At 37.6% G+C, this 72,089-nt stretch overlaps 3 protein-coding genes and 1 pseudogene across 4 annotated transcripts; 1 reads left to right on the top strand and 3 right to left on the bottom strand.

Annotated features, from left to right (window-relative positions):
- Positions 1-14,105: 14,105 nt before the first annotated feature.
- On the bottom strand, positions 14,106-15,822 carry LOC120265200 (putative disease resistance protein RGA3). Its single transcript, XM_039273087.1, has one exon. It carries the CDS (start codon positions 15,795-15,797, stop codon positions 14,106-14,108), a length of 1,692 nt encoding a protein of 563 aa, XP_039129021.1. The 5' UTR covers positions 15,798-15,822.
- A 24,357-nt stretch (positions 15,823-40,179) lies between these two features.
- On the top strand, positions 40,180-47,064 carry LOC120265199 (annotated as a pseudogene).
- Positions 47,065-55,122: 8,058 nt separating this feature from the next.
- Positions 55,123-59,332, bottom strand: LOC120265413 (putative disease resistance protein RGA4). Of its 2 annotated transcripts, XM_039273313.1 has the most exons (5): positions 59,173-59,332; positions 57,156-59,124; positions 55,985-56,141; positions 55,690-55,854; positions 55,123-55,607 (listed from the first exon to the last, which is right to left on the bottom strand). In XM_039273313.1, the coding sequence occupies exons 1-2, from the start codon at positions 59,311-59,313 to the stop codon at positions 57,175-57,177; spliced, it is 2,091 nt and encodes a 696-aa protein (XP_039129247.1). In that variant the 5' UTR covers positions 59,314-59,332; the 3' UTR covers positions 55,123-55,607; positions 55,690-55,854; positions 55,985-56,141; positions 57,156-57,174. The 2 variants fall into 2 exon arrangements, with proteins under 2 accessions (XP_039129247.1, XP_039129246.1); XM_039273312.1 differs by having other exon boundaries at positions 57,156-59,332.
- Positions 59,308-61,112, bottom strand: LOC120265414 (putative disease resistance protein RGA3). Its single transcript, XM_039273314.1, has one exon. The coding sequence runs from the start codon at positions 60,641-60,643 to the stop codon at positions 59,330-59,332; it is 1,314 nt and encodes a 437-aa protein (XP_039129248.1). The 5' UTR covers positions 60,644-61,112; the 3' UTR covers positions 59,308-59,329.
- Between the last annotated feature and the right edge of the window lie 10,977 nt (positions 61,113-72,089).

Here is a 72,089-nt window from a genome sequence, read left to right as displayed (position 1 = left end):
CCGGCAACCCTAGCCTCCTCCCCCTCGTCCTCCCCTCCTCCGCAGGCCGGTAACCATCCTCCTCCACTCTCCTCCTCCATAGGCCGGTAACCCCCCTCCCCCACCCCAAACTCTAAGCCCTCGATCATCTCCTTTTCCCCGATCATAAACCCTAGCGGACATTTCCTTTCCTTTTCACCTCCCATACTCTAAGCCCCCGATCATCTCCTTTTCCCCGATCATAAACCCTGGCAGACATTTCCTTTCCTTTTGATCTTCCATACTCCAAGCCCCCGATCAAAAACCCTAGCTAAATCCAAACGCTAAGAGTTTCACTCTGTCATCCTTGAGGTCACATGCATCAGCTTCAGAGACCTCTTGCTATTATGCTAGCAACATTCCTGTTGTTCCCATGCACAATTTGCCTATGAAGTCAATAGATCCCAAGCAAATTGAATAACAGAGCTGATTTATATATGTTGTCTTCTATTTATTTGGTTAACCATGTATCATGAAAGTCTAACTTCGGACTATTCATGAGCGTTCTCATGTTTCTTTGTTCAGAAAAAAAAACCAAACATTTCTAATTTTCATGTGGCTTAATTCCATACGTTGGATAAAATTTTAGTGTAAAATAAAAGCCATGGTGAAATATAATTGATGTATGCTATGAGTTTTTTGTGATTGATGTCTAGACTTAAATGTCTTAGCCATAAAGAAGTCCTCTATATATCTTTATTTTCAAGTTAATTACTTATAAATAACAGGCCAAAATGTTGCCAATTAATACAATATGAAGCAATGAAAGGGTCCAACGAGGGCAAACTAAGCATGGAACACCAGATTATATATAACTATCACAAGCCAGGAATTATCCAGTTGAAGTTCAGAAGAAAAAGAAAGATGCTAGTTGTTAGTGAAAGTAATATACAAGCATATGAATGAACTATCTGAGAATCTGCTGAAAAATAACACAATCAAAATTCTGAAAACATCTGAAAATCTATGCAAAAAAACTCTTTCATTCATTCAAGAAACACAATCAAAATCTGTACAAAATTCTCAAAACATCTGTACATCTAAAAATATGTGCAAAAAACACTTTCATTCATTCAAGAAACACAATCAAAATCTCTACAAAATTCTGGAAACATTTGAAAATCTATGCAAAAAACATTGAATCTCTGCAAACATTGAAAATTCTGGAAACTATTTTGCGATGGAATGTCTGGGAATTCCTATGCAGGGGGAACACTTTGCAATACCATCATGAGATGGCTAAGTAAGATGATCGAAAGAATCAGAAAGGTTCATATCCAGATCAGCAGAGCCTTGATCAACCTCCTCTGGGAATGGTACCACTCCTTGTTGTGCGTCATGGTGCAAGATGCCGTCATCGAAGGTACTGTGATAGTGGTGGACAACTAGGGTTTCTGATCGGGGGCTTGGAGTTTGGGAGGTCAAAGGCAAGGGAGATGTCCGCTAGGGTTTCTGATCGGGACTTGGAGTTTGGGATTGTTTGGGGGGTTCTGGCCTATGGAGGAGGAGAGTGGAGGAGGACGGTTGCGGCCTATGGAGGAGGGGAGGAGGCTAGGGTTGCCGGCCTGCAGAGAAGCACAAAGGGAAAAAAGATGCGGGTTGAGAAAAAAGGTTAATCGGATTCGTGTTGAATATTCTGAAGCCCGTTTAGAAGCACCACTCCATTCCACGTCACCATCTTATTTTAATATTTTTAATTCATATTCTAATAAGAAAAACTCCACGTCATGTAATCTAAATGGCTGGCTTAATAGACGTTGGCCTTTGGACTAAGTTGGCCTATTTTGAAGAGTATGGGGACTATTTGGGCGCATTTTTGAGTAGAGGGACCAAAAAGGAAGAAAGAGAAAAGTAGAGAGACTAATTTGGGTATTATATTTTTAATTATATTAGTGAAAAAATTAGCGTAACATTATTCTTATTCTAGTGACAATATTATTTTCAAATTAATAATTTTGTTCGTGACAATATAAACACATAACAATATCTCAAAGTAACATTAGTGACGAAGTATTGGTCACCGATAAAAATATTACTATTGACAAAAATGTTTTGTCACTATTGAATTTTTTCAGAGTCAACAATTTTGTCACAAAAAAATAGATTATTGTGATGGCTTATTCGTCACAATTTAACATTTTTCTTATGTCAACAAAATTGACACAACTGAACAAATTATTGTGAGCACTTTATTCGTCACAATTATAACTGTTTTGTGTCAACAAAATTGACATAAGTTAATAAGGTTATTGTAGCCACATTGTTTTGTCACAAATATTAAATTTTTTAGTGTCATGAAATTGGTCACAAAAATATGGAGTAATTGCTACCATTTCTCTAAAATTGTCACTCTTGTATTAGCATCGGAGGCATTTGTGATGGGAGGTGACGACTTCTAAAATTTGCTACTATTACTAATTGTGACTAAAATTATTGCTTTTAGTGATAACTTTTGTTATCACTAAAAATATAATTTGTTGTTGTGACGGGACAATTAACTAACCATAATACGCATAATGAAGTGAGGTGCCCCATATTTGAACATAAAGACTTGATGCTTGCACAATTGAAAACACACAACTTTTTGAGTGATGTGGGGCACTTGGGAAATTCTATTAGCGCATTCCAATGAGAAACTTGAAGAGTTTCTAAACCTCCAGACATCTCATCTGGCCAGGAACTAGCTCTTCTAAATGAGACATCGTGAGACTTTTGAGAGAGGTAAGGCTCCGTGAAGTTGCTAATAATGAGAACTGACCGTAAGTATCAATTCTTAAACTACAAAGTGATGAGCTGAAGGATCTCGTCTCCTCCTCGTCTTCCAGCAACAAAGCCAACTCCTTACATCTCTTTAGACTCAACCACTCAAGAGAATTCAAATGCTTGAAGAACCTCTTCTCTTTGAACGTGAGATCATTTTGTGCATTCCAGTATCGTTCCATTATCTCCAATTGTCTGAGAATTGGAAATTGCGGTGACATGGTTGTTCAACATTTATGCCATTCAGGTATGGAAACAACGGTGGAGCAGTTTCTCTATCCTCCTCCACACACCACCCCTCTAGGTTAGCCATTTCATTCAACCAAAGCATCCTCAGTGTAGGGAATGATGATAATGCATTACCAATGGGGTTATTAATTATGTATTTGATGCCATCCATTCTACCAATAGTGGGTTCTTCAAGATAAGATAATTGCTCGAGGGGCGGGAGTTGTTCACATCCTTTGCAACCTTCTAGTTCGATCTTAACCAGATTTTGAAGTTGCTTTCCATCTCTAGTCCACTTTGAAAACTGTGTGCCTGGATAAGAATATAGACCAAGCGCTTTTAATGCAGTGTAAGGTTTCAAGGCTTCTAACACTTGTTCTACATTTTCCAATTGATGCTTCCCAAGACAGGAGCAATGACTTAATGTTTTGTCTGCTACTCATATTAGCTTCTTTTGCCTCATCCGCATTCCTCACCTCGTGGAGGTCATACAACCTGAGTTCACCATCAAGATTCCAATGCTTTAACTCTCCTATCTTGTTCCCCTCTCAGAGACAGTGTATTTTGTTAATGTTTTCGTGAGCCCCACCCCTTAATTAAATCCTAGCAATTGATCTTATTATTAATCCTAGCCGTTGCTTTTACTTTGAAACCTAGCTGTTGATTTTGTTTTTAGTTTCGAAACCCTAGCCGTCTCTTCACCTTTTTCGGTTTTAGATCACCTTTTAGGAAAAAAAAAAAAAGAAAGAGAGAGAGATAGAGGCCTTGCCTCATCTCTTTCTCTCCTTTTTGCGGGTGGTGTCAGCGGCGAGGACGGGAGAAGGGTTTTGTTTCACTGTTAGTATTGAGGTAAGGCACTGATTTTTTTTTTTTTATGCTCTTTCTTATGATTGTTGTGCCATGATACTAGTTAGGGTTCGGGTTTGGTGAGGATGTTGATTTGATTTAAATTGAGGATAAGATTTAGAAATTCATGTTAGCATAGCAGAAAATCCTCTTCGATTTTAGAGACCTTAGATGCTGAATTTGGAGAAGAGTAGAATAATAAACTTGTAGAGTTCGACATTGGCTAAGGACCTACAAAATTTCAAAATTTTTGGAGTAGTATTTTGTAAATTATAAATTTTTAGACACAGGTGATGCGGACAGGATTTCTGTTCAGCCCTTAAACAGTTTTGATTAATTTCATAATTGTAAGTTCTAATTTAGATTTAGATTTATATAAATAAATTGTAGATGATGATTTTATCTTTGACTCTGCTAAAGTTTAGAATTTTTAGCCATGTAATTTGTGAGATATGATCAGATTTCTCTAGGTGTGCTCAATGGCATTTCTGCAGAAAGCATGAAGATTGATTTGAGAATTTGAGGATCTTAGAGGTTGAATCAGGACTAATGTTTAATAAGAAAGTTGTTCCACTTTGAGTTAATTATATTTTTTTAAAGTTTGATCTCATTTGAAAGTTATATGCTATGAGATATTTTTATTGGAAGAGGCATGCCTGAAATTGTTGGTTTGCATAATTATGATTTTTAAAAGTGATCGCTAAAATTTTGCAGTTCTCAAATCTTTGTGAGATTTAGATATGTTATAGATGTAAATGTCTAGTTGTCTCAGAAGATAGAAATTTCTGATTTGGATTAGAATTTGCAAAGCTTTGCTGATTTCAATCTTAAGGTCCGTAAGGGAATTGGTTATTAGTCTTGACCTTGGTAGTTTTTGTTAGTGTCTTGATTATGTTTTTTCATTCATGTGAATTTTAGAATTTATTTTACTTGTAATTTTGATGGGTTATTTCCAAATATAGGACATCATGAGAAAACTCGATTAGTGAAAGAATTCAAAATCTGGCCATTAATCAAGTATCCCACATACAAATCCGATTATATGTATATACTTGAAAATTTCTAGTTTTCTGAATTTCTGAAATTTTTGAGAAAAATACTTATTATTTCGTTTTATATTTTAAATTACTTATTTATTTATTATTTGCAATTCGTATGTAAGTATTTAGTTTTGGAAATAAATTGGAATTATTTTTATCTGAAAATGGGATCATCAAATTTTGGTATTCTGTTCTAATAAATTTTTGGGCTTTATGTATTTTGACATAATAACTTGTAGTCCCCAACTAACTTTGCAATAACCCTATCATTGGGGGTTAAACATTGACCGTGTCGACATGTATCTGTGAAATAGAAACTATAGTTTCCAACCATTCCGTCGGTAAAGAATAATGCCTTCTAATAATTCTGGCTTGGGTCACCGAGGGTAAACTTATGACATCTGATGTTCTGGCTCGAGTCACCGAGGGTAAACATATGACCTCTGATATTTTGTTTTGGCAATAGTTATTTGTGGGACATATATGCTTGACTATTTGATCAGTTATGTTTTATTGAAAAACTTAACTTCTGAATTTTATTCTGACAAACTTATATTTTATTATACTTGTTTGAGTTTTGAAAATTTGAAACTTTTATGATCCCAATATTTTTAGTTGGTACTTACTGGGATGTTAAGCTCATAATCTATTATTTAATTTCTTTTTCAGATCAGGAGTTTAATAGCTCACCGCTTTAAGAATTGGGTTTTGAGGCCTTGCACGCCTACTGGGTCTTGGCTTTGTAGGTGTGAGGCCGTTTGTCGGCGCACCTGATCTAGCGAGCCAGATTCGGGACGTGACAGTTTTCCAACATCGCAATTGACTTAAACTAGGTGGCAAGATTTTAGTTTTGAACAATCCCTAAGATGAAGATGTTTAAGACTGTTTATGTATACTATGCTCATGGGAAGTTTAGTAAGTAGACGACAACAACACAGGTTCAATGTTTGCAAATTTATAAGCATACAGATTGATTCTGGTAGTTCTCTTATGTCAGTACCAGAAAGATTTAGATATCTTAGATGGTACAAATATTCAATTGATGTCGACAGCTCGTCAACATTTGCCTCACGATCCAACTATAACACTCTGAGCAACTTGAACTTTGACAATCCAATGAAGCTTGTTCGGACAGGTAATGACGCAATGCGAACCATAGGGGTGTGATCACCCATATCATATCCAACACAAGGATTTAATATGAAATGACGGGTCCTTTTTTAAATTTTCATGAATTTGTTTCTTTCAGGCAATGTGGAGCACTCATCTCCAGTAAAAAATTGTGCAAGGTCATGGATGAGATCATGCATCTTACAAACTCTATAACCTGGCACAAAAAACAATTCATCGTTGATAATAAAACTTTGAGAAAGATAATAATGGGTGGGGCGAGCACCTCCATCAGTAACAAATGGTAGAAGAGATCTCCCTATCAATTCATCCAAAATCTCATGGCCTCCAACTATTATATCTTTTCCAGTTTGAGATGGAATAAATCCATGAGCCATCCAAAATTGAACCAGCATATCTTCTTGAATAAAACTATCCTTTAGGGATATGGCACAAAAGGCAAAGCATTTCTTCACTTGAGATGGCAAATCAACATAACTCAGCCACAATTCAGGTCTGATTTCATTCATAGCATGTTGTATATCCCATATGTTATTGTCTAACACCGCCTTCCATTGACTTTCTTTGCTCTTGGAATGCATGATACTTCCCATTACTTTTATTGCAAGAGGTAACCTTCTACACTTCTCGACAATCTTTATACCAATCTCTACCAATTTTTGGTTGTCTTTATACCTGCCTCCCTTGACCTCTGTGACGTCCCTCGCCGTGAGTCCATGACACTCTTCTCCATCTCGTCATCCATGTTAAACTCCCCACCGCCGTCTCCTCTCTCACCACTATCAGCGTTGATCCGTCCCTCCAGAAATCTACACTCCGACTTTGGCCGCTTCTGAAAACGCCTAAGTGATCTACGCGCCGACTTTCCCCTCTCTTCCTTTGCCGCCTCCCTACACCCGCGCCGCCACCCTAAACTTCATCTCCTTTCTTGCCGGCCAGGGATTACGCCGTCTTCAAGAAGTTCTGGAAGATTGATGACACTTTGGAATTTGATGCCAATAAAGTCAATGTGGACCAGTCTGTATCTCTTATTGCAGTGTTCACAACATGTTTTGGGGCACAGATTATGTGTTTAGATGTATCAATCAGTGCGGAGGTAACCTAGTTACCATGTTGAATATTCCCAAGATCGACCTCATTCCACTTCCCTGGAACAGAATTGCTAGTGCTTTGGCTGGGCATGGCATCAATTCGGCTCAACTCTCTTTGTTTCACTTGGGTATGGAGAGACCATATTGGCTTATGAAGTTGATTAATCAATCGGCTTTACCGACTAATGTCGTATTTTGTTGTCTTGTAGTATATTCGTGTTTCTTAGAGCTTTCTTTAGTTTTTTAATAAAGTGGATAAACCACCAATTTATTAAAAAAGAAGAGAGTAGAGGAGTACAACAGAAAAGGCCGCGAACAAGAAAAGGCTAAAAGTAAATAACATACTAAAATCCTCACCAGAGATGAGGAAAACAGTGAGCAAAAGCAAGACAGGAAGAAAGAGAAAATGAAACAAGCTGGGACGGCGAAGGCAACCGTCTGGAGACACAGGCCTGCCCAGCTACAAGGATAGGAGGACTACTTCTGATCAGCAATGTGCACCGAATCACCGATGAAATCAGTGGGTCTAGTGCCCAGGAAGTTGAGGGAGCGCTTGATCCTTTGAGTGGCCTCAGTGGTATCCTGATGAAGGTTCTCTGAATCTGTTGAAAGCCAAGAGAGCAGCATATTAGCAGACTTGTATAAAATTGAAATAATAGGTAGACAAGTATGGTTAAAAATGCGATTGTTTCGTTCAAGCCAAATATTCCATATTATGGCTCTAGAACAGAGGTCCCCCAGGTTTCGACGAGAGGAAGTTAATGAGGGGATCCAATTGGTCCAAATATTAGATACTGAGGATGGGGAAGACTCAATATCAAGGTTTTGTCTGAAGAAGGACCAAATACACTTCGCGTATTTGCAATCAAGAAAAAGATGTTCCACTGTTTCCGAGTTATTATGACAAAGAATGCATGTGTCAGTGGCATTATGATTGCAGCCTTTTTTTGAATAGATTATCAAGAGTAAGAATTTTGTTTTCTCTGACCAACTAGCAGAATAAAGTGATTTTGCTTGGGGATTTGGATTTCCAGAAATGAGGATAAAGTTGACTTCGAAGCCCTCCGTCAATTAAGAAATTGTAGAATGATTTGACAGAGAAAATACCATTTTTTTCAAGAGGCCATGAATAAGAGTCCTCTAGGTAATTTATGCATGATCGGAAAGGAGTAAGAACGGTGTTAATCCCATCCCAGAAGAAAGATTTATTTCTTGGTGGATGTTGAAATAGGTATCCAGGTGATCCATTAAAAGAGTAATTTGCGTTTAAGATCTTAGACCAACAAGAATTCGATGTAGTAGTGATCTTCCACCACCATTTTCCAAGTAAGGCTTTGTTGAACTCCTGAAGATCAAGAATTCCCCATCCACCCATGACACGGGGGCGGCAAATCCTTTTCCAAGCGACTAATCTGATACCCTTAGATCCAAGATCGGGCCCTTTCCATAAAAAATCTCTTCTAATCTTGTCGATCTCATGAATAACCCAAATTGGTAGTTTGAATACTGACATCCAGTAAACAGGTAGGGTAGAGAGAACGGAGTTAATAAGAGTTAGACGACCCCCCATGGAAAGGTATAAAGCTTTCCAGGGAGTGAGTCTAGATCGGACAGAATCAATAAGTTTTGTCCAATCTTGTCATCTAGGCCGTCTTCCAGAAAGGGGAACTCCCAAGTATGTAATAGGAAGACAATCCCTATTGCAATTTAGAATTCTTGCAGAAGAAGAGTGAGGCTGAAATCCAAAATTTGTGGAAAATAGACAGCTCTTTGAGAAGTTTATTGAAAGTCCAGAACAACCTTCAAAGAGATAAAGAATTAATATGATTATTTGAAGATCATCATGCCCTCCAGTTGAGAAAATTATTAGATCATCCGCGTATTGTAAATGACAGATGCTATTAACATGGTCAATTTGAACTCCGGCCAGAACTTTGGAATTAATAGCGTGATTGAACATAGCGCTGAGAGCGTCAGCCGCTAAAGCAAAAAGAAGAGGTGAGAGGGGATCATCTTGTCTTAAACCTCTTTTACAGCGTACATACCCCTGGGTAGTACCATTGATGAGAATTTGTGTTTTTGCAGTACTGAGAATGGTATGTATCCAATTATTCCAGCGATTGCCAAAGCCTCTAGCCACTAGAATCTCAAGAAGGAAATTCCAGTCTAGTGAATCAAAGGCTTTCGCAAAATCAACTTTAAAAGCAAATCCGAGTCTTTTCTTTTTTTGAAGATTAAAAATCACTTCCTGAGCAGCAATAATGTTGTCTGCGATGCATCTGCCTTTAATAAAGCCAGATTGAGAATTATCGATTAGAAAATTAATCACTTTACTCAACCTAGAGGCGAGAATCTTGGAAATGATTTTGCAAGTAGAATTGATGAGACTAATAGGTCTAAATTCTGAAACCTCAGTAGGAGCTTTTGTTTTGGCAATAAGCGCGATGTGAACCCAATTAAGGCGTTCAAAATTAATAGAACCATTGTAGAAGTCACCACAAAGCTTACTAAGGTCTTCCTGGATGAAATTCCAGTGCTTTTGAAAAAAGAATATCGGGAAACCATCAGGTCCAGGAGCCTTATCCGCATTTAATTCAAACACAGCTTGCTTAATTTCTTCAGTGGTGAAAGGTTGTTCGAGGGAAGAGAGGTCAACTCTATCCTTGTACTCAAATAGATATTGCCAATTGAGTAGGAACCTTTGAGTAATTGGAGTACCGAGCACGCTTGAAAGTGTTCAGTGAAGACTTTACCAATTTCATGATTTCCTTCAATCCAAAGTCCATTACTGCGAATGCGGGGAATGAAGTTTTTGTTCCTTCTGCCATTAGCTAGCAAATGAAAGAATTTAGTGTTTGAATCACCCTCTTTGAGCCAAGTAATCCGAGAACGTTGTTTCCAGTAGATTTCTTCTTGTTTTAGAATAGTATAAAGCTCAGAACGGATAAGAGATAAACGATTAAGTTCTTGCTCAGTGAGGGGTCTACTTTCATGTAAGGAATCAAGAGAATTTAATTCAGAAAGCAGATTTTTTTTTTTATGAATATTGGAAGCTCCAAACGTCTCTTTCAACCAAATGCGTAGTTTTGTTTTCAAGTTTATGAATTTTTTGGAAATGATGAAGGCGCCACAGCCTTCAAAGCTTAGAGCAGACCACCAATCGTGGACTAGGTACTCAAAGTGTTCATTAGTGTACCAAGATTTTTCGAATCTGAAAATACGGGAGCGGGATTGATGGTTTCCAAATTCCAGAAAGATTGGAGAATGATCAGAGCCAATTCTAGGGAGAGCACTTTGATAGGATCTAAGGTATAACAGGGGCCAGTCGTGAGAATAAAGGAATCTATCCAGACGGACCCAGGTAGGATCAGCTTGTCCATTTGTCCATGTAAAGTTCCGCCCATGTAAAGGGGGATCAATCAGGTTGAGATCACCAAGGTGCTTTTGGCAATTAGCAATATCTCTAGAATTTAATTCTCCTTTATTTTTATCTTCCAAAGTAAATAAAGTGTTGAAGTTTCCGCAAATTATCCAGGGTAATGTATGAAGATTTCTGATAGTGTGCAGTTCCTTCCAAAATTCTATACGAAGTGGGCTAGCATTAGGACCATAAACACTAGTGCAAGCCTAGATTGAATTATTAGAATGATTTGTGAATTCAATTGTAATTGAGAAGGTACCCTTGTGAATGAGGGTACCATTAACTTGAGAGTGATCCCAAGCTATAATGATACCACCCGCAGTACCTTGAGCTGGGAGAAAATCAAAGGTGTTCAGACGCGAACCACCAATTGATCTCCAAATTGAGCGATGAATATCTTGAAGTTTCATTTCTTGTAAGCAAATAATGTCAACGCGAGAATTAAAAATGATATCTTTAACAAGGTGGCGTTTAGAGGGTCTGCCAAGACCACGAACATTCCAGCATAAAACGAACATTCCAGCATAAAACTAACATCAGTATTTTTCCTTTTTTTTTCATCTTTCTTTTCAGGTTGTTCTAAGACTCTTTGTTATCTATTTTTATTTTAATAATAATTAGCTACTCTGTAGCTCTTCCCAAAAAAATAAAAATAAAAATAAAAAAATAACCACCAGTTACTCCAAATCCCTCCTAAAAGTGAAATCAGGAAAACCAAGCCAATTGATTGATTTCTCCAAGGGGATTTTATCTTTAACATGTTGAGTCTTATATCCTTTGGTAATTTGCTTAGTCATAGATAGCATCAATTATGCGACAAGCATACTGTAGATTCAAGCTAATGCAAGTCCAAATCTTTGAAGGGAAAAACTCCAAACTCTTTTGCAAAACAATACATTAATCAGCTGGGCATCACCCTCTTGAGAATGAACTGTGGTCCCTGCACAGAACGATTCACCAATATCAAAACATCCTCCACCACCTAAATCTGTAACCAAGTAACATGTACTATTAAGATTAATACATTACCACTTGGTGCAGTATAGTCACTAGTAAAATGATTGGAGACTGGTTTGGACAATGAGATCAATTCAGGGAAGCTACATAAATGAGAACTAGCAAGAGTACACCTTGAGAGTTATGTACATTGAAAGACATGAGATCACTGGGAAAGTTTATCTTTTCCTCTGTTTTCCTGTGCCAAGAAATGATAACAAGAACAAGTGTTTAACAACCATATGAAGCGAAATGAACATGCACAGATGAAACAAAGGCACACATCAAGCTTGAAAGAAGGACAAATAGAACTGGATTTTATTAATTAAGAATACCTAGCAATTTTGATTGTGATCTTGAGGCAATACTAATAAAGAACATATTCACACTTGCTAAACTGAACTAATTAACTTTTTGTAGTGAACCTCTTTTCATTCATTTTGATTCCAGATTTTAGGGGCCTTTTTGGTAGTGTCAAGTGCATGATCTAATAACCATGTGTCTCTTCTCCCATAAAAGTCTTGCTCATTCATCAAAATAAATTGTTAATAAATCATTGAGAATATAAGATATTGGGAAATTATTAAAAAAAAAACTGATGTTCTAATTACAAACACGGAAGGGAAAAGACAGTAGTAATGACATACTGTAAGACATAACATTTATTTTCCTTACACTATTAGTTTCTTTTCTTTTACATGATTCAATTCATCATGATACAAGCATATCTTACAGAATGAAAGCAAAAAAAGAAATCATTCTATTTTCTTATCTAAAGAAAACTATGATGCAGAATAAGTATAAACCTTAAGTCCTAGGTAAAATTGCTTGACAAAAACAATGGCTAGTGAATAAAAGATATGCTCTGTTATTTATTTGAAATTAGAGTGTTTACAATTTTAGATAAATATTCTGTAAAAAAAAAAAAGATAACACATAAAACATTATCTTCTTTGCATTTTAGGGTAAAATGTCATATTCTTTACATTTTAGGTTTTATTGTCTGCATTCGATTAGAGATTCTAATCACAATGTTGTGTCTTAAGTGCTAAATGTGGTCTTAATATTTATGGTTTTAAAGTTAGTTGAGGAAGCAGAAATGGAAATGTGATAATAATTATATTTTCAACAAACAAAAGAGAAATTAAAACATAAAGAGAACAGGAACAAGGTGGAACCTTAAAAATATGCTTGTTGAAATAAGAATTTATGAAGCAAGTAACACCACAGATGAAAATGCCACCAAGAAGAAAGAATTCATCGCAATGGCAATCCATTTGTTCATAACTTGGAATGAGAGTAGTACTACTTTAAGAAGGAACAGGGCTTACTATTTATGCTTTCATGATGTTTGAGACAAGGTGCTAGTAGTGTCCTTCTAGGGCTGCTTTTTATGTATCTTTCTGAGATGCTAGAGACATGGTGGAAATAGTCTCCTCCTGGACTGCATCGCCTCTCTAGCTTAGGGCATCCACTGATTTTAAGCCATTTAAGAGTAGGAAGCCCCTGTTGGAGGCCTTCTGGGAATGACTTCAGCGCTGGACAATCTTCAATGAGTAGATATTGAAGGGAAGTCAGGCCTTGCATCCCTTTTGGCAGAGACTCCAGCTTGGGACATTTAGATAACTCTAATAGAAATAATGAAGTGAGGTGTCCCATATCTGAACATAAAGATTTGATGCTTGGACAATTGAGAACAGAAAAAGCTTTTGAGTGATGTGGGGCACTTGGGCAATTCTATCAGCGCATCACAACCAGAAACATGAAGATCCTCTAGAAACGGTAGACCACAATCTCCTTGTGATGATGCAGCACCTATCAAATTCTTGCACGAATTTAAACACAGACATCTGAGGGACTCTAGACCTCTCAACATCTCATCCGGCCAGGACACCAGCTCTTCAAAATGATGCATCCGGAGTCTTTCGAGAGAGGTGAGGTTCTGCAAAGCCGCTGATAATGAGAACTTACTGCAATCAATGATACCTAAATAACGAAGTGATGAGCTTAAGGGTCTTGTCTCCTCCTTGTCTTCCAGCAGCAAAGCCAACTCCTCACATCTCTTTAGCGACAATCTCTCAAGAGATTTCAAATGCTTGAAGAACCCCTTCTCCTTGGACATGAGCTCGATTTGTGTCCCGCGGTATAAATCTTCTATGTCTAAGTATATGAGAGTAGGGATTTGTGGTGGCATGGTTGTCAATTTCGGGCATTGAGAAATAATCAAATTCTTAAGGCATGGAAACATGGGTGGATCCGTTTCTCTATCCTCCTCCACACACCACCCCTCCAGGTTAGCCATTGTATATAAAGAAAGATACTCCAGTGCAGGGAATAATGATAATGCATCGCCTATGGTGTTATTAATTATGTATTTGATGCCATTCATTCTACTAATAGTGAGATATTCAAGATAAGGTAATTGCTCCAGGGGCGGGAGTTGTTCACATCTTTGGCAACCTTTTAGTTCCATCCTAATCAGATTTTGAAGAAGTTGTCCGTATCTAATCCACATTGAAAACTGTGGGCCCGGATAATCATGCAAACTGAGCACTTTTACTGCGGCGTGAGGTTTCAGGGCTTCCAACACTTGTTCTGCATTTTCCACTGATGTTCCCCAAGACAGGACAATGAGTTAATGCTTTGTCTGCTACTCATTTTAGCTTCTTTTGCCTCATCCGCATTCTTCACCTTGTGGAGGTCATACAACCCAAGTTCACCGTCAAGATTCCAATGCTTTAACTCTCCTAAGTTGTTCCCCGCTTTATCAGAGACAATGTATTTTGTCAATGTTTTCAAGCAACGCAATCGACTTAAACCAAACGGCATGATTTTTAGTTCTGGACACCTACTAAGATGAAGATGTCTAAGACTGTTCATGTACACTATGCTCATGGGAAGCTTAGTAAGTAGATCACAACCATTCAAATTCAATGTTTGCAAATTAACAAGCATACAGATTGATTCTGGTAGTTCCCTTATATTAGTATCAGAAAGATCAAGATATCTTAGATGCAGCAAATATTGTATTGATGTAGACAGCTCGTCAACATTTGATTCAGAACACATGTCTAACACTCTGAGCAACTTCAACTTTGACAATCCATTGAAGTTTGTTCCAACAGATAATGCAGTGCGAACACTAAGGGCGCGATCACCCATATCATATCCTACACCAGGACTTAATATGAAATGACGGGTCCTTTTTGAAATTTTCTTGAATTCGTTACTTCCAGGCAATGTGGAGCACTCATCTCCAGTAACAAATTGTGCAAGGTCATGTATGAGATCATGCATCTTACAAAATCTAGGAACTTTCCAACCACCACCTTTAGAGCTATAATAATGGGTGCCACCAACATAATTATTAGTAGTAACATTTTGCAGAAGAGATCTCCATATCAATTCACTGAAAATATCACGGCCTTCAACTTCTGTCTCTTTTCTAGTTTGGAATGGAATAAACCCTTGAGCCATCCAAAATTGAACCAGCATATCTACTTCAATCACACTATCTTTTGGGAATATGGCACAGAAGGCAAAACATTTCTTCAATTGAGAGGGCAAATCAACATAGCTTAGCCATAATGCAGGTCCGAAGTCATCCTTAGCTCGTAGTATATCCCATATTTCATTATCTAACACAGCTTGCCATTGACTTTCATCTCTCTTGGAACACATAACACTGCCCATTACTTTTATAGCAAGAGGTAACCCTTTGCACTTGTTAACAATCTTTTTACCAATCTCTGGGAAGTCTGGTTGTCTTGATACACTTGTGGTGAATGTGCCTTCGAACAAAGCCCAGGACCTTTCTTCTGATAAACCCTGTAGAAGATAAGATTTTTTTGCACCCATTATGGTTGAGCAGTTCTCATTGCGTGTGGTTACTAAAATTCTGCTTCCTTCTTCACCATCAAGAAGCAGACGTCTAAGTGCATCCCACTTCAGGTGATCTTCATTCCAAACATCATCCAAGACAAGGAGATACCTCTTCTGCCCCAGGAGTTGCCGTAGATCCCGCTGTAGCACCTCCATGGGTTCATTATCATTGTAAGATTTCCCAGAGGCGGTGAGCATGATGTTTCTAGCAAGCTTTGCCACATTAAAATCATCAGAGACACATACCCATATGCGTAGTTGGAAGTGACTCTCCACATTTTTATCTCCGTAGACCAACTGAGCAAGTGTTGTCTTGCCTAAACCGCCCATACCGACTATGGAAACCACTGTCACTTTCTCTTCAAAATGATCACGTATCAGCATCTGCACAATTTGCTATTTATCTTCATCTCTGCCAATCACTTCTGATTCAGGTACATATGAATATGTTTGTGGCGTAGTCCTCCAAGGCCTGTCGTTCTTATTGTTGTTGTCTGCAACCTTGAAATTGAACTCACGCATCTCCACTATGATGCCATGTATCCTTTGATTGATGCTTCTAGGTTTGTGCCCCAACTGAAGTTGAAACAGGAGTGGGTTATGATCAAGAGAGAACAAGTCACGCACCTTGCTTTTCAGTGGACCGTAAAACTGGGCCTTGCGCTGGATGAGTAGGACATGTGTGTTGGCCTGGTCGAGGATGTCATCAGCATCGTAGGCAACATCTCTGAGCAGCATCAGCCAGGACTTGATAGCTTGATCCATGAGCTGCCTCTCCTCTGCATCTTCAACCAGAGGTTGGATTTGGAGTAAATACCTGCGGAGTTTCTCCAGCTCCCCATCAACTCCTCCCCAAATTGAGCTCAGATATTGGAGGACAGGAGGTGCTGTCAACTCGATGATCAGTCCCAAGGCTTTCACGAGAATAGCTTCCACCGCCATCGTTTCCGACCAGAGTTTCAGAGAGTCAAATCGATTTGTAACGAAGAGTAAACTCAGATTTCCCTCTTTTTCATTTTTGTCCTTTGATTTATTTCTTCAAACACATATGAGTGACATTTGTGTTATCATTCATTATGATGTTGATTGCCTATCATAAACATTATTTTATATTGTTTATAACAATTTGATACTAATTATTTTAAGGTTAGGCCAACTTTTTCTTTTCTATTGCTTTGTTTTGTTAGCCAAAACAGTGCTTTGATGACAAAGCAAATCATAAAAAAACACCAACTTGCATGCAACAACCAAGGAGCATGCCAAGAACTTATTTTTGTTTTTGTTTTTTTTGAAAAAGTGGCTAATTTTCTTTTCATTTATTATAATGTAAATTATTTACCATAAATATTATTTTCATATTTTTTTAACAACTTGATGCCCATCATTTCAAGGTGCACAATTTGTTGTTATTGCTTCTATTTTGTGAACAGAGCAGTGCATAAATGAGAAAGCAAATCATATAAAACAACAACTTGTACAGTAACAACCAAGGACCACACTATTCACAGGTAGGACAGCCAGCATCAAGCTTGCTACTTGAAAATAAAAAAAATGCTCTTCCTTTATCATTTGGATTCCAGACATATATTCAGGTCCTTTGTTTTTTTTCTAATGTAAGGTGGATACTGACACAATTTGATGAGCATGCTTTTCTCCCACCAAAATCTTGCTCAAGCTTCAATCAAACCAATTGAAAAGAAAATTAATTAAATAAATAAATATAAGATATTGGAAAGAAACAATAATGTTAGTGGAGAACTTACAATAACCTCAACAAAATCCAAGACATTCTGAAATTATTGAAACCAACAAAGCCAGTGGTCTTGTTTCTAGGATCGAGAGGGAGAGGAAATGTATATTTTTGTTCTCACAAGACACTCTGTTTTACTTGTAATGTTGAACTCTTAATGCTAGAACTGAATGAGAGGAAGAGTTGTTTTGAAGAAAAATAGATAATCAAGATGCTCTGAATTCCTCTCTAATGATTTCATTAATTCATTCAAGCATTTAAACAAACAACTGATATGCATGCCAGTGAAGCAGCATAGTTCATACAACCACAACAATTGAAACATAAGAATACAAACATACAGTGAAAGTAAATACAACAATAAGATAAGTTTGGGTTGATGTGATTCCCAATTCAGTGCTGAGATGAAATCTCTTCGGCTGTGGTGGAGAGTGAGCTGGAGGCTGGGAGTGAGTGCAGGAAACCTGGGGAGCAAGCTTCAGTGGCTTCAGTGAAGTGTCTGATCAAACATCCTCAACAGTTTCTAGTGCATTAAGGAAAAGGCAGCAACAATGACTTGCTTCAGGACGTCCCATTCATGTTTCTTGCTCTATTAGAACACAGAAAAAGAGTATTTGACAATAATAAAAAGGCAGTCTACCTTCAAGTTTGTCTATATTATTCAGATTATTAAAACAAATTTACGCATTCATCAGGATAATAAAAGCATCGATAACAGATTGAAATTAAGAAATGAATCCGCTAGTCATTTTATCTAAAGTACATAATAATGATGCAGGAAAAATATAAACTTAATTAGGTCCAAGGTTAAACTGTTTCACAAAGGCAGTGGCCATGTGCTAGAAGACCTCTCATGGATTATACTTTCACAAACAAAAGAAACAAAAGATAGCTACAGCAAAAAAGATTATAACTTCACAAAAAAGGGAGAAAGCAGCACCTCATAAGTCATAATCATGGGTTTGTTAAGAAAAAAATGTGTGAAGCAAGCAGCACAGCATATGAAAAATGGCAACAAAAAGAAAAAATACATGGCAATGCGTTTGTTCATAACTTGGTACGAGAGTAGCAGTACTTTTATCAGCAACAGTGCTTCATATGTACGTTATTGAGATTTTAAAAACAACGCACCAATAGTCTCCTCTTAGGATTGTTTCCTATGGATCTTTCTGTGATGTTATGGACAAGGTGCCCATGGTCAGATAGTCTCCTCCTTGTTTGCATCGCCTCTCTAGCTTAGGCCCTTCTTTGATTTCCAGCTTTCAAAGAGTAGGAAGCCATTGTTGGATGCCTTCTAGGAATGACTTCAGCTCAGGACAATCATCAATAGATTGATACTGAAGGGAAGTGACGTCATGCATCCCTTCTGGTAGAGTTGCCAGTTTGGGACATTAATGTAACCCTAAAAGAATTAGTGAAGCTGTCCCATCTCTGGTCACAAAGATTTGATGCTTGGACAATTGTTAACAACCAAGATTTGGAGTAATTTGGGGCGCTGGAAATTCTTTCAAAAGATCACAATCAGAAACCACAAGATGCTCTAGAAACGGTGAGCCACAGTCTCCTTGCGATGACAGACAAATTAAACTCTTACAAGAAAATTATCCAGAAGTTTAAGGGACTTAAGATCTTGCAACGTCTCATCTGGCCAGGGCACAAGCTTTTCTAAATTATAAATCTTGATATCTTTGAGAGTTGTAAGGTTCTGCAAAGCTGCTTCTAATGAGAACTGCTTGCAATCATCAAATAAGTGAAGTGATGGGATCGTAAGTCTCGTCTCCTTGTCTTCCAGCAACAAAGTCAATTCCTCACATCTGCCTTGATGCAATTTCAGAGGAGATTTGAACCAGATTTTCAAGTTGTTGGTCTCTCATCCACATTGGAAACTGTGTGCACAGATAATCACGCAGACTGACCAGTTTTAATGCAGTGTGAGATTTCAAGGCTTCCAACATTTGCTGTGCATTTTCCGCCTCATGATGCTTTGATGCTCCTCAAAACAAGAACAATGAGTTAATATTTTGTTTGCAGCTCATATCAGTTTCTTTCCCCTCATCAGCATTCTTCACATTGCGGAGTTCATACAACACAAGTTTGCCACCAATGTTCAAATGCTTTGGCTCTCCTACCTTGTTCACTGCTTTCTCACAGGGACTTGGAGAGACAAACAAAATAATCATAAAATAAACTTTCCAAAAAATTAATAAATCTGGAAACAAAAGGTACAAATATGATAACCACTATTATGATAGCCAATATCAAAAAACACAAAATGCATTGGCAATGTGGCAAGATATTTTCTTAGAAATGCAAAGAAATAAATGCATACACAAACAACTTAATATCAGGGCATCAAAACTATGGAATAACAAAATTGAATACGGTTAACTACTATGGCCATCAGAAACACTTCCCAGCTCATTTATATTATGCCAAACTTGCATATTTTATAATAACATATCCAATCAATTTGGTTCAGCATAATACTAGCCAAAATGAATTGACACATACAGCAAATGCACTTCCATTCAATTATTGATTTCTGACTCTGCACTACCCATTCTCTTCATGTCTCTTGCAACTTGTGTAGTAAATTGATTTATCTAGCCCTTCAAAGACACCTGCTCATAATTTAAACAAAACAAATTTATATTAATTATCACAAAATCCAAAATGATAGTTACCAACGCTATCAACCTTTACTTGTAAACTCAAGCTTCAAAAAATTTTTGAATTGAACATTTTATAAACATTGAAAGACAAATGAAGGGAAAGAGAATGACTTCCCTTTTCTAATCAAACGGATTACTTGAAGAAGAAGAATCTTCCTAGAGTAATGATCTCTACATAGAATGAACTTGATTGCAAAAAATACTTCCCAATTGGTAATAACTTTTGAAATTATATTAATTGAAAACATAATCTGAATGTTGTGCTGTTTATGCATGTGTTTCAAATAAAATAAACAAATCATGAAAGAGAAAATTTTAATAATAAGTTGTCTTGCAATCACTTATATTTAAAGCATTTGCTTCATAAAAAGATTTTGATTAGTGTCTACAATATGAAATTTAAACACATCTTTTGTTATTCATCTTTGTTCCTTCCAAATTTGCACCAACTCTTGTTGGATATATAACATAATCATCCTATTTTCATACATGGCAGGAGCTTCCTTCCAATATGCTGACGACCTTCTTATTTTCTCCACTGGAGGACAAGAAGATCTTCATATCATCAAACTAATCCTGTATCTTTATGAGGGGTCCTCTGGCTTAACCATTAATTATTCGAAAAGCTGCCTGTACTCCTCTAACTACGGCTTCCAACCTCATCACTCCTCAGCTAGAATCCTAAGTTGCTCCCGAAGTTGTCTCCCAATTACCTACTTAGGAGTTCCTCTTTCTGGTCGTAGACCCAAACGAAATGACTGGGCAAAACTCATTGACATGGTTCGCTCTAGACTTACTTCTTGGAAAGCAAATTACTTATCACTTGGTGGACGCTTAACGCTCATTAACTCTGTCCTATCCACTGTTCCTGTTTATTGGATGTCAGTCCTCAGGCTCCCCGCTTGGGTTATTAAAGAAATTGATAAAATTCGGAGAGATTTTCTTTGGAACGGCCCCGATCTGGGACCCAAAGGAGTCAGATTCATAGCCTGGAACAGAATCACCAGACCGCGGGAAATGGGAGGTTGGGGAATCCTTAACCTTCATACCTTCAACAACGCTTTACTAGGAAAGTGGTGGTGGAAATTATCCTACAACCCAAACAGCTATTGGGCCAAAATTGTCCATGCTAATTATTCTATAAATGACACTAATGGAATTCTTTCCCACATTTCTCCCAGAAATAAATCCTTTTTTTGGGCAGGAGTGACCTCCACTTTACTCCCATTCCGGTCATGTATCATGAAAACTATCAGAAGTGGTTCTAACACTTCACTTTGGTCTGATCGTTGGCACGCTGGAATCCTACTTAAAGATTGTTGGCCCGATCTCTTCCATGATTGTACTGTCCCTTGGATTACCATCAGGCAATTCTCCCAGTTTCTAAACAATCCTGAGCTTCTATTCTCCACTTCCACCCCCGATATGTTAACTGCTCTTCTTGAAATCATCCCTGACTGTTCTCATATTCATGATGATATCCACACTTGGACCCTTGAAAAAAGTGGCAAGTTCACAGTCAAATCCTTTTATAATTTTCTCATTGATGGTTGAATACGCAGCTCACTTTACCCCCTTTTTTGGAAAAATCGTTGCCCTAGCAAAATCACTCTTTTCTGCTGGCTTGCTGGGGAGGACAAAATCCTCACTCTAGCAAATCTTTTCAAGAAAGATTACAACTTTCAAAACTCCACTGATACCTGTGTCCTTTGCCATAGTGCCTCCAAGAATCTTCAACATCTTTTCATCGACTGTGTTTTCTCCAAACGCATCTGGGCATTTTTTTCTCAAATTTTAGAATTACACTCTCTTCCACAGACAATTCCCTTACTGTGGACCAATTGGATACTATCCTTAGCCCCTCAACACCGAATCCTCTGGGATCTCACTTCCCGTGCAATATTGTGGAATGTCTGGCTCGAAAGAAACAATCGCATATTTCATTTGACTGCATCATCGCATCTCAATATTATTTATACAACTGCTAATATGCTTCTCTCTTGGCTCTCTACAGCTGCTGATAGGTATCAACAAAATCTCAATGAAGCATCACAGAAAATCAAGCGCTCACTCAACTTCTATAGCGCTAGAACCTCTAATCCTACTAGCGACTCCGACCACAATGCAGCCCAGGAGTAGTTCTCCTACATTTCTAGACAGGCCTGAGATGCCAGACGATGTCTTCCGCCTGCTTAGACTCTTTTTTACTTTCTGCTTCCCTGTTTTTTAGTTGTACTCTGTTCCCTCACTTCTGGTGAGAGAACTTAACTATTTGTACTCTTTTCTTTTCTTTCAATAAATCAGTGGTTTATCCACTCTTTTTTCAAAAAAAAAAAATGAAATTCTCCTTCAAGACATCAAGCCTAAATATAACAAAACTATTTATGGATGAAGGATCATAAGAAACTTGCAATTGAGTAAGAAAGTAGAAAGAGTGTTAAAAACAGAGATAGTAGAGCAGAGTGATACTGGTTTGCATTGGAAACAGAGAAGCAGAGAGATAATGCAATTGTTGTCCAAATGAAAATCAGCCACAGCAGGAATGAAAAGATGTGGTGATAGCAAACACAGCCACTTTCTCATCAAAATGGTGACTAATGAGCATCTCTACTATTTTCTCCTTATCTTCATGTCTGCCAATCACCTCTGATTCAATTACAAAAGAGTGAGTCCGTGGTCCGGTCCTTTGAGCCGAGGCGAGCATCAACCTTGAAATTGAGCTTGTGCATCTCCTCCATGATACCATCTATTCGCCGGGTGATGCTTTTAAGCTTGTTCCCAAGCTTCAGCAGAAAAAAAGAATGGGTTATCAAGCGAGAAGAAGTTGTGCACCTTGCTCATCCTGTGACCCTCGCTGCTCGACTTAAGTCGGATAAGTATGACATGTGAATTGGCCTCGTCCAATAGGTCCTCCGCATCATACATAACATGTTTGAGCTCATTCAACCATTCCTCGGACAGCTCTTGTCCTTGAGTCGCCTCTCTTCGCATCTCCCATAATAGCGTGGACACCAAGCAAGGCTTTGCGGAGCTTCTGAAGTTCCTCATCAATACCACCCCATACAGGGCTTTAGACATTCAAGGACATGCAATGTTGATAACTTGACAATCAATGACAAGGTGGAAGAAAGAATAGCTACCACGGCCATTGTTGATTCTCCCCTGAACCTGAAGCTGAAAGCCTCAAAACTTGTTGTGTACTTTGAAGGACACAGTAGTAGACTCTTCTTTCCATTAAATAGATATTTGTCAACACCAATCATGATAGAAGATTGAAGTTTCCACAGAAAACTACAGCTGAACTTAGAGATACCACGGTTCTTACCTGTTACTATCAAGTGAGCCAAGTGAAACTGCTAAACTAATTTCATCTCAACCATTTCTTAAAAATTAGTTTTAGTGTGTTTCTAACTTGGGATACAATAACAATAGCAGCTAAATTTCTTCTGCACAGACTAGCCATAACTCTTGAATATGAAAGTTGAAACATAACTCTTAAATTTCAAAAATTAACCAAGCTTTGTTGAAGATATTGATCAGATCCCAAGAATTCAAGTTGCTCACACTACTGCAGCTCCAGCTTGTCTCCATGAATTCAGCCTTGGTGCGCCTTGTGTCGGGACTCAAAACAAGAAAGAAATGAATGTTGTTTAACTGGTTGTGTTTGGTTGTAATGCATCTGGGGATGCTTAAATTTATCTGTTGTAATGTTTGTTTAAACTGAATATTTTCTAGCTATGTACTGTGCGACCATGATGGTTGGTCTGCTAGGTGTTTGTATAAATGGCTGGTGTTTAATTGAATGAATTGTGTGAATCATTGAGTGTGGAAATACTTCAGTTCTCTTTCTTATTCTCTTTGTTATAATTGAATGTCTATATTGTGATTCAATTAAGTGAGAATTGAGTGTCAATTCCGGTAAACGGTTAATTCCCATCCTCCTTGTGTTTGAACACCGAAAAACTGAGTGTGTATGTGTTGCTCATCCTTGCTCTCGATCCTAACAGTGGTATCAGAGATCTGTCATTGAATCTAGGTGAAGATGTCGAGCTCCTCTTCAGCAAAGGATACTGATGTCCCTTATTTCAAAGGTGAGAATTACAACCTTTGGGCATTGATGATGAAGACCATGTTTAGATCGAAAGATCTATGGAAATTGGTGGAGAAGGGATTCAGTGAAGAGGGAGACACTACTAGAATTAATGAAAGCCTCAAGAAGGATGCTAAAGCAATGTATCTAATTCAACGCGCACTTGATTCAAGGATATTGGTAAGGATTTCTGAAGCCAAGACGACTAAGGAGGCGTGGGATATTATTAAGACCGAGTTCCAGGGAGACTCAGACAACTCCAACATCCAGCTTCATGCTCTACAAAGAGAGTTTGATGCTGTCAAAATGAAGCAAGTTGAATCTGTGCAGGACTTCGTGAGCAGGGTATTAGATATTGTTTACCAGATTAGAGTCTTGAAGCAAGATCTCCCGCAAAAGGCAGTTGTGTCTCAAATACTCAGAAGTTTGACTCCCAGATTCTCACAGGCCGTTCACTCGATCATAGAAGCAAAAGATTTGAATATTATCTCAGTTGAGCAGTTGAGTGGCTCACTGAAAAATCATGAAGCTATACTAAACATTGAAGGAAATCATCATGAAGGAGAGAAGGCATTGTATGCAGGCAGAGGAAGTGCTCATGCTACAGAGCATTCAAACAGAGGAAGAGGAAGAGGCCGAGGCTTATCTCCCAGGGGAAGGGGACGCGGGCGCAGCAGAAGCAGTGATCCAGCACTCACTGAACCCGGTTTCTCTGCAGAATTTAACAAATCCCACAAGGGAGTACAATGCTTTGTTTGTAAGAAGTTTGGGCATGTAAAAGCACAATGTTGGTATAGAAATAGGGAAGCGAATGTTGTTAAAGAAGAGAAGCCAAAGGAAGGAGAAGAAGTGGCCTTTATGGCAATCAGTGAAGAACTAAAACAAAGTGGAGGACTATAGCTAATTGACAGTGGTTGCTCCAACCACATGTCAGGCGAGAAAGATTTGTTCCAGAGCATGGCCACAACACCAAGCCATTCCATTATAGTTGGGGATGGAAAGGCACTCAAAGTTGAAGGCATTGGCAAGGTAACACTCTGTTCAAGCAAAGGTAAGACTACTATCTTGAACGATGTCCAGTTTGTACCAAATTTAACTCATAACCTTTTGAGTGTCGGTCAAATGATGGATGCTGGTTTTGATATCGAGTTTACCAGAGGAATTTGCAACATTAAGGAGACTAAAACTAAGGCACAGGTTGCTCAGGTTGCCATGACTCCTAACAGGCTCTTTCCTTTAATAGCTAATGACGTTGGTTTTGTAAATTTAGCACAAAAGGAAGATGAAGCTTCAGATCTCTGGCATAAGAGATATGGGCACATAAACGTGAAGAACCTGAAACAAATATCAGATCAGGGTCTGGTGTTTGGGTTGCCGAATATCACAAGTGTAAGTTCATGTGAAGCATGCTCACAGGGGAAGCAAGCTCGCTCTGTGTTTCCCAAAGGCCAAGCAAAACGAGCATCTGCACCATTAGAATTAATCCATGGCGACCTTGTAGGCCCAATCAGAGCGACATCCATTGGAGGTAACTCTTACTTTCTCCTACTGACTGACGACTACTCCAGATATAGTTGGGTGTACTTTTTGCACCGAAAATCAGAGACATTTTAGTTCTTCAAGCAGTTCAAGCTTCTGGTGGAGAAGCAGTTCTCATCCCAAGTCAAGGTTTTGCGCACTGATCGCGGAGAGGAATTTATATCCAATGAATTTGAAGCTTTCTGCAAGCTCGCCGGAGTTCACCACCAACTATCAGCTCCGCAGACCCCCCAGCAAAATGGTGTCGCCGAACGCAAGAACAGAACAGTGACGGAGATGGCTCGTACCATGCTAAAAGAAAGAAAGATGCTGTCTGAGTACTAGGCAGAGGCAGTGGCGACGGCACTGTACATCCTCAATCGATCTGTAACATCGACGGTGAAGCTGCAAACTCCGTTTGAAGCCTTGACCGGTGAGAAGCCCTCTGTTGACCATTTCAGGGTGTTTGGATGTCTTATGTACATGTACGTTGACCCGATGCAGCGGTCCAAGTTTGACGCCAAGTCACGGCCCGGTGTGCTGATTGGGTACTGCGATCGCTCGAAGGCCTATCGGATCATAGATCCTGATTCGAAGCGCGTACACGTCAGCAGGGATATCCGGTTCTTTGAAGAGAAGAGCTGGGATTGGTCAGGCAATGCTGACTCAGATGCCTCAACTTATGTACCGGCACGTGAGGAGCGGGTGACATCTCTTAACAGAGAAATGGTGATATCTCAACCGTTCAATCAAACTGATGAACGGGCTGATTCACATCAAAGGATCTCTTCTAGTTTAGAAGAAGAAGAATCAGTGGCCAGAGAAGACGGTGGCGCTCCGACGAGGTATAGAAATCTCACTGATCTCTATAGCTCTTGCTCTCTTGCACTTTTCGCAGGAGACCCTTCATCTTATGAAGAAGCTGCAAGGTGTGAGGAGTGGATTACGGCCATGAATTTGGAGATGAACGCCATAACAAAGAATCAAACTTGGCATCTAACTGTTCTTCCAGAAGGGAAGAAAGCAATTGGACTGAAGTGGATTTTCAAGTCAAAATTCAATCCAGATGGCACTCTGCTGAAAAGAAAAGCTCGTATCATGGTTAAAGGCTACTCGCAGTGAGAGGGAATTGATTTCGAAGAAGTTTTCTCTCCAGTCGCTCGAATGGAGACTGTGCGACTGTTCTTATCTATAGGAGCACAAAAGGAATGGTGAATTTATCAACTGGATGTAAAATCCGCATTTCTAAACGGAGATCTCGTTGAAGAGGTGTATGTCATGCAACCTGAGGGGTTCGTTGTAAGTGAGAAGAAGGAAGAAGTGTATCGTCTTCATAAAGCTCTATACGGTCTACGTCAAGCACCCAAATCTTGGTATAGTCGTATAGACACTCATTTTTCTCAATTGGGTTTCACCCGAAGCCAGAATGAACCCACAGTATATGGCAAACTACAAGGTAATTCTGATGTGCTATTACTTTGCCTATATGTTGATGATATCTTATTAATTGAGTTCAAAGAGAATATGTTGACGACTTTCGAGATGACTGATATGGGGCCAATGAGATTCTTTCTCGGCCTGCAGGTGATACAGAGGAAAGGTTATATCTTCGTGTCACAACGAAGGTATGCAGAGGATCTCTTGCTCAGGTCTGGGATGAAGAATTGCAAGAATATTGATACTCCAATGAATTCAAATGAGAAACTCAGTCTTCAGGACAATTCTGAGAAGACAGATCCACAGAGATATAGAAAATTGGTTGGTGCTCTGCTCTACCTCACCCACTCACGGCCCGATATTATGTTTGCTATTTCAATGGTTGCTCGGTTCATGCATTCACCGAGTGTGCATCATTTAGGAGCAGTAAAGCGAATTCTTCGATATGTTAAAGGAACAATCGGTTTTGGGATTCATTACAAGAAGGAAGAAAATTTCAAATTAATGGGCTATTCTGATAGCGATTGGGGAGGATCTCAAGACGACCGGAAAAGCACCACAGGGTGGGTATTTTCACTAGGCTTCGGTGTTATAGCATGGTGTTCGAAGAAGCAGTCCATCACTGCTCTGTCAAGCACCGAAGCAGTGTACATTTCATTGACGGCTGCTGCCTGCGAGGTTGTTTGGCTTCGTTGACTGCTAGAAGATTTGAACGAGAAGCAGGAGGACTCAAATGTTACTTTTTGTGACAATTCATTAGCTCTCTCTATTGTCCAAAATCCCACACATCATGGGCGCACGAAGCACATTGATACCCGTTTTCATTTTATTCGAGACCTTATAAAGGATGGCTTAATTAATGTTAAGCATTGTGGCACTGAAGATCAATTGGCTGATGTGTTTACAAAGGCCTTGCCCAGAATCAAGTTCGACTCATTCACAAAGAAGTTAGGAGTTGGAGAATTATCTGATCAAGGGGAGTATGTTGAAGATATTGATCAGATCCCAAGAATTCAAGTTGCTCACACTACTGCAGCTCCAGCTTGTCTCCATGAATTCAGCCTTGGTGCACCTTGTGTCGGGACTCAAAACAAGAAAGAAATGAATGTTGTTTAACTGGTTGTGTTTGGTTGTAATGCATCTGGGGATGCTTAAATTTATCTGTTGTTATGTTTGTTTGTAATGTTTGTCTAAACTGAATATTCTCTAGCTATGTACTGTGCGACCATGATGGTTGGTCTGCTAGGTGTTTGTATAAATGGCTGGTGTTTAATTGAATGAATTGTGTGAATCATTGAGTGTGGAAATACTTCAGTTCTCTTTCTCATTCTCTTTGTTATAATTGAATGTCTATATTGTGATTCAATTAAGTGAGAATTGAGTGTCAATTCCGGTGAACGGTTCATTCCCATCCTCCTTGTGTTTGAACACCGAAAAACTGAGAGTGTGTGTGTGTGTGTTGCTCATCCTTGCTCTCGATCCTAACAAGCTTATCAAGACTGAGGATTTGGAAACATAAGTTAAATCTCAGCCATGAAAGCATGTCTATGTCCCAAAATATAACACTTGAATTTGAAACTTGAAACATAACTCTTTAATTTCAAAAAATTAACAAAGCTTATCAAGACAGAGGATTTGGAAACAGAAGTTAAATCTCAGCCATGAAAGTATGTCTCTGTCCCGAAGTATACAATTCTCATGAATTACATATATATATATATATATAATATTCACGTAATCCTCACCTAACCTTTGGATTTAGTGAGTTAATTATCATTCACTTTCTCCTATAAATAGAGATGCAAAATGCATCTCTCAGTGTACCATTCCAGAGAGGAAGTGTGAGGGTGAAAGAGAAAGTGGGAGGAAATAGTGGGAAGAAAAAATTAGAGTAAGTTGGGGTTCTCCTTGTTAATAGAAATCTTGTAACTCCTATTTTTCACTATAGTGAAATTCTTCTACCTTGCCCGTTGTTTTTCCTCTAATTTGTTTTGGTGTTTTCCACGTACATCATGTGTCCATCTTTAGTGCTATTATTTTTCAAGTACTTTTACTGTGACCCTGCTCTACCCAGTTCTATAATTACACAACAAGTGGTACCAGAGCCAGACTTAGGGTGTCTATATATATCTACTTATCGTATGCTCTATGGCTGCCACTAATAGTTGATCCTCCACATCAGAAAATAAGTTAGATTATTTTCACCCTTTGTAGGAACTGGTTACTGCCTTTGAAGCAGTCTGTGAAAGAAGCAATGGCAACAAAGTATGAGTTTGAAAAATTCAATAGGAGTAATTTCTCATTGTGGAAGCTAAAAATGATGGCTATCCTAAGGGAGGATAATTGCTTAGCGACCATTACTGAAAGGCCAGGTGAGGTTAAAGATAACAAGTGGAATGAGATCGACTGTAATGCCGTTGCAAATCTTCATTTGGCGCTTGCTGATGGAGTTCTATCAAGCATAGCGGAGAAGAAGATGGCGAAGGAGATATGGGATCACCTTATAAAGCTGTATGAGGCCAAGTCACTCCACAACAAGATTTTCCTTAAGAGAAGACTCTATACCTTGCTTATGGTGGAATCTACTTCAGTGATAGAGCACATGAGCATACTAAACACTCTATTTTCCTAACTTACATCATTGGGACATACAATAAAGTCAAGTGAACGTGCGGAAATTCTACTCCAAAGTCTACCAGATTCATATGATTAACACGTCATCAACTTAACAAATAATGTCTCCATGGACATTCTAGTCTTCGACAACATTGCAGCTATTATGTCTCCAAGAACAAGGAAGACAGGTCAGCAAGTTCGTAACAAGCGGAGGCTTTGATGGTGATAAGAGGAAGATCAATGGAACATGGTGCAAGTGGGAGCCACAATCAAGGTAGATCTAAATCAAGGAGCAAGAAAAACTTCAAATGCTACAATTGTGGTAAGAAGGGTCACATAAAGAAGGATTGTAGGAATCTAAATAAAAAGGATTCCAATCCTCAAGGAAATGTTGCAAACACATCAGAAGATGGAAATGCCATGGTATGTGAAGTAGCAACAAACACAGGGAAAAGGTTTGCTGATGTTTGGCTTCTAGACTCGGGCAACTTTTCATATGACTTCCAGAAAAGAATGGTTCTACCACTACGAACCTATCTCTGGAGGTTCTGTGTACAGCTGCAACTATCAAGCTCTAAAGATCATTGGCATTAGCACCATCAAACTCAAGATGCATGATGGTACAACTCGGACAATGCAAGAAGTCCGACATGTGGAGGGCCTGATAAAGAATTTGTTGTCTATTGGACAACTTGATGATCTTGGTTGCAAAATCGAAGTCCACAACAAGGTGATGAAGATAATTCAAGGAGCGCTTGTATGTATGAAGGAAGAGACGATAGCTGCAAATTTATACATGTTGAAGGGAGAAACTTTGCAAGAAGGAGAAGCTTCAATTGCCACAAGTAGTCCAAGTGAAAGATGCACAATGACATGGCATAGGAAAATTGGACACATGTCAGAGCAAAGAATGAAGATTCTTGCAGAGAGGAATCTATTTCAAGGTCTCACAAAGGTAATACTACCCTTTTGTGAACATTGCATTGTGAGCAAGCAGCATCAACTGAAGTTCAACACATCTAATTCTAGAAGCAAAGTAATTCTAGAATTGGTTCACTTTGATGTGTGGCAAGCACTAGTTACGTCCGTAGGAGGAGCAAATTACTTTGTGTCATTCATTGATAACTATTACAGGAGATGTTGGGTATATTCTATCAAAAGAAAGGCAGATGTGTTTCAAGTCTTCAAATTTTACAAAGCGCGGGTGGAACTTGAATATGGCAACAAGATTAAGTGCTCGAGGACAGATAATGGAGGAGAATGCACTGGCAAAGACTTTGATGAATTTTGCAAGTCAGAAGGCATCAAAAGGCAGTTCACTACAGCATACACTCATCAACAAATGGGAGTTGCAGAGCGGATGAATAGGACTCTGTTAGAAAGAACAAGAGCTATGATGGGAGCTGCAAGCCTAAACAAGAGTTTTGGGCAGAAGCAGTCAACACCGCTTGTTATGTGGTGAATCGGGCTCCATCAACTGCAATCGAGTTGAAGACACCGATGGAGATGTCGACTGGTATGAAAATTATGTGATCAGTATTGAATGCAAATAATATAGACATAAATATGAAAGACCTGAAATTATTAAGGGCAGTAAAATTCATTGAACAATGGATCTTCAAACAGCATTTACAAGAGGCCTATTGTAAATCTAACAATCGTCAGCTATTTACTTGCCTTCTGGAAAGCTTTGAACTGCTTTCTTTGCTCAGTGAATAAAACAGGTCAAACACTTTCAAAAAATGTTTTGGAAGACCACTTCAGTGTGCACAGTAAGGAGAAGCTTAGCTCAATTTGTAGCATCAGATGCAGGTACTAGTTCAAGTATACAATGTAACACTGAAATTGTAATTGGGTGGACAAGAACTAAATACAGGCTAAGAAGTTGAAGACAAATACCATGACTTTCTTCCTCTTAAGTTGGAAACACAACGGTGGGAATAACAAAAGGTAGCTTCCCTGCTATCATCCTGCCAAAAAAATCGTTGGAATGAGAAACAACCCTCCAGCTATCACTCATGTAAGGAAAATATATGATCACAATCAAGTGAGTCCAAGGAAAATATTGGTGACTCTCTGCTTCTCTAAAAGCTAACACATCAGCTCTTATCAACACTCAACATCTAAACAATTTGCAATTGGGAAGGAATTTGGGCTTATGCATACGATATATGGTTTTTTTGTCAAAAATGAGCATTTTTATCACATTTGAAAAAACATCTAGTTATTTTGAAAAGGTAACAAAGACAATAGCTCTGTTTCTTATCAATAACTCAAGAAAATTCAAATAAGGATCAAGCCAAGCCCAACCAAGATAGTGAGATGGCATCAAACAGGGGAAAACAAACAATGGATCACAAACATTAACAATCAATCCATTTATAAGTTTTAATGTGGCATGAAACAAAGAAATCACTATGCAATATTTTACGGTAGAAGAATCAAAAGGCCTAAAATGTCCATGAGATGGTTACCCGAGCTTAACAACGAGAAATAAGACAACCATAATAAAACTCTTCCCAAAAAAAAATAGTAACCAATCAAAAAGTTTGCATCACATTCTTGATATTAGTAAAATTGCCAATTTAGAAGTTAAAGATGAAAATATATATCTAAAACTTTAACTCAAGTTAGAAGACAAAATATACAAATATGATAATTACTCCACTAATAATCAACCTATCACCAAGCAAGAAGGGTACTAGAAATAGATTACAATTTTTTCATAGCAGTGCATTAAAATAAACGTGTGTCAACAACTTAACATCATCAAGCGCTTCAAATAATAGCAATGATGAAACTGAATATGGGTAAGTACTATAGTCATCAAAAACATCTACCGTTCACCCATTGTGATCTATATGGCACTTTCATTCCCCTCATTTATATTAAGCCAATATTGCAAAATAACATATGGAATCATTTCCGGTCATAGAACTAGCAAAGCTGACTTTACACTTGCAAACAGATACCCTCATCCTTTTATTTACGTATCTCTGACTCTGTACAAACTTTCCTAAGTTTCTTAATACTTTTGTTTGAAACTAGATATGCTAGTAAGCCTCAAAACATGCAATTAACATAAATCAAACAATAATTAAGATCAATAAAGAAAGCTTGTCAAGCCTAGGTTTAGGGTGTGTTAACCAATTCCTTATAATTGAATTTGCACTCTGTATAATGTGGTTCAGTATCACAATGATTGTTAGAATACAAACAAACCCAAGCTCAGCCTCTAAACTAAGCAACCCTCAGGAAAGAGGGCTCAGATGTTACACAATAAGGAAAAGGAATAGCTTGAAGAATAGCAGGGGAGAGGGCAGCATTACTAAGCCGCAATATCAACAATATAAAAACACCACCATTTTCTCAGCAAAATGATGACTAAGGAGCATTCCACTATTTTCAACTTATCTTCACCTTTGACAATCAGAACTGGTTTGATTCCAAACAAGTGAGACTGTGGTGTGGTTTTCTGAACCTAGAGAGATTATTAACCTTGAGATCAAACTTGTGCATCTCCAACTTGTTCTCAAGCTTCAGTAGAAAGAAAAGTAGGTTAAAAAGAGAGAAGTTGCACACCTTGCAGAAGCAACGAACCCAGAACTCTAACTTCTTGTTGACCACTAGAACATGTGTTGGCCTTGCCCAATATGTTCTCTGCATCATAGTAAATAGAGCCAAGACATCACAGGAACACAAGGTGCTATCAACTTGACAATAAGTACAAGGTAGAAGAAAGATCTGCTCCCATGGCCATTGCGTTTTCCCAGAGCCTGAACTGGAAGCTTGAGATCTGATTCTCTGCTTTAAACAAAGCTTCAATACTTCTTAGCATTCAAAATAATCAGCACACAGACTTCCACTAGACAGGCTGACCTTGAGACAACCTGCTTTGCCTGCCTCCATGGGACTGTAGAGTGAAACAGAAGGCCGATTACATCTCAAATTACTCAAATGTATTAGCTAATTTATTATTAAAAATACATTTTTTATGGTTAGAGTATCATTAGCAACTTTAAGCAGAGTTGATCGATGCATACCACTAAGGCACTTCATCTCCTTTGCTTTCATTTGCCATTGTGAAGGAATCCTCACATAAGTGGAAGCACCCAAATGAACCAAGCTTATGGGAAAGATCATGATACGCACACCAAATCAGCCATTTCTCATAAATTGAGAGAATTGATTCATATTCCGCAGCAAATTGGCTTTCAGCAATAATTTTAGAGGTAAAACAACACAAGGAAAAGAAATGATATCTGTGTGTTGAATGCAAGTTATAGAGACACCTATCTGGAGACCTGAAATTTCTATGGCTGTAATTACAGGGATAATGTATCTTCAAATGACATTACAAGAGGCCTGTTGTAAATCTAATCTTAAGAATTTTCAGTCAGTCCTATTTGGTTGCCAGCCAAGTGGTAGAACAAGCAAATCAAAGGAACTGGTTAACGTGAAAAATGAGAAAAACTTCTGCCAAGCTAGTAAATGCTTTCTCAGAAGTTTTAAACTGCCTTCTTTTCTATGATCAATGAATTGAACAGGTCAGAAAATATATGAGAACCATTATAATCAACTTGGTCCATTTGTTCTATAAGGCCTCTTCCATATGCCGCAATAAGAAGAGCTTCAGCTCGACCTATGGAAGCAAAGATGCAGGTAATACTCCATGAAGAAGCATGTTTGTTACAGTGTATACAATGTAAACCAGTTTTGGGTAATTTGTTGACAATACATACCATGATCTTTCTTCCTCTTTAATTGATGGCTCAAAGATGAGAACAGAGCAGAAGCAACTTCCCTGCTATCATCCTGCCAAAAATTCTATACAATTAAAAGAAATCTCCAGCTATCATCTAGGGTTAGTAAGTTAACTCTTGAAGTAAAGCAGAACTAAGGAACGGATTAATAAATCAGATATAACAGACTAAAGATTATGATCATAATCAACTAAATACAAGAAAAAACACCTCCAAATAAAAAGACAAAATGAACTTCTTCAGCTGTGAGAATAGGAGAAATAATTTGGATATCAATTAAGAAAAGAATACAAGAGTATATATAGAGAAATATTAAGGTTTGTGTATGGGCCCAATATGGCCCATTAACCAATCTAAGCTCTAACACTCCCCCTCAAGCTGGAGCATATATATCGAACATGCCCAGCTTGTTACATAGATTACTAAAAACTTTAACACTTAAACCCTTGGTGAAGATATCCGCCAGTTGCTCAGATAACTGGGTATATGGCGTAGAAATGACTCCCTTTAATACCATATCACGAATATAGTGACAATCAACCTCTACATGCTTGGTACACTCATGGAATGTTGGATTGTTTGCAATGAAGATGGCGGCCTGATTATCACATAACATCTGCATAGGTATCGTGATGGGGAATCCTAACTCAGATAGAAGAGACTACACCCAAACCATCTCACAAGCTGTCTGTGCCATTGATCTGTACTCTGCTTCGACACTCGATCTTGAAACCACATTCTGCTTCTTACTTCGCCAAGTAACCAAGTTTCCACCAGCATACGTACAAAACCCTGACGTAGACTTTCTGTCACCTCTGTCGCCAGCATAACCTGAGCCAAAATAGGCTGCAATGTCTAGGTGACCATGATTCTTGTAGAGAAGGCCTTTGCTGGGAGCTCCTTTAACATATGCAAGCACCCTCAGAGCACCCTGCCAGTGAACTTCTCGTGGCTCATGCATAAACTGACTCAATAGTCCAACTGCGTAAGATATATCAGGATGAGTAACTGTTAGATAAATGAGCTTGCCAATCAAATGTCTATATTGACCTGGATCTTTGAGAGTTGGGGATGATGCCTCCCAGAAGGGTGGTGACTGCTCAATAGGTGTACTCTCTGGTTTACAACCTAATAAACCACTCTCCTCAAGTAAGTCCAACACATACTTCCGCTGTGAAAGCATCATCTTTCCTTTGGCATATGCAAACTCAATACCAAGGAACTATCTAGGTCGTCCCATGTCTCGTGTAACGAAATACTTCATTAAATGCTCTTTAGTTCTCTGAATGCCCTGATAATCGCTACCCGTCAACAAGATATCATCGACATATACCGCAAGTACAACACATCCAGATAAAGTGTTCTTATAGAAGACGGAGTGATCCACATTGCACCTACAAAAACCATCTGTAACTGCAATTACACTAAACTTTTCAAACCATACACGAGGACTTTGTTTCAGACCATAGATCGCTTTCTTGAGCTGGCAAACAACATTCTCCCCCTGAGCAACATACCCTGGAGGTTACTCCATAAACACTGTCTCAACTAAGTCTCCGTAGAGAAAGGCATTCTTTACATCGAGTTGACAGAGTGCCCATGATTGATTCATAGCTACCGACAGTAGAATGCGAATGGAATTCAGACGAGCAACCAGTGAAAAAGTCTCAGCATAATCAACACCATAAGTCTGAGTAAAACCACGGGCTATCAACCGAGCTTTGTAGCGATCAACTGTACCATCAGCTTTGTGCTTGATAAAGAAGACCCATCGGCAAGTGACGATGCTGGTATCAGCAGGGCGAGGCACGAGCTCCCATGTACCACAAGATCTCAAGGCTTCCATTTCCTCATCCATTGCCTTCTTCCATTGTGGAAGCAGACATGCATCCTGGTAGTTCCTGGGGATTGACTCAGCAGACAAGGAAAGAGCAAATGTGCGGAAGGATGGGTGAAGATTATCATAAGAAATAAAAAGTGAGATGGGATGTTTGGTACAAGAACGAATACCTTTGTGAAAGCAATGGGAAGATCAAGAGACGGGTCTGCATCATCCAGGGAGACAATCGGAGGAGGCGAATCTGGCGGTGGTACATGTTGGCGGCGATAATAAACTCGTCCAAAACGGCCATCATTTGGATCTACTAGAGGAGATGTCACACTAGGCACAGGCACAGGTGGAGTAACTGAAACAAGAATAGGTAGAACAATATCAGACGACGTATTCAACAAATCATGAGAACCTGAGTCAGCAAAAAAAGATTGAGACTCAAAAAACGTGACATCCATAGACACATAGTACTTCTGACTAGTCGGGTGGTACAAATGATATTCATATTGGGTGCGGAAATATCTAACAAAGACATATTTAAGCGCACGCGGGCACAACTTATCCAAACAAGGAGTTAAATCCTGAACAAAACCAACACAACCAAAAAGACGAGAACACAAGCGAAACAACTAGTATCAGGTAGAAAGACGACGTAGAGGGACCTCTCCCCCTAGGGGTGCAGAAGGCATACGATTAATAAGATATACTACAGTTAAGATAGCATTAGACCATAAATACCTAGGGATATTATGCTCCACTAAGAGAGTGCTTGCAACATCTAAGATGTGACGATGCTTTCGTTCAGTAACCCCATTCTGCTGAGAGGTGTGTGGACAGGTGGTTTGATGAATAATCCCAAAGGACGCACATAAAGAATTTATAGTAGAAGATACAAATTCTAAAGCATTATCACTATGAAGACATTTGATAACAGTGGAAAACTGATTTTGTACTTCCAAAATAAATGTTTTAAGCACATCAACAATAGATCGATGGTCTTTTAACAAATATACCCATGACACTCGGGAAAAATCATCAACAAACACAACATATTAATGATGACCAGAAATAGACACGACTCTAGAAGGTCCCCAAACATCACAATGAACTAGATCAAATGACGACTGACTAGACACTAGAGTAGAACGTTTAAAGGTAGCGCGATGATGCTTACCCAACTGACATGACTCACATTGAAATGACTCGACCCGAATCCAAAGCAAAGCCTGCTGAAGACGACTAAGAGAAGGATGACCCAATCTAAAGTGCCATATAAGTGATGACTCGGTGTCCGAAATAGAAGTTGCCAAACCACAAGGAATATCATCACGCACCAACGTATACACGCCGTCACCACGATTATGCTCTAAACCAATCCTCTTCCCCTTCCGCAGATCCTAAAAAGTGCAATGAAAAGGGAAAAAAGTAACACTACAATTCAACTGTTTAGTGATCGCAGAAACAAATAGCAACTTGATAGGAAAATCAGGTACAAAAAGAACATCAGTTAGTTTAAGTTGAGAGGAAGCCTGCACAACTCCTTCTCCGGACACTAAGCAAGATCGTCCATCAGCAATTTCCATAGAACAAAAAACATATGGAGAAAGATTTTGAAAAAAAAGATTTTGTACCTGTCATGTGAGAGGAGGCTCCGAAGTCAATAATCGAGGAACTGTCCCTGGAAGCAAGAAAGGCATTACCTAAGGAAATAGGAGAAGAGACTATAGCATGAGAAACTGTGTCCTGTAGCTACTGGAACCGTGCAAAGTCAGCCAGAGAGATAGTGACAAACTGTTCAGCACCAGAAGTAGGTGACGGATCGGCCAACTCTGTACTAGTATTGACCATTACCGGATGACCATGCTTATCCCAACAACGATTCTCAGCGTGGCCCGTCCGTCGACAAAAGGTGCACACAAACCTACCCCGAGAATCACCACAACCGGTTCCTCGACCACCACGAGAGGAGCCATTACCATACCCATGAGATGAAGACATGACGACAAAGAGACAAATCCTTCAGCAACAAGACAAGGACATCACTGGTGAGGGCTGAGGAACATCACCAGGTGCCCGTAGAACAATGGGAACTACGAGAGATGAGCGGTGGCTAGTGGTAGAGGTGGCGGCAGAGAGTTGAAGGCTAGGGTTTAGAATGGCGGCGGCGACGGCGACGGCTAGGGTTTTGGGTGGCCACTAGGGTCTAACCCAATGCTCTGGTACCATGTGAGAATAGGAGAAATAATTTGGATATCAATTAAGAAAAAGAATACAAGAGTATATATAGAGAAATATTAGGGTTTATATATGGGCCCAATATGGCCCATTAACCAATCTAAGCTCTAACACTAACAAAACATAATGCGCAATAATCTGCACATGGACAGGATCCCAGGAATTTCCACTGTGCATCTGGCAGCCTTCTGTTACCACAGATAAATTGATTTAGTTAACACAGTAAGCATTTTGAACCATAAAAAATGAGCATCTTGCAGTTCTTGATCAATAGAATCAGAAAATACAAAACTTAAGACCAAGACCAAGTCATTCAAGGTGTTGAAAGGGCATCAAACTAAGGCAAGGGTTAGATCACAAACATTAAACTTCAGTCCATTTATGATTCAGAAAGAGACCATTATAAGGATTCATTCTGCTTCCTTTTTGTTTCCTAAACGAATTCTATCAAGACTATTTGGAACGGAAGATTAATCAAGAAAATAATCTGAGACTAGTGACTTTATGAAATCCAGAATGAAAAATATGGATGCTTTAAATAATTGTAGAACCAATAGCAACTACCTACCAGCAGGTAAACCATGGTTATGAACATCAAGCATGTTACAAACCTTGAAAACACATATACAAGTCAAGGAAAACAGAGAATGATGGGACCACAACTAACATTTACACAAATTCTAGAAACTTTAAACACATATACAAGTCAAGAAAAATAGAGAATGATAGGACCACACTAACAATTACACAGATTCGAACTTCATACAATGTGGTGCACCAAAGGTCTGAAGCAACTAAACGATAGACCTCACATCCAAACAATTTCGAACTCTTTTCCCAACCAGTACTTTTACATTTGGGGTATCAAAGACCTGCAATATGGGATCCGTACATGATTGTTATGAAAGCTTGCCAAAGAGAAATAGAAATAATAATGGTCCTTAGCTACCCAAGAAAGTAATAAGCAGGAAACTTTGAATTACATTTTCAGCATTAGTTAAAGATGAAAACAAAGCTATGCGATTCAATTCAACCAGGATATGTAAGTATATTAAGGATAAGTAACTATTGTCACCAAATAACAAGACTGTTGAAGATATAATATGTCAATTTCATTGTGATTCAGAGTAAATGCCTTCACTAACAACTTCATATCAACAAGTGGTTCAAAATAATCAATAATAAAATTGAATATGAGAAACTTGACAGTTTAGGCCCATAAAAATTGAAATACTGCTCAAAATAAAACTTTACAAAGATTATTACCAGACATTTCTACATTGAATCGTAGATAAAAACAAATTTATTTTCTTTTTTAAGAAGTGATGATTGATTGTAAAACTGGATGTTATTGAGTTACATTGTTACCTCAATCACAATTAGTTAAAAGAACATTGCGATTCAAAAGGTAAAACAAAGAACAGTGTTCGACCTGAGCCGAAGAGACAGAACCATCGGGCTTCAAAAGTGCGACTGCGCCAGAGACATCAGGATCCACTCCAAGAACCCATTAAGGCTCCGAAGCACAAATCACTCCCTCGTCTCCTCCCAGTGGGCTCAAGGAGAAAGAATCCAACAACTTCTCCTTGAGCTGCAAATTGGAAATCTTTGTAGCCCTAGGCGAAATCCTAACCCTAGACGTCAAGAAAGGTGCCGACTTTGCAGTGCAGAGGAAGTGGACATGGGAGTGGAAGAGTTTGGCAGAGATGGAGTTCATTGGAGAGCTTGGCACTTGAACTGTGAGTAGTAGGGGTTTAAACAAGCCGAGCTAGGCAAACAAGAGGTGCTCGAGTTCGGCTTGTCTCCGCCCGTAAAAGGCTCCTCATGAGATGAAAGCAAGAGTGATGTGCCGCAATGGAGCATGGCATAGTGTTGTGGAGCGTGTCGGCGCAGCGGAAGCGAGACGCAGCACAGCAAGAGACGGAGACGGAACCGTAGCCAGGTTCTGGCGGGGATACTTGTACTCAGGCCCTCATTAAAATGAAAATTACTATTCAGTCATTTTGGAATGAATTTGAAAGTTTTGTTTAAGCCCAAGTAATACATTTATTAATATTTAATCATAAGTATAAATTAAAAAAATGATTACCTATTATCCAACAATGCTATATGCCAAGTTTCTTGGCTTCTATTAATGCAGCGTCGGAGGCCAAAAGAGCTAAACTCGAAGGGCCAGTCTCTGCGGTTAGGTGTGGTCTGGAGTTTCTCAGTGTCCAAACAGGGGTAGAAGACATTCAAACAGAGTAGTCCTTTTGCCTTTTGTGGTGTCCAGCTGCCCTTTGTGGGCCTAGATGACCTCATTGTTTGTACTCATTTTTTCTTCTGTTATTCTTCTGTTTTGGTTTTTTCTCTTTGTTTTGTTCCACACCTAGTCGATCCCTGTAGTGTTCCTCTTTTTTTTTAATACATGTGGTTTATCCACTTTTCCCAAAAATAAAAAAATAAAAAAATAATGCTATACGCTAAACGTTTACAAATTATCTAATGTTATTTGGGTATGTCAAAGTTTATTAAAAGATGTTTTCATGTGGTTGAACTCATTTTATTTCTTTAGTAGTCTAAAATTTTAGTTTGAATTTAAATTGTTTATTAATCATTTATTAATAAAGTAGATAGACCATAAGTATATTTAAAGAGTTCAATTTAGGTGCAATGTGATAGGTGTAGTTGGTGTAGTGTCTATTGAACACACATCCTAAAAGTATATTAAAATATAATAACATGTTCATAATACCCTTATTTTTTTCATTAAATTACACATTTCAAGACAAGTGTCAAAAATCTAATGGTGAACTACATGAACTTCATCTATTGCACTTCACCTAAGTTTTCCCCATATATAAATAGAAAGTTGTGGAACAAATAGGAACTTAGCAGGGTAAAATTTTTGATAGGACACTAAAGAATACCGATTTTTCATTTTGGTATTTAAATTTCAATTTACATCAAAATGGACACACTACTTTAATTTTGTTTCAATGAGAGGCCGTCCAAAGGATTTCGGGCTTTTATTTGATGATGTGGACTCCGAAAGAGCTTTGTCAACACCTCCATGACCATGTCACCGTAGATGCCACATCACTTGTAATTGTCTAAGTCAGTACACATGTGTCAATTTACCACATTTTCTCAAGCAAGAGCCATCATCTCGTTCTTCATTCTAGGGAATGAAAGAGACAAGGGGAGAGAAAGGAGGAACAAATGGGCTTCCTTCATTTTAGTGAGGGAGAGAATGAGCACTAGCGGGGAGGGCAAGCTTTGAATCCCGTATGAGTAAAGAGGAGAGAAGGTTACAAAAGAAGGAGACATGTTCAACAGTTGACATAAATTAATGTAAATTAAGAAGTACAAAATAAAAGATTCACTATCTCAATATTACTAATCTTTCAGCTATAAAACATAACCAAACAAGTTTCTAACACATACAAAAATGAAGTTATAAACCATCATTATTATATACCACAAGACACTAATCACAAAGATGGGCCCTTTCCTGTATGAGACGGTGATAACAAAAAGGAGGGTTTTTTTATAGCAGATATAATGGATAAAACTAACTCACAGTCCTTCTACCCAGGAGTGATCCACTCCCTTCCTCAGCTTGTGAAGGCCTAAAAAATCGGAGGATGGCTCTGGTTTTCTTAGCTGTTTTCCTTCTAAGTTTTGTTTGGTTGGTGATTATTTTGGGTTGGCTTCACCACTAGTGAATGCTAACTTTTTTCTTGTTTTCATTTTTAGATTATTTCTCTATTTGTTTTCATTTTATTTTGAGCTTGTTTGTTATGTTTTATTTTTTAATAAATTTGTGGTTTATCCATTTTATTCAAAAAATAAAAAAAAATAACTCACAGATTAATATTAGAATAGAAAATAAAAAAATCAGATGGTTATGAGCGATTAATTAAAAACACCATGCTTTGATGTTTTTAAAGAAAATTAGATAATATGTGGTTTATCCTTTTAAATTAAAAAGAAAAAAAGAAAAACACCATCCCTTCATCAATTGTGATCATTAATCTTGCATGTTTTTCCATGTCCTGGTGATATATCTTGAGGTAGTAATTAATATAGAAAACATATTCACATGTAGGATACCCAACATCAAGCTTGCTAACTGAAAATAAGAAAAATACTCTTCCTTAGCATAATATATAATTTTTTTCAAAAAAAAAACCTTCTACTTTCACAAAATTGCAAAATAAGGATAGAGAAATATTTTTCCTTTCTAGGATATGTGGTTTCTTTAGCTAACAAACAAGGGACAAACCGTTGAAGGTGTTAACTTTTATTTCATTGGTAAAGGTAAATAGTCAATTTATTTAGAAAACCGCCACATGGTATAAAAAACATGATTTTCAACATGATTTTATTTGGCTTTTGGGATTTAAGTTTTTTTTTGTTTGTGGAATTTTAGGAGACATCAATAGACAATATATATATATATATATATTCATGTCATATCAGCCATCTTTAAATGAAATGATAATTTTGCCATGGTGAGTTAACATGTTAACAGTTTGTCTCTTTTTGTTAGCTAGAGAAACCATATATCCACAAAACCATAAAAAGTATTCCTCTTTTACTGCAATAACAAGGCTTTACTGATAAAAAAACAATGAAATTTGACAGCTAATGGTAGGTTCACAGTTAAATCCTTTCATAGCTTCCTAAACAATGGAGGTGTTCGTTGTCAAGTGACACAAAAATTTAGAAAGATGCCACCCCCAAGCAGTCAATCTATTTAATTGGCTTGCTTGGGACAACCTAATTCTTACCTTGAAAAATCAAGCTTCTTGAAAATGTGATAGGCTTCCTACCACCACGTGCTGCCTGTGCCTTTCGACTACTGAATTGGTAGATCATATATTTATCCACTACCCCTTCATTAAGAAAATATGGATCTTTCTGACCAAGGTCTTCAAGGCTCCAAGTATTCCGAACCCTCTAAAGGAAATGTTGTGCTTTTGGAGGTCCCAATTGTTACTATTATGCCCTCTAATGCCAACGAGGATATTTGTATTAAGACATTTCATTTATTTTGATGTTCATATAAATTTTGTGATGACATTTTAATTAAATCTAAACATTATAGTTCTTGTGTATTAAGTTAAATATTTTACTCTTTATGAGATAAAGAGGAGGACACTAGAAGGGTTTAGTACTCATACACTTGAATAGTTCGCAAATAAAAAAATATTTAATTGGGCATTACAGATTCGTAAGAATTTATATGACATATATTTTAACAAAGTATATTAGTTGAACACTTTAGGATAGTGGGTGCATATGTCATAAATACATTGATGGGATTTGATGTATTCAAACATAACTAGCAACAATCTAATCACATCGGTTTTACTCTTTAACCATCAATGATTAGAATTATTGTTTATGATTATATGAGTAGATCTTAGGCCTGAGGTATCATGATCACAATATTCTTGTGACATCTAGTATGTTATTAAAGTAGTTAGACTTAATTTACTCTTTCGTAGGGTCAACTTTAAAGTGCGGCTCTGTCAGGTAAATAACAGTTGTGAGTGATCGCCAAGAAGAAATTCATTCTTTTGAAAGCAAACGAGTTAGTATCCTATCAATTATGAGTAGATGAGATTAGAAAACTTGTCCAAGATAATCAAAGTAATTGTGTTAGACTAAAAAAGGTAGTTTGGCGTACAGTAGTGGTGCCATGTTCTAGACTTGTACCATGTTCTTACAGCAGTGGTGCCATTGTACTAGCTATGGGACTTGCCTATGCTTCAGTGAAATGGTGACAGATTTTCACACCAGACCAGTGCTCCGGTATCAACCGGTTTGTTGCACTCTTTGCTGTTCAACTTCCCTCCTTCCACTTTATCTCCACTAATGACCCTTACTCCATGACCTTCCACTTTATAGCTACTAATGTTAGTTCTGCCGATGTGGTTTGTGGTTTAGAGAACACTCAAACACTCATAGAAAACTCACACAAAGCAAACAAGAAGAAGACACACAAGATTGGTAATCCAATTCGGCATCCACTCGCCTACGTCTGGGGGGCCAAGCCCGGAGATTAACAATTCACTAAAAGAGGAGAAAATAATTAAGTACATACACTTGTCACTCACGATCATAAACAAAAATCACTACCCTCTCTAGAATGTCTAGTGCTTACCCTCTCTCCTCCTTAAGAGTCGCACCCAATCTCAGAGCAAAGGTAGCTTATATAAATGCCTCAACATCCCAAATATAGTCCATACCTCTTTTAGAATCTCCGCGGCTACTAATTTTAAAATCTTCCAAAATTAGCTGTTGCAACTCCTGTTGTAACATGACTTGCAACATGGCCTTGACTGCCGACTTGACTGAGTTATGGTTACGTTGCGAACGACCTCAAGACTCATCAACCTCCCTGTCATGCTTAGTCTGAGTCAGTGTAGCAAGATCTCCCAATCCCGACCACCTGCAACTAGCCTATCTCCTCAGTACCTCACCACACAGTCCCCTCGCAAGGGGCAAACGTCCTTATGCGTCTTCATAAAACTTTCCAACCTTGATCTTCAATTCATCCAAGTTTGGTCTTCAAATCTTCCAAGAATAGATCTTCAATCAATCAATTCAATCATGGCAACAATAGGCATGTCTTCAATCATACCTATTAAGGTTTCTTCAAATCATACCTTCAATAGCCTTCATTCATACCATTGATAGATATTTCATCAATTAAGCCCCATCCATATTTAGTCTCCAATCAAATCACCTAAATATGGTCTTGATATGATCTTGTCTTCAAGTTATAACACATACCAAAAATAGCTTCACCAAGATCTCCAAGATATTTGCCTCCAAGCTAAGACTCCTTGCCATGTCACCATGTTTTGTCATGTCATCATTTATGCCACGTCACAAAGGTTTCCATGTCATCTTGACTCAGTGTCAAATCATGCCAATTATAGTGTAGTTGTACTAACAGCTAACACTCTTCAGAAACTCATACTTCTCACCATTCTATCTATCTGGGCCAAAACCAGGTCCAAAGGCTCTTTAGAATGGGGTATCACTCTCTTCTCCCTCTCCACTCTCCCCAACACTCTAGTCATGGGCATTCCTCTTTTGAAAGGCATGTATGGTGCTTTCTCTGGTAGTTTAATGGTGCAACTAGTTGTACTCCAATGCATTATTTGGTATACACTTTTGCTCTTCTTGTTTGAGTATCGTGGAGCTTAGTTTCTCATTAGTGAATAGTTCCAAGACAACACTGCGTCCATTCTTTCCTTCAAAGTTGATTCTGATATAGCATAGTTGGACGGGCGGGAACCGCTCCAGGCTGAGGCTGAGGTCGGAGAATATGGCAAGCTTCATGTGATTGTTCGCAAGTCAGCGAGCTCAAGGCCAGAGATTTTCTCTCGCAAGTCTCTGACTCCACACATGTCAAACTTAACCAATGTGGAGATTTACTTGTTGCAATCGTCTAGAAATCCGACTCTAAGAGAGTCTAGCTTTAATCACAATGACTTTTTCTCTTTGGTTAGTAATGATGAGGAGAGTGGAGACCATGGTGGTACTAAGCTTAATGGTTTGTTGTCTCCAATGGTGGGAAGAAGAAGGTGAATGGTAGTGATGGTGCTACTAAGGACTTGCATATGTTTGTTTGGAGCTCTAGTGCTTCACCTGTGTCAGAGAATACTACAGCAGGTGAAAGATCTTTACTATACCAATGTTTGTTCTTAGTGTTAATGTGTTTGTGCTTTTGTTGAATGTTTAGGAGTGCGTGATATTTGCAATGAGTTCAGCTTCAGGAATCAGGAGAGGGATGGTGGGCATGGGGAGAAACAAGGGTCTGATACCATAGCTGATCACAATGTGAAAGATGGTGTGAAGGATGTTAAGGCTATTGCAATGCCAGCTGCTAGTGTCATGACCAGGCTCATTCTTGTTATGGTTTGGAGGAAGCTTATTAAGAATCCGAAACACTTATTCTAGTCTTATTGGTCTTATTTGGTCTTTGGTTTCCTTCAGGTATATATTTACTTCTAGATTTGATTTGTTGCTTTAGTCTAGATCTTGATGTTAACTTGATTGTGTTTGGGTAGATGGGGAACTAAAATGCCTGCAATAATAGCTCGTTCTATATCCATACTCCCTGATGCTGAGCTTGGGATGGCAATGTTTAGTCTTGGTATGATATATTCTTAGATTTTGACTAGATTGGTATTGTGGTTTTATTTTGAGTAGTGATTCAAGTATACAATTTGGTGATATATGCACAGGGTTGTTCATGGCATTGCAACCCAAGATGATTGCTTGTGGCAACTCTGTTGCAGCCTTTTCAATGGCTGTCAGATTTATAGTTGGTCCTGTTGTGATGGCTGTGGCTTCTTATGTTGTTAAATTGCGAGGTGTGCTTCTCCATGTTGCCATTGTTCAGGTAGAAAAATTCAAACATAAACTGCCATGATGCATGTTGCCCCATTTTTGGCCACTAATTTATGGTATTCTTATGACTTAAAATGCAGGCGGCTCTGCCTCAAGGAATTGTTCCATTTGTGTTTGCCAAGGAATACAATGTGCATCCAAAGATTTTAAGCATAGGGTACCAACTCTCTTATCACATATTTTTGATGAAATGTGGAATATGTTCAGTGATGTCTAATAGTTAATTTGTGTAACTGTTGCAGAGTTATTTTTGGCATGTTGATAGCACTCCCTATCAAACTAGTCTACTACATCATGTTCGAGCCTTTGAAGCAGCATCAATAGGGTCAAGTGGCTAATGACCAAAACAATAGAGGAGACATGATTTTGTGGTTGTTTTTATAAGCCTTATGATCTTGTTTGAAAACTCTCTTAACATAAATCAGCAAATTTTGATTATTATCTGGCTATGGTTTTAGATATACTTGCGCTCTTTTACATTCCTTCCTTTTTTTATAAATACAAGAGCATTATGATTGTAGAATACCACTTCAACCGGATGCTTATTGTTGTCATTGCTGTCTAAGAGTTATTCTCTGTATTTCATACAAAGGTGGTCTCAAACCCCTCTGCCTCTGCGCCTGCCTCCCTGATACTGTTGTTCCCCTCCTCTTCTATCCCCCTCTTGCCATGGCAAGCGGGGGTCAGATCCACCGTCCGCCCCGCAGCGTCCGTCCCCCCTCCCCCCACCTGGGCTCAAATTGCCTCCAAACTCACCCAGACCCAAGAGACTTCTCCCATCCACAACCCAACAGTCCTTAACAAACTCAAAGAAACCACCTCGGAGTTCATTAAACTCGACAGTGATACCCTGAATCGAGCCCACCTCCGCTTTCAATACTCCCTTTACGGCAAATTCTTTGGGAAGCCCCCTTTGTTTGAGCAAGTGAAGACTATTCTCCAGAAGAAATGGGAAAACTTTGGAGAAATTTTTATCTCGGATCTTCCTAATGGGTTTATACTTATTAGATGTTCTAATCAATCTGTTCTACAGCGTCTTCTCTCTGACGGACCTTGGACCATCAATGGTATTATTCTTCAGTTGTCTCCCTGGCGCCCATACTTTGAACCCACCTTCACCAAACTTACTACAGCTGCTATCTGGATTCAACTCCATAATCTACCCATTGAGTTCTGGTGTGGCGATATGTTAGATACTATCACTGGTCACTTGGGTAAGCTCTTGAAAGTTGATGAACTCACACTCTCTCTAACTCGTACCAAATATGCTAGGGTTTGTATTGAATTAGATCTTTCCAAACCTCTCGGTAAGGGCTTATGGCTTGGAGATGATCAACATCGTGTTTTCGTTGTTGTACTGTATGAACGCCTCCCAACTTTCTGTTACTTCTGTGGTATGATTGGGCATGGTTCGAATTCTTGCAATCGTGCTCCAACAACCGGAAATGCTAGTGTCTCTCAGCCCCCTCGTGTTCAATGAGGGAAGGAGGTCAGACAGGCGCATTCTCCCTTGGTGGTTGGAGTCGATCCAAGAGTCCCTTGCCCTTCTACAGATCCTGCATCCAGTGTCCCTTTTGGTTTCCTCGTCCCCTGAGGAAGTAACGGATTATGGTCCATGGTTGCTTGTCTCTCGCCGGCGTGGTCTTTCCCGATCCTGCGCGGCAGTGTTCGCACTCCCAATGCGGCTGAGGGTTTGGCAGCCGCTCCGAGAAACGATGACCGGTCTCCCCGAGGCGCCTCTGTTCACAGCTTACGTGGCGGGCTGCGAGGTGGCGCTAGTGGGCGGCATCCCCGACTCCCATGCCACGTTGCATGATTCCCCGAGCCCAATAGTCTCTGGCCCTTCTGACACTCCTGACATTGCCGCCCCACCAGTTACTCTATCTAAGGTGCCTGGGAACTCTGAGTCGCGTTCTCCCAATGTGCATTGGGACCCCACTCCTCCCCCTACTGCGCCTTCTCCTGTCACTTCGCACATACAGCTAGAGAATCCTAATCCACTTACTCAGCCCCAACAACTCTTTCCCAGGGCACGTGAGCCGTTGGATCGAAGGCACCGATCTCCACCCCCTGTCCTTCTGTCTTCCCTTGTTGAAGACCCCTCTCTCAATGCTCCTAACCTAAGCCCAGACCATACCAAACTCGTTGATCATGTTACTGCTGCTCTGGACGACGGTTCTATGGAGGAGGATAGTGACAACGATGACGATGCTTCTGAGGATTCAGAAGATCAGATGTCAGAGGGAGATGAACCTGATGACCACATGACTTTAGATCAGTATCAAGAGGAAGCTCGGCGGGTCGCTCTTATCCGCAAGGGTTCTCTTCTAGATGTGGAAACCCTTAAGAAGGGACGTTTAGAAATGGGTGAATCCAGTCATCAGTGACTTTGTCTTCACTTTGTATCCTTTTTTCAGGGAGTTTTACTTTCTTTTTATTAATTGGTTTTGATGATAACTAAAAAAATTTGCTGCTGGAATTGTAGGGGTCTCTCATCCCTGGAAACCCTTGCCCGTATTTTTCGTCTTATCCGTCAGAATGACCTTGCTATCTTATGCCTAGTGGAAACCAGAGCTAACTCTGTTCGGATTGGTAAGTTTTGCAGCAAAATCTCTAGTTCCTGGGCTTGGGCTTCCATCCTTGCAGAGGGTTTCTCTGGAGGCATTTTTGTCTGCTGGAAGAAAAGTCTTGGTCAGGTTTCTCCCATTGCCTCTTCTCGCCGCATTCTTCATTTGGTGATTTCTTCTATCTATTTCTCTAGTTCTATTATTTCTGTGGTCTATAATTCTAGTCGTTTTTCTTCTCAATGCGCGGTTTGGAATGAACTTTCTAAAATCTCGTCTTTCCATCTTCCTTGGCTTATAATTGGTGATTTTAATTCCATTTTATATCCTAATGAGCACAAGGGAGGTCATTTTTATTACTATTCTCGCAAAGCCTCTTTTTATCTGTAGTTTTGTCGACTCTAATAATCTTTTTGATCTTAACTCTTCTGGCTCCCCTTTTACTTGGTGCAACAATCAGCGTGGTCTTGCTCATTGCTGGGCTCGTTTAGATCACTGCATTGTTAACTTAGACTGGATCTCTCGGTTTAAGAATTTTTCTCTTTCTCATCTCTCTCGCAGTTTCTTGGATCATTCTCCTCTGGTTTTGTCGGTCTCTTTGTATGATTCTACTAATCGTTATCTGTTTAAATTTGAAAATTACTGGTTAGAGTTTACTGGTTGTCATGATACTGTTAGAGAAGCCTTTCGGTCTCTTGCTCATGGTAATCCTCTTCACATCTTCTCGCATTTACTCTCTTGCACTCGTTTTAAACTGAACTCTTGGAAGCATATTGGTGTAAATTCTTTGGATTATGATCTTAAACAGACAGAAACCAATATTTGTAATTTAGAAAGTATGGATGATTTTATTGTCTCTCAAACTAATCTGTCTGACCAGTATTCTAGACTTGCAGCTATTCAACGTCAAATTTCTATCAAATGGGCTCAGCGTGCGCGTCTCTTATGGGTTTGTGATGGTGACAAAAATACAAATTTCTTTCACAAATCTGCTCACATTCGAGCCCACCATAATTTCATTTCCCACATTACAGATTCTGCTGGTAATAGACATTCTGATCAGTCTAGCATTGAGCATGCTTTCAAGAGATTTTATTCTATTCTCTGGTCGGATCCTATTATTCATTCCCAGGATGATTTTAATGCTACTCTTAGTGCGTTACCTGATGATCTTCCTAGTATCTCCTTTGATTCTGGCTAGCAACTTGTTCGGGAAGTTACTAAGGAGGAGATCTATCTTGCTCTCCTTGATCTCCCTACCGGTAAGTCTCCTGGTCCTGATGGGTTTATTATTGAGTTTTATCGTTTTTTCTGGGATGATATTGGTGATCATCTGGTTGCTGCTATTAAATGTTTTTTCCAGACTTCTCACCTCCCTTCCTCTTGGGGTCGAACTTATATTACTCTTGTTCCTAAAATTTTGAATCCCCAGCTGGTTTCGGATTATCGCCCCATTTCATTATGCAATGTCTGCTATAAAATTATCTCAAAACTTCTTTCCGATCGACTCAAGCATGTTCTCCCTATGTTAGTAGGTAGAGAGCAAGCTGGGTTTATGTCGGAAAGAGGTACTTTTGATAATATTATAGCAGTTCAGGAGGTGGTCCATTCTCTTGAGTTTGACCGTAACTACCCCCCTAGGATGATTATTAAACTTGATATAGAGAAGGCTTATGATACTCTTGCTTGGAGTACAATTCTTGCAACCCTTACTAGGATGAAGTTCCCTGCGACCTGGATTTCCTGGATCCGAGCTACCCTTTACTCCTCCTCCTTTTCTATTTTGGTTAATGGTGTTCCTTCTCCTTGGTTTCATTCCCCTAGAGGTATTCGTCAGGGGGATCCCTTATCCTCTCTCCTATTCATTCTTGTTGCTCAGAATTTCTCAGCTATCTTGAATCGTGCCCTTACTTCTAACATGATTCCTGGCTTTGATTGTACCTTGAATTCTAATTTTAATCATTTAATGTTTGCTGATGATATTATTCTGATTACCAATGCTTCTAGATCTGTTGTCCGTAACATCAAACTTTGTCTTTCCATCTATTCCCATTTAACTGGTCAACGTCCAAATCTTAATAAAACTCAAATCTTTCTCCCTTCCTGGTTCAATAAACATATCGCTAATAGAATTTGTTCCATCTCTGGTTTCTCCCAAGCCCATTTTCCTATGACTTATTTGGGCATCCTTATTGCTCCTAAAAAACTTAATGTTCTCTCCTTTAATCCCATGATTGCCAAGATTAAAAATTTGTGCTCACGCTGGAAAACTTACAAACTCTCCCTGCTGCTAAGTCTACCCTTATTACCTCTTCTATTCTCTCTATTCCCACTTACTACCTGTCAGCTTACCCTGTTCCTGACTCGGTCCTCCAGGAGATCTCTATGTTGGTCAGGGACTTCTTCTGGTTTAAAGGGGGCAATGGAAAGGGCATCCATGCTGTTAATTGAAGTTGTATTACTGATAGTAAATCTGAGGGGGGGCTTGGGGCTTCGCAACCTCCCTTTTGCCAAGATTTCTCTTATGGCTAAAAATGTTTTTAAATACTTGAACTCAGACAACAACTTCTGGGTTGATATTGCTCGCCATAAATACGGTCGCTTAAACTTCTGGACTGATCCTATCCCTACCAATTGTTCCTGGTTTTTCAGAGGTCTTTGTAGAACTGCTAGCATTCTTAAGCAGAATCTGAGGATCAAAACCTTTAATCCAGTTCAGACTTCTTTCCTGGTTGATCCGTGGTTATTTGATATACCTCTGGCCTTCAAGCCTACCTTTTTAAATGTTAACGCTGATCTGAATGATTATCACCTATCTGTTTTGTTTGATAATGGCCAGTGGAATCATGGTATTCTGTGTTTCATTTTTGGAAACTTATTAGGTGCTTTGATTCCCTGCATTTGTGCTTATGACTGTGGGAGTAATAATTACTGGGTTTGGCAACCTCTTCCTTCAAATCTTAAAATTTCTTCTGCTATCTATCATCATTTAAATCTCAATACTGATTCTAATATGGCTTGGCTTGGTTGGGATAAGCTTTGGAAATTACATGTTGCTCCTCGTGTTAAGCATTTCATTTGGCTTATGCTTCATGGCCGCATCTCTACTACTGATTTCCTAAATCGCATTAATATTGGTCCTCATTCAGTATGTGCTTTCTGTAACATTGAACTTGAGTCCATTGATCACATCTTTCTGGATTGTCGTTGTGCACAGTTGGTTTGGAATATGTTAAATTATAACCTTGGCTTTAATATTTCCTTCCCTGATTTAATTTCTGCTGGTTTATGGATCTCTGATTACAACCTTTCTTTTTATACTATCTCTGTCATTGCTGTCACGATCTGGTTTTTGTGGAAGGCTCGCTGTGATTTAATCTTTAGTAATATCAAACCCAATTTCTCTAACATTCCCTCCAAAGCTATTAGCCATGTCCAGGAATTTATGCAGGCAACTTGCTCTCTCTTGGGTCGGAGGCTCCTCCTCAATAACTTCTCCATCTTCGACGGCCTCTTTCTCTTTTATGCTCACAGATGGAATGACGGCAGCAAGCTTGGTAAGTTGGGGTTTCTTATCTCAAATCATAACTGTGTTATCTCTTGTGCAGGTTGCTGCACATTCCAAGCAGATTCCCATCTTGAAGCTGGCTTTAAAGCCCTTTGCATTGCTCTTCAAATCTCTTCTGATCGGCAATTGGATATTCGTCGCATCCTTCATTATAACCATGATATCTCTCTAGCTCTGTTGGATTCTCGTAACCCTGCAAATTGGCGGTTTGAGCAGGATCTTTATGACATCTCACACTTACTCCAAATCGCGGGAAATCCCTCCATGATCAACATTCCTTCTCGATGGAACGGCCCAACTTCTGCCCTTGCCATCTTTGCTGGGTCCAACCTCCACAATCTGAACCTTTTTTTGTCTGGCCGTGACCTGCCGAGGTGGATTATGAAGTCTTTTTCTGAGCATGGGTTTGTTTTCTAATTTTCTTTGTTTTTCTTGTTGTAGTTTGCTTCTCTTTTTGTTGTGTCTTCTTTCCTCTTTGTGTTGTATTATTTGAACTCTTTGTAACCTTTTTTCTTCATTAATAAATTCAGAGCTCTTTCCCCAAAAAAAAATAAATAATAAATAAAAATAAAAATCTGCATCTGTTATTAAATGGATGGAAATGAGTCCAGTAATAGCTAGCAATCAACAATACACAGTTGATGTAATTGATTGTGAACTCAGAAGTGCAATCAAAACACACTTGACTTTGAAATTTTCAAACTGGCAATAGGTGAAAAACAGGTGCAGCTCCTGCACCTCTTGGATCCTTAACCGAGTCATATGAACGTAATGCCACTCAGTGCAGCACATTTACTGAAAACTGAAAAAATAAAAAAAGAGGGTTTGGTAAATTATATCAATTCAGGCAATTTACATCGATGATGTATCCTTTGCTCTGTTTTCCTTTGGCAAGAGGAGATAAAGAAAACAAGTGTTTATTAAATACAGTATGCACATTGAACATGAACTGAAAACTTCCAGCACATTTGAAGGTTGAAAGGGAAAAAAACAGAACTAGATTTTTGTGTCACTGGTTTTCTGATTCATTCAGAGGCTATGTATGATAAAGAACATTTCACAGGTAGCACAACTTGTATCAGAATTGATCATGAACTAATACTTGCCCTCATCTAGTAACACCATAGCCATTCTTCAAAACAATATATAAAAAAAACGTTACGAATACAAGACATTCAAAAATCATTGAAAGAATTTATCAACTTAATAACACAAACTAATACCGTTCATGTTTCTTAGTCTATTAATAGGCACGAGAAGAGTATCTTCTTCTTCTTCTTCTTCTTATTATTATTATTATTATTATTATTATTATTATTATTATTATTTAAAAGAACTATCTACAACACACACATGACTAAAATAACTTATGAATTATGAATAGAAAGTGATAAATGCAAGGAGCATAAAAGTCAGGAGCATGTGCACAAGTGAGAATTGATCGTCTGGTCAAGCGTCTTTACCCTCAGTTATAAGAATAAGATTGCAAACTTGTTCTCATTCCAGGGATCTTTTTTTGACACTATATAAATGGAGGGACACCAACCACACACACATACACATTTATTATAAAAGAGGAAGTACAAAAAATTCAAAAGTATAAGACTGAAAACAAAACACTGAAAAACATAGAGATCCACTAAATGATGAGTGAACAGTCAGCTCTAAGAAAAAATTAAATAGTAATTGCATTCTAAAAAAAGAACCAAACCACTCATGGAGTGAAAGGATCCTCTAGGAGGGCTCTGTCAAATTGGGCTGGTGCTATCACTCATCACTTTGGGGCTACTAGGCTCGCTCCCCTCTATAGGATTGATGAACTCTAGACTTCTCTTTCATTTTGTTGGTTGTCTCCTTTAGTTTATGGTATTTTATTACCTAACATAAGATGTTTTGATTATAAGACAAACCTTCATTTTTTATGGACTCAAATAAACTTGAGGGAAAGAACAAATAAAGTTCAAGACGATGTCTCAAAGAGACGACAAAACAAAAAAAGAACAAACAAAACACAACCATACTAAAACAAAAAGAGAGGGGACAAATAAAACTAAAATAACATAGAAACAGAAATTAATAAAGCTAACACAAAAAGGTCAAGGACAAACATAAGAAGATAAAAATAAAAGATAGTTGAGTTTGCCCAAAATCAAGGAAAGCGGACACCGGTCTCTTAGGGCATGGTGAGAGCAGTAAAACCTTCATTGCAATTTTTTTTTAAAAAAAAAAAAGAGATAGATAAACCTGCATTAGAAGAGTCCCATCATTATAATTGATTCTGAAATCAGAAAGACAAAAAGAAAGGGTTAATTTTCACATTCTCAAACTCATTCTATAGGTCGAAACATGTAACAATGACTTAGATTCTCCACGCAAAGAGCTTCTGCTATTTGCTGATGATAGATAACAGCAACTGAGGATTCAGCTATAATGTGATCTTTCTTCTTGTTGCCAAGAAACAACCTCCTACATAACTCCAAATCCTTCCTAAAAAGTTAAATCAGGAAAAACAAGCCAATTGATTGATTTCTCCAAGGGGATTTTATCTTCAACAAGCTGGGTATATATCCTTAGGAGATTTGCTTAGTAATAGATAGCATCAACTATGAGACAAGCATATCATAAATTCAAGCAAATACAAGTCCAAATCTTTTAAGGGAAAAAACTCCAAATTCTTGTAGAAAACGATACATGAATCTCCTGGGCATCACGCTCTTGAGAATGAACTTTGGTCCCTGCACACAAAGATTGACTAATATCAAAACCTCCTCCACCTCCTCAATCGAGCCATGTGAACTATTAGGATTGATACATCACCTTTTGTTTCAGTGTAGTTAATGATAAATGGCTGGAAGATGGTTTGGCCAATGGGATCAATCCAGTGAAGCTGCATAAATGAGAACTAGCAAGAGTACACCTCAAGATTTCTGTACATTAAAAGACATGAGATCACTGGGAAAGATGCGTCTTTTCCTCTATTTCCTGTGCCAAGTTATGATAACAAGAGCAAGTGTTTATTAACTATAGGAAAGACGATAAGCATGGACAGAAAAACGAAGGCACACATCAAGCTTGAAAAAAGGACAGATAGAAGTAGATTTATTAAGAATACCTTGCAATTGTGTGATTGTGATCTTGAGGCAATAAACATATTCACAGGTATGACACCCAGCATCAGACTTGCTAACTGAACTAATTAATATTTGCTAGTGAAACTCTTTTGATGCATTCTGATTGTAGATATCCGGTGCCTTGCTCATTCTTCAAAACTGTTAATAAACAAATCACTAAGAATATAAGACATTGGAAAATTTAAAAAAAAAAAATACAGGTAGTGTTGTAATTATGAACACAGAAGGGAAGGCAGTAGTAATGACATACTCCAAGACATTCCACTTATGCTTTTTACACTAGTAGTTTGTTTACATGATTCAACTCATCATGATACAAGCATAGATAACAGATTGAAAGAAAAAAAAAATCCCTCACTTTTCCCATCCAAAGAAAACAATGGCGAGAAATGTATATAAACTTCCTAGGTAAAATTGTTTGACAAAGACAATGGGTATTTAATAAAAGAAATGCTTTGTTAAGTTTTTTTTAAATTAGAGTGTTTTTTCATTAAAAAAATGAAATTAGAGTGTTTTTTCATTAAAAAAATGAAATTAGAGTGTTTACAATTTGAGAAAAATCAGGAAAGTAAATAATAATATATAGAATATTATCTTCTTTACATTTTTGTGCTAACATTATTCTCTACACCTAGATGACTCACAATCACAATGACGTCTCTTTTGTGACAAATGTGGTGTTACTATTTCTGGTTTTAAAATTAGTTGAAGCAGAAAATGTTATTTGTGTGCTCCACAACTGAGAGAAAGTGAAGCAAAAATAGGAAAGTGATAATAATTATAAATAAAACATGTGAAATAGAAGAGAAATTAGAATATAAAAAATACACAAAAAAATGAGGCACCTTATAAAAATATTTGTTGAAATAAAAATATATGAAAGTGTCACTACAGCAATAACTAAGCAATAGAAAACTTGACTTATTAACAGGAGGTCAGAAGATTGACTCTTTTAATGAATGTTTGAGATCTAATAATAAAAAGAGAGTGGCCTAACTTGTCCATATAATAAAAAAATAAAAAATAAAAAAAATTGTATGAAGCAAGCAATACCATTAATGAAAGTATCTACCAAAAGTAAAGAATGCGTGGTAATGTAATTGTTCATAAGTACACGGGAGCAGTGCTACTTTAAGCAGTAATAGTACTTACCATTTATGTTTTCATGACCTTAAAGACAAGGTGCTATTAGTGTCCTCCTGGGGCTGTTTTTTATGGATTTTTCTGAGATGCTAGAGACAAGGCGAAAATAGTCTCCTCCTGGACTGCATCGCCTCTCTAGCTTAGGGCATCCATTGATTTTAAGCAATTTAAGAGTAGGAAGCAGCTGTTGGAGGCCTTGTGGGAATGACTTCAGCGCTGGACAATCTTGAATATATAGATACTTAAGGGAAGTGAGGCCTTGCATCCCTTCTGGCAGAGACTCCAGTTTAGGACATTCAAATAACTCTAAATGGGCTAATGCAGTGAGGTGTCCCATATCTGAACATAAAGATTTGATACTTAGACAATTGGACACAACCAACTTTTTGAGTGATGTGGGGCACTTGGGCAATTCTATCAGCGCATCACAATTAGAAACACAAAGATCCTCTAGAAACAGTGGACCACAATCTCCTTGTGATGATGCACTTGTCAAATTCTTACATGACCAAATAATTAGAGACCTGATGGACTCCAGACCTCTAAACATCTCATCTGGCCAGGACACCAGCTCTTCAAAATGATGCATCGAGAGTCTTTCAAGAGAGGTAAGGTTCTGCAAAGCCGCTGATAATGAGAACCTACTGCAATCATTAATACTTAAAGAATGAAGTGATGAGCTTAAGGGTCTTGTCTCCTCCTTGTCTTCCAGCAGCAAAGCCAACTCCTCACATTTAGTTAGCAACAACCGCTCAAGAGATTTCAAATGCTTGAAGAACCCCTTCCCCTTGGACAAGAGCTCAATTTGTGTCCCGCGGTATGATTCTTCTATTTCTAAGTATTCGAGAGTTGAAATTTGTGGTGGCATGTTTGTCAATTTTGGGCATTGAGAAATAATCAAATTCTTAAGGCGTGGAAACAAGGGTGGAGCCGTTTCTCTATCCTCCTCCACGTACCACCCCTCCAGGTTAGCCATTTCTTTCAAGTTAAGGAACCTCAATTCAGGGAATAAAGAAAATGCATCGCCTGTGGTGTTATTAATAATGTGTTTGATGCCATCCATTCTACTAATAGTGAGTTCTTCAAGATACGGTAATTGCTCAAGGGGCGGGAGTTGTTCACATCTTTGGCAACCTTCTAATTGGACCCTAACCAGATTTTGAAGTTGCTGTTCGTCTCTAATCCACGTTGAAAACTGTGTGCCCGGATAATCATGCAGACTAAGCAGTTTTAATGCGGCGTGAGGTTTCAGGGCTTCCAACACTTGTTCTGGATTTTCCACTGATGTTCCCCAAGACAGGGACAATGAGTAAATGCTTTGTCTGCTACTCATATTAGCTTCTTTTGCCTCATCCGCATTCTTCACCTCATGGAGGTCATACAACCCAAGTTCACCGTCAAGATTCCAATGCTTTAACTCTCCTATCTTGTTCCCCGCTTTCTCAGAGACAATGTATTTTGTCAATGTTTTCAAGCAACGCAATCGACTTAAACCAGACGGCATGATTTTTAGTTTTGGACACCTACTAATATAAAGATGTCTAAGACTGTTCATGTACACTATGCTCATGGGAAGTTTAGCAAGTTGAGAACAATCATTCAGATTCAATGTTTGCAAATTAACAAGCATGCAGATTGATTCTGGTAGTTCTGTTATGTAAGTCTCAGAAAAATTGAGATATCTTAGATGCAGCAAATATTGTATTGATGTAGACAGCTCGTCAACATTTGCTTCATAATGAAACTTTAACACTCTGACCAACTTCAACTTTGACAATCCAATGAAGTTTGTTCCAACAGGTAATGCAGTGCGAACACTAGGAGTGCGATCACCCATATCATATCCTACATCAGGATTTAATGTGAAATGACGGATCCTTTTTGAAATTTTCTTGAATTCGTTACTTCCAGGCAATGTGGAGCACTCATCTCCAGTAACAAATTGTGCAAGGTCATGTATGAGATCATGCATCTTACAAAATCTGCGATGACCATGATAAATACCGTCAGAGCTATAATAATGGGTGATACCAGCACTCATATCAGTAACATTTTGCAGAAGAGATCTCCATATCAATTCACTGAAAATCTCATGGCCTTCAACGTCTATGTCTTTTCCAGTTTGAGATGGAATAAACCTATGAGCGATCCAAAACTGAACCAGCATATCTACTTCAATAACACTATCCTTCGGACAAAAGGACACAAAAGGCAAAACATTTCTTCACTTCAGAAGGCAAATTAACATAGCTTAGCCACAACTCTGGTCTGATTTTATCTGTAGCACGTGGTATATCCCATATTTCATTATCTAACACAGCTTGCCATTGACTTTCTTCGATCTTGGATTGCATGAGACTCCCCATTACTTGTATTGCAAGAGGTAACCCTTTACACTTATTGATGATTTTTTTACCAATCTCTAGGAATTTTGGTTGTCTTGATAGACTTGTGGTGAATACTGTTCGTTCGAACAAAGCCCAGGAGCTTTCTTCTGATAAACCCTGTAGAAGACAAGATTTTTTTGCACCCATTATTCTTGAGCAGTTGTCATTGCGTGTGGTTACTAAAATTCTGCTTCCTTCTGCCCCATCAAGAAGCAGATGTCTAAGTGCATCCCACTTCATGTGATCTTCATTCCAAACATCATCAAGTACAAGAAGGTACCTCTTCTGCCCCAGTACTTGCCGTAGATCCTGATGTAGCACCTCCATGTTTGTATCCGCATAAGGTTTCTTAGAGGAGGCGAGCATGATGTTTCTAGCAAGTTTTGCCACATCAAAATCATCAGACACACATACCCATATGCATAGTTGAAAGTGATTCTTCACATTTCTATCTCTATAGATCAACTGAGCCAGTGTTGTCTTGCCTAAACCGCCCATACCGACTATGGAAACCACTGCCACTTTCTCTTCAAAATGATCATGTATCAGCATCTGCACTATTTGCTCTTTATCTTCATCTCTGCCAATCACTTCTGAATCAGGTACATATGAATGCGTTTGTGGCCTATTCCTCCAAGGTCTGTTGTTGTTATTGTTGTTGTCTGCAACCTTAAAATTGAACTTGTGCATCTCCTCTATGACATCATCTATTCTTTTGTTGATGCTTCTAAGTTTGTGCCCCAACTGAAGTTGAAACAGGAGTGGGTTATGATGAAGAGAGAAAAAGTCACGCACCTTGCTTTTCAAGGAACCGTAAAACTGGGCCTTGCGCTGGATGAGCAGGACATGTGTATTGGCCTGGTCGAGAATGTCATCAGCATCATAGGCAACATCTCTGAGCATCATCAGCCATGACTTGACAGCCTGATCCATGAGCTGCCTCTCCTCTGCATCTTCAACCAGAGGTTTGATTTGGAGTAAATACCTGTTGAGCTTCTCCAGCTCCCCATCAACTCCTCCCCAAATTGGGCGCAGATATTGGAGGACAGGAGCTGCTGTCAAATCGACGATCAGTTCCAAGGCTTTCACAAGAATAGCTTCCACGGCCATTGTCACCGACGAAATGAGAGATCAGAGAATCAACAGGATGTATGGAAAGAGTAAAGTCTAAGTCTGGATTGTCACCGACGAGATGAGAGATCAGAGAATCAACCGGATGTATGGAAAGAGTCAAAGTCCAAGTCTGGATTGTCACCGACGAGATGAGGAGATCAGAGAATCAACCGGATATGTATGGAAGAGTAAAGTCCAAGTATGGTTTCCTTTTCCCTCCTTTCTGTCTTTGCATATATTCCCGCGGCTTGGCTCAGTGAACCAGACCCGGCCGACCCGGCTTAGCTCTCCAAATAAAGGGACTCATTTAATTTATTTACGTATCATATTAATTTGCTTTTATATCCTTGTAATGTGAGAGAAATCAAAGCTCTCTCAAATAATGACTCTTACATAAGGTTGTCAGACCCGGCTAAGCCCAGGATCAGAGGTCAATGGGTTCGACCGGGTCGAACCGGGAGTTGAACCAGGGTAATAATAAAATATAAAAAAATATTATAATAATTAATAATGAGCAAATATAATATTAAACCCATAATTATAATATTAAAAACTACTCAAATTTGATATTTAAATTGATAAATGACCTTATATATAATAGTGTTTTCTAATTATGTCATTTATTTTTATATTTTTCAAATATTTATAAATTTAATATATTAATATATAATTATCGAACTTCTCTCAGGGTCATTTATTTATTTATTTATTTATTGGTTAATTTTGTTAAGATAGATAAGAAATGTAATTCACTAATTCTTATATCTCAATTGTGTTTTTATTTTGTTTTAAATTTTTTTATATTTTTATAATAAAATTACACTCATTTATTGTTTTATTTTCTTAATAAATTAAATTATTAGAAAGTATTTACATAACACATTAATAGATTTTATTTTTAAATGTTAATTTTTGTTGGTATGCTTATGATATATATATATATATATATATATATATGTATGTATATATTGTAATTCTATTTATTGATTATAAATTATAAATTAATATTAATAAATATACACGATTTTGTGGTTTCTAATGAAAAAATAATAATAAATTATTAAATATTGTAAAAAAAATTTAAACATTATGACCCGATTGACCGGCCGGGTCAATCGGTTCCCGGTTGAACCGCCGGGTTAACACCGGGTTTTTTAATACCCGGTTCAATGGGGTATACCCGGGGCGGCCACATGACCGGTACCCGGTTTTTCCAGTTGAACCGGCCGGACTGGTCCGGGTCTGACAACCTTGCTCTTACATCGACTTATTAGAGTGGGGGAATCGTCGTTTTTGAATTTAACCACATCTCTAATCATTTACTTGAACTTTAATTTCAATGTTCTGTGACAATAACTGAGAACATGTCGTCAATAATATTTTAGTGTGCCACTAAATGTATAATTAAAAAATTTAAACAATATAAAAGAATTATAGAAAAAATTAAATAACAAACTAAATAAAAAAAATATTGCTAAATAAAAAGTTAACAAAATTGAACAATACTAAAGAAATATAAAAAAAAATTAAAATCGAAGAATAATAATTAAAGTAAATAAAATGACACTAAAATGCAAAATTAAAATAATTAAACTATTTTAAGAAATTATAAGAAAATTTTTAAAAATAAATAAAATAACGTTAGATGCAGAATTTAAGAAAAATAAAGAATGTTATTATGGTAAGGATTTATAACAAAAATTAAATCACACAAAATAAAAAAAAATAACACTAATACATAATATCTTTTTAACAACCAGTATTTAGTGTAGTGGAATATTATGAGAAGGATGAATTGATAGATACATGGTCTAATCCCTGGGTCAATAGCACTAGTACAGTACTGTGCAAAATTATAAACAGTATTGTAAAATACTACTCTCTTCAGTTTTTCTTACTTGTCGCATTTTAAAGTGTTTTTTTTCTTTGGTCCATTTTACTTGTCCATTTAGAAAATTTATGAAGTATTAAACATTGTTTTTTCAAATTTATCCCTTATATTTAATTTACTTTTACAACTTCCAATAAATTATAGTCAACTACACATTCTATAAAATCATATTTTAAATAAGTGTAATCTTTGAATGTTAATATAATTTTTTATAAATTTTATATTACCAACTAACTTTGACTGATTTTTTTAATCCATGTGAATAAGTTAAAATAGACAAGTACTCCCTCCGTTCATTTTTATCTGTCGTGAATAGCCGAATCTCACATACCAAGAAAGTTGATTATTTCAGATAATTTAATAAAAAACTAGTTATCTTTCCAAAATTACCCCTAATTTATATCTTCACATCTCTCTCATATTAAATTTCAAGAAGAGAATTGAATAGAATGTTAGGGTAATTTTGGAAAAAAAATAATAAATGCTTCTTGATGTTAAAAAATGACAGATAAAAAAGAACATGGGTTTATGACAGATAAAAAGGAACGGAGGGAGTAAAAAGGATTGGAGGGAGTATAGTTGTACTGTTCATTGAGAGCTCACTGGGTCTCATGTAATAAGATGTCATTTTTTTCCCTTCTAGAGATACATGGCAAGGAGATTTATTATCGCAGTTTGGTACCAAATTTTTTTTTGAGTGTACATGTAGTACGACTCTCATCGCCCATTTTTGATGTCTGTCTGAGTTAATAAATATCTAAGGGTCATTATAATACTGTAATTAGCGCATCACTGTAGCTGATTATCCCTTAAAACCCCTTATGTTGGATGCATTTGTTGCCTTTGCATAAAACAAAAATCTTCTTATTATTAAAATTAAAAATATAGAATATAATTTGTTGAGGGCAGATGGAGAGGATGCGGGGATGATGGTGAGGGCGGCTCAAACCTGAAACATCCAAATATCAGCCAAACACTTTCACCAAATAAACTACACTTATTGTTGTGATGTTATTGAAAAAATTAATAATAAATGACTATATAGTTGTTGGTCTATGGGCCTGGCGCGGGCTACCCCTCAAATCACATGTTAATGGAGCAACCAAATGTCTGATGAGCGCACGTTAAAACAAAACTTGTTGATCAAATAGTTAAGAAAGCTATAGTAATTGTTCACCTCACTTTGCTTTCGAGGAGTAATAGTTCAACATCTTCTATGAAGGTTTAAGGTGACTCTCTCATGCAATGCTATTTTTTAAAAAAATTTCCCCACATTAATTTAAATTTAATTTTTGTTTAACTTATTATTCTTTGGTCATCATGAAAATTAACCATTTTAAGGATTAAGCCGGTTCATCCAAAATGACCTTTTTACCATGTGATATTGGGAAAATAACTAGGTGAAAATTTCCATACATATCATTTTAGGCTTTTCCTTGAATTTTTTTTTTTCTTTGATAAAAGTAGACAAACCACGAGTTTATTGAAAGGAAACAAACAGGAAAAAAAAGTACAGAGAAAAAAAAACAACTGAAGCAAAAGAAAACAGAACCCAAGTTAGATAGCTATTACCAGAAGTAATAAGCTTCTAACAATAAGACTAAGCAAGGCAAAAAAAGAAAAAAAATAGAAAAACCAAGGAAACCGGAGAAAACAAATATCGCAGCGGAGAAGATGAAGTCCACCATGAGGAAAACAAAAGGTCTTCATCTGCTGCGAGGGAACAGGAGGTGAACTACTCCCAAGCCGGTGGATCCAAGGGGACGATGTGCTTAGACAAACGTGAACCTAGAAAAACAAGAGCACTCTTGAGTTTCTGGACAGAGTCCGAGAGAATGTGCTGAAGTTACGGGTCCCTAGCACAGGAAAGGTCAATTGATCTTGCGCTCACAAAGACAATGGAGGGCTTAAGCTTCCAAAAAAGAGACATCTAGGAGATGCAGTCTCGGGTCTTTAGCATCTGACGGTTCTTCTAGAACTTTGGGCATTTTTAATAGCTTGGCCCTTTTTTTTTTATTTAACTAAATGGCCCTAGGGCCATTTTAATTTTCAAAATGGCCCTAGGACCATCACATCACCCACATGGGTGATGTAACATGGTGACTGGGCGTTGACTAGGCGCTGAGTCAGCGCTGACTAGAATGTTGACTCAGCATTTTTAAATTAAAAATCATGATTTTTGCATTTTAACCACTGAATTATTTTATAATCAATAAATTGGCTTATTCTTGGGTTTTTTTAACCAATTTTTTTTTTTAAAAAAATTTATTAGTGTTTTAAAATTTACTAAACTTTTAAATAAGTTTTTAAAAAATATATAAGTGTGTTTTTTTTAATTTAAATCCCTTATTTGTTTTATAATTAACATATCATCTTTTCTCTTTGGTTATTTAACCCAAATTTTATTTAAAAAAATTATGTAATTTTTAAATTTATTAAAAAATTAATTTTAAAAGAATATATTTGAATATGAAAACACAAATTTTAAAATTATAACTTTTAAAGCAATATATAAGTGTGTTTTCTTATTTGTATTATAATTAACAAATTATCTTTTCTCTTTGATTATTTAACCCAAATTTTGTTTAATAAATTTATGAAATTTTTTTAATTTATTAAAAAATTAATTTAAAGAATATATTTGAATATGAAAACACAAATTTATTTTTTTAATTAAATATTTAATCAATAATAAATTTTAAAATTATTTGAAATTAAAAAGCATAATTGCATTTAAATATAAAGTAAATTTACATCATATATTTCTCCCTTGCCTAGGGCAAGTAGTTCTATAATGACCGGGTTGTTTACATATAGAGCATAAATTATGTCTAGTAGGATCAGGGTTTCTATCCATATGCATTCATTTACGTCTGATCTTTGGTCGGCCAGCAGTACATCGATCAACAGGTGGAACCATTATTTGAATAAATTTGTGTTTTCATATTCAAATATATTCTTTAAATTAATTTTTTAATAAATTAAAAAAATTACATAAATTATTTAAACAAAATTTGGGTTAAATAATCAAATAGAAAAGATAATTTGTTAATTATAATACAAATAAAAAAAACACACTTACATATTGCTTAAAAATTTATAATTTTAAAATTTGTGTTTTCATATTCAAATATATTCTTTAAAATTAATTTTTTAATAAATTTAAAAATTACATAATTTTTTAAAATAAAATTTGGGTTAAATAACCAAAGGGAAAAGATAATATGTTAATTATTAAACAAATAAGGTATTTAAATTAAAAAACACTTATATATTTTTTAAAAACTTATTTAAAAGTTTAGTAAATTTTAAAACACTGATAAATTTTTTTTTTAAAAAAAATTGGTTAAAAAAAAACAAGAATAAGCAAATTTATTGATTATAAAACAATTCAGGGGTTAAAATGCAAAAATCACGATTTTTAATTTAAAAATGCTAAGTCAGCAGCCCACTCAGCGCCCAGTCAGCGCCCACTCAGCATGTTACATCACCCATGTGGGTGATGTGATAGTTCTAGGGCTATTTTGAAAATTAAAATGGCCCTAGGGCCATTTAGTTAAATAAAAAAAAAAATAGGGTCAAGCTATTAAAAAGGCCTAGAACTTTCTTCTTAGAAAGATAGCGAATATTTCCTAAAAAGAAACCAAATCCCGAGATGAATTAGGTATAATTTCATCAAAGTAAGCAACCTTAACCAATGTCAAAATGGTTTGAGAAGAGTTTTGAATTCTTCCATCAGAAGAAGCCAAATCCCGAGAAGAATTGAGGGAGAATTCTTCAAATGAAGCCATATCTCGAGGCAAGGGGACAATTTGATAATGGACCTAGATACATCACGTGTGGTCAAATCCCGAGACTGTTCCACTATTGATGAAAGAATAATTGGAGCAATCTCATCAACGGAATTAACCTTATCCCGAGGCAAAACAGTGGTTTGAGACGAGTTTTGAATTCTTTCATCAGAAGAAACCAAATCGCAAGATGAATTGGAGGGAAATTCTTCAAATGAATCCTTATCTCGAGGCAAGGGGGCAGATTTGAAAGTGGGATGAAACACATCACTGGTGAACAATTCCCGAGAATTTTCCACTGTCGAGAAAAGAATAATTGAAATCAGGATATCTCGTGAGATCAGATCTCGACGCAATTCGACTGATGAAACTCTAGGCATTGATCCAGATCAATCACGTGAGATCTGATCTCGAGACCGATCAGCTTGGCATCAAATTCTTCTTGTTATAATACCACGGTACCACTAGCAGGTGGCATGGCAAAATTTGGAAATTAGGTAGCTCCAAGGAATCAAATTTTTTATTTGGAAATTGATTAACTGCAAGGTGTTTGTTCATGAGAGGTATGAGAATAGTAATATCTATATTTGGCATGTTCTTTCAACTGTGTTTTTGAGACGTCCGATAGAACTTGACAGTAATCTCTTGGATTCAATTGTTTCTCCAGCTCCGAGTATCCTCTGATTGATAGTGCGCTGGTTGAGAGTTCTGTGCATTTCTGATAGAAACGCTGAAACCAACACCCATCAAAAGAATAAAAGCAAGGCCAGTAGAATAAAAAATATAAAAAGTTTCTGTAATTGATTTTATAACTAAAGAGCAAGCAAACCATGTTGGATTCTGACATTCTCAATCCGGTGCAAGAGGTGAGACCTATGAATTTGAATCAACTTCTGTTTGTTGGCCAAAATAAGTGTACTCAACTTCAAAGCTCCTTGTTAAAAGAAGCTCAAGCAGTAGGATATTTGCTTGGACAAGAATCAGTTAATGCAGGTCCATATCTTAAAATTTAAAAAAAAAAACTCCAAATTGACAAAAATAAGATGCGCATCATGTAATAGAAATGAAGGAAAAACAGAGATACAACTCGTTTACCCTGAGAAACGGCTTGCCAAAACAGAAATTCTAACAATTAACACCCCTTAAGAGCTATGACAGTGACATGCTTGCATAGACTTCACTTCATGACAGCACCATATATAACACACTACATTACAACCCATCTTAAGCCTTCTCTAAAGACAAAAACATGCAGTCATATAGTCATACACCACACACTGAGAGACACAAGCTATTACAGTAACAAAAGCAGCATACAAACAAGGCGAAGAAGCTTCCAACCACCCCCCCTCTTCGTCCCTTGCTATTCATTTAAAGCTCCATCCATCACACCATCACGAAATCTGTGTACGCACGATTTGCTCTCCTGCTCCTTTCACCTACGCGTACCTTGGGATGGGCTGACTCCTCACCCAAATCTTCTTGTGATTGGTGTTCTGCTGTAATGCCAACGTGGCCTTCTTCTGATTTGTCAACGTAATCCTTTTTAAACTCCACTTTGTAAGGGAATGTTACACATCACCAATCAAATATGAACTTTGCTCCCTACATAAAATAATTTACGAGCATCAAACACCTGTAAAAACAAAATCCTGCACCTCCTGAGCTATCTTATCTTGTTATTATTACAATTTCAACGACCAACATCATACTGACAAAATAATTACAGCACTTAACAGTTAAATCAATTGAGAGAAGTTCTATCAACAAAAATAATCACCTTTATAAGCCACAAGAGTTCCATACACTGATCACAAAAATGGGCACTTTCCTGTATGAGATGGTGATAACAAAAAAAGGGGTATACTACACTACACCAAAAGAGTGGTTTTGAGGCGGTTTTCAAACCGCTTCTATAACTATAGCGTTGGTTTTTTCACCCGTCTCTAAACCGCCTCGTATCAAGCCGGCTCTACACTTTAGAGCCAATTTGTACCAATCGTTGGGTAAGTTTTATCTACAGAAGCGGTTTTTAATAACAAACATAGCGGTGGTTTTAATCACCTCTAAAAATTATAAGTGGTAGAAACGGTTATAACTACCTGTAGCTACCAAGTTTTCATCACTCTTCTATAGTTTTAGATGTGGTTATAATCACCTCTATAACTAATAATTTTTTAACCCTTTCCAACAGTTTTAGAGGTGGTTAGAACCGCATCTAAAGCTAATAATTCCTTTTCCTCTTTAATGATTTTAGAGACGGTTATAATCACCTTTACAACTAATAATTTTTATCACTCTTTAAAAATTTTAGAGGCGGTTATAACCGCCTTCATAGCTAATAATTTCTTATATATTCTTACTTTTAAAGGCTGTTATAACCGCCTCTAACTTTGTTCATTAACTAAATTGAATTTTAATTTATTTTCTACTAATAATAAATAAATTTATTTAACCTGTAAATCAAAAACATGAATTTTTCAATACATTCCAAAGTATCATAAATTCAATTTCATTTATTTTTATTGACAAGTAATGAGCTCAAGTGCAATGTATTTTGATTAATAACAAAATGTAAAGAGTTTTACACTGTTTGTCTACTTTTAGGTTTAATTGCCGTACAGGTCCTTATAATTGTGTACTTTATGCCTTTTTAGTCCTTCTAATATTTTTAAATACAATTAAGTCCTCATATTTGGTTGAGTTGAGTCGTTTTAGTCCACGGCAATATTTTTATGTACAATTAAGTCCTTGCAATTTACACTTGTCAATCTACACCGCGGACTAGAATGACCCAACTCGACTAAATATAAGGACTTAATTATACCTAAAAATATTAAAAGGACTAAAAGGGCAGAAAGTACACAATTACAGGGACCTGTACAATAATTAAACCCTACTTTTATTACAAAATATTTTTTGACTTAATTACACAAAGTAAAAAGCTTTATGTAACCTCTTCATTTTCAACCCCTCGATCTTTAGCCATAAATTCTCCTACATAAACAAACAAAAATTATCAAATAAAGAACTATAATTGTAATTAAAATCAAATAGAAAACTATTAAATGCTAAATTATAAAAAAAGTAATAAATCTCAATAATAAAGAGTAGATATGATTTTTTTTTCCAGAGCATATACATCAATTTAAGTGCAAATCCTCCAGGCCTGTAATTAACTTTACAAAAGGTTTACAACAAACAGTTAAAGATTAGCACTGAAGTTATGAAACTCAATCAGGCATTTCAACATCACAAATTTCAAGCAGAGCTGCATTTAACCATAAAACCAAATGCTTTTGTGAAGCAATTACAAGGGAGACCAAAAATTACAAATCTCGTGGCATATTCACAGACAAGGCAAGGGTAAGTAAATTTATCCCATTCTTAACCAAATGAATGCTTGAGAATGCCGCCGAGTATCATCTCAGGCAAGGAATTTTTCAGACAAGCATGGGCATTGAAACCATAAAAGGTCTTTTGATCATCCATACAATAACTACTTAACTAATGCACAAACGCTAGCAGTTACTGAATCCCACCTACTTACAAACGAGATAACATCAAGATCTAATCAACCAAAGGAGATAACAAACTCTCATTTAGTAAGACTGAAACTATCATATGATCTTACACTAGCTACAATCATAAGGGAGGAGAAACCTCTCTCTCTATCATTCTTTAGTATATAAGAATTTTATTAAATAAATTTGATTACACATAAGCACAGTTTTGATTTTATCCTGAGATGCCTTCTATCAAAAAAAAAAAAAAAATGAAAACAAAGCTTGAATCGTAGACATGATTTCCATGTTGCTTTGTGTATTTGTTTTAAATATCTTGTTTTTCCTATTTGAAGAGATGCCAAAATAAAAAACAAAAAGGATTCTCAAGAAGCACATAACATAGCCCTAACAAGACAAAGAAATATAGATAGATTATAGATTTTAGCTCATTAGAAAAATTGAATGGACTTTTTCCCAATTATGGGTTGATAATTTTAAAACATTATTAACTGAGCCAACCAAATTAACCAATCTTTCTTTAAATTGATTCACACAATTGAATGCCTGCTCATTATTATTTTTGGCCATATTTTACATAAACTGTATGTCTTAATTTGCAAGCTACATGCACAATTATAACACTCCTCTTTACATTGATTTGTTTTCAAACAAATATGGATGATCCCACAATGAATCTATATCATGCCTTTTATCTAACTTCTTAACATAATCTTATGTCTCATTTATGAGCATCAGCATTTGAACCAATATAAATACCCTCAGATTCTCAATGATTCAGAAATATCTCATGAATTTCAAAGGAACATACATCAATGATACCAAGTGCAAGTTTGTTTGTCACTGCATTTCAATCATTGAAAATTGAAAGCTCTTCGATCTAAAACCTTCAAAATTTCAACTAATGAATTTTCAGAAGAGAATAGAGATCAAAAATAGCTTTCCTAGAGTTCTCTAAGAAGTTCTATAGCCTTGACATCAACATGGCATTTGATTGATCTTTTATTAGTATATACCTTCATTGTCCATCTTGAAATCAGGTAAATGATATGATCTTTCTTTCTCAATCTGGAGGCTTCTTGCAAAAGGAGCTACGAAAGCTAAACAAGAAAAACAGCTAGAAAGAAAAACAAAAAGCTTTGCAAAGGTCTTCAAGCCATCGTGGTCGGTCCCGGCCTTGAGCAAATAAGGAAACTTGAGGATTTGAACTGCCAAAGTGGGCAAGCCGATCAGCAAAGGAGTTGAAGTCACGGCTGATTTGATCAAAGTAGAAGTCAGGCCACAAGTGCACAATGCGGTTGATGGATTGGATTGCCACAGAGCAACGCCAAGCAGTGATATTGTTGAAACGCTGAAGAAGATGAACTGCAGAACGGCAATCAGTGTAGAGATTTGAAGGAGTCCAACCAGAGCGAGAGCAATGGTCCAGGGCAAAAAGAATAGCAAGAAGCTCTGCATCAAGAGCAGATGCACAGGATACACCGACAGATCCTGCAAGAAGGATTAACCGATGATTAGTAAAGATAAAAAACCCCAACCCAACCATACCTGAATTAGAGTCCCGAGCCGCATCGGTGAGACGAAATGGAGAGTGAGGCGGGGCTCGCAAAAATAGAGAAATGATTACGATTAAGGCCATGAGCGTTGAAGTAGTCATGAGTAGCTGACCAAGCTTTGGAAGGGATCAAGTTGAAGTTTGCCAAAAATTTGCCGAAGAGAAAAATTGCATCTAGCGGACCCGGATGTGGTATGCCACAGATGCAAGGAAAGCTTTGGCAAAATCACAACTGATGTTACAATGTAAGTTGCAGGTGAGCCAAGAGCCCTGTTTAAGTTGAGTAAGGAAGGAGTGGTCCAAACCCAGCCAGTTTAAGGCAATCAACCAACAACTAACAGAATTCCTGCATTCCCAGAAAAGGTGAGTAGAGTTTTCAGGATGAATATTACAAAAGTGGCAAAGAGAGACAGATCCAATGTTAAGGTTAAAGAGATAAGAGCCAGTGGGAAGCTTCCCATAGGCCAGCTTCCACAAGAAAAACCTTAACACGAGGGACAACCTTCAATTTCCAAATGACTTGCCACCCAGGTCCAAACCAGCGAGAAGTCCCCCGAATTAATAAAGTCATAGACAACAGCCACGATGAGTGGCTTTTGGATGAGATGGGTCGCCCGGGACCCAATCATTAGAAGCATGGATGTCAAAAATTGGTCTCATTAAGCACAACTTTCGATCAGTC

This window comes from Dioscorea cayenensis, chromosome 7 (assembly GCF_009730915.1).
Source record: "Dioscorea cayenensis subsp. rotundata cultivar TDr96_F1 chromosome 7, TDr96_F1_v2_PseudoChromosome.rev07_lg8_w22 25.fasta, whole genome shotgun sequence".
Classification (NCBI taxonomy): Eukaryota; Viridiplantae; Streptophyta; class Magnoliopsida; order Dioscoreales; family Dioscoreaceae; genus Dioscorea; species Dioscorea cayenensis.
The sequence above is the reverse complement of the archived record's forward strand: the minus strand, read 5'-3'. Positions and strand labels throughout refer to the sequence as shown.

Excerpts from the sequence above, each read along its gene's own strand:
- LOC120265200 (XM_039273087.1), bottom strand. The coding sequence starts at position 15,797 with ATGCTGATACGTGATCATTTTGAAGAGAAAGTGACAGTGGTTTCCATA.
- LOC120265413 (XM_039273312.1), bottom strand. The coding sequence starts at position 59,313 with ATGCTGGTTCAGTTTTGGATCGCTCATAGGTTTATTCCATCTCAAACT.
- LOC120265414 (XM_039273314.1), bottom strand. The coding sequence starts at position 60,643 with ATGGCCGTGGAAGCTATTCTTGTGAAAGCCTTGGAACTGATCGTCGAT.